Source organism: Anolis carolinensis, chromosome 3 (genome assembly GCF_035594765.1).
Source record: "Anolis carolinensis isolate JA03-04 chromosome 3, rAnoCar3.1.pri, whole genome shotgun sequence".
Classification (NCBI taxonomy): Eukaryota; Metazoa; Chordata; class Lepidosauria; order Squamata; family Dactyloidae; genus Anolis; species Anolis carolinensis.
In genome coordinates, this window is record NC_085843.1 from 180,320,876 (window position 1) to 180,392,964 (window position 72,089).

The 72,089-nt window shown below is 40.1% G+C and overlaps 1 long non-coding RNA gene across 1 annotated transcript; it reads right to left on the minus strand.

Annotated features, from left to right (window-relative positions):
- Nucleotides 1–4,427: 4,427 nt before the first annotated feature.
- Nucleotides 4,428–18,817, minus strand: LOC134297678 (uncharacterized). Its single transcript, XR_010004509.1, has 2 exons — nucleotides 18,687–18,817; nucleotides 4,428–4,528 (listed from the first exon to the last, which is right to left on the minus strand). It is a non-coding gene; the product is annotated as an uncharacterized LOC134297678 (long non-coding RNA).
- Between the last annotated feature and the right edge of the window lie 53,272 nt (nucleotides 18,818–72,089).

Here is a 72,089-nt window from a genome sequence, read left to right on the forward strand (position 1 = left end):
GTTCGAAAGGATGTTCTTTTTGTAATAAAACACTAATTAAAAAGTATTTTCCAACAAATTGTTTTAGTTTCCTTTTCTTATCACTGTCAATTAGCTTTTTCTTAAAGTTCCAATTTGCTTGGCTCAGTCTTTCAGAAATCAGATTAATTATTGAATTATGGAAACGAGTAACACCTTGAAAACACTTGGTGCAAAATAAGATAAGTTAAACAAAATGTCATCTTAATTTGTATTCTGGTTATAGAATTTGTTGCATGAATTATTTTTTTAAAGTAGCACCGAGAACAGAGAATTTTAAATTTAAATATAAAGACAGAGGTTTTTGCTGTGGAATTTAGATTGTTCTGTTGCAGAGTTTCAATGATAGTTATGTGAAGTCCACAAAATCCTGATCACATTCTGGTCCAACGCTTCCTCTTTTGCCACTTAGCCTAACTATAACCCCTGCCACCACCAATGCTCCGCTCCCTTACAAATTGAGCATTAGTCTTTACTAAACTGGTTAGTAACATTTAACATGACAGCTGTTTCCTTCAGTGTAGAAAGGATAAAGCATGATTTCTGAAATTACTAGTAGCTTGTAGAGACGGGTTTTTGTGTGTGTGCAAATTAGATCGATGTCATTATTAGCTTCTGGAGACTGCACAAGTCAGTGTACATCACAGAGGAAAAAAGCCAAACCTGTTCATTTCTGGAGTGTCTGGTCTTGTTGATAGTTAATCTGTCTTCATATATATAATCTTTGCTGCTTGCTTACAGGAGCTGCACTTTATTCTTTACAGCTAAAATGCACCATCTAGTTGTGATTAATCTCTTCCGGGAATGCAGGACATAGTGTTTTCACCTCATACTGAAGGCCTGTCTGACTGAAGAATGATCCAGCTATTTGTCATTCACAACACCTAGGAAGAAAACCACACCTTCCAACCAGAAAGCATAAATGGGAAGAAAAATAAAGAGAAGGATTTGGTTTGTATTTGGCATAATAGCAAAATGCCTGTTGTGATGAACGGAGTGTGTGTGTGTAAAGACAGCTCAAATATTGTGTAGACTTTTATATGCATGAAATGAGAGCATTACTCAGTGCCAGGAATCTAGGGAATATATGACTTCTATCACAATAGTTTCCCCTAGGGCCATGTTTTGTTTCTCCCTCAAGAACAGGATCACTATGAAGGTGCATCTGCAAAATAGAGTTTGGTTCAATGCTATGGAATTACAGAAGTTGTAGTTTAGAAAGGCTTTTAGTCTTCTTTGCTAAAGAGGGTGCCTTTCCAAACCACAACTCCCATGATTCTATAGCATTGAGCTATGACAGTTAAAGTGTTGTCGAACTGCATTAATTCTACAGTGTAGATGCAATCACAGAAAAAATGTTGTCTCGGGAGAAGGCCTTCCATTTCTTTGACTTTTGAATATTTGTAATTTTAATTGTGTTAATTCCCTATTTTAAAACTTGGTGCATAGTGGAGAAGTATGATAAAGAGCTTGGAAATGTAACTTTTTGAAATTGCAGCTACTGGAATCCAACAGATAGCATGGCAGTGCAAGGATTTGAAATCTGGAACACTGGATTTACTCCAATTTTATGATAACCTTACACACATCGAAACTCACTGATGAAAATATCCATTTGTGGAATGCTGTAAATTTTCCCACAAATAATTAGAAGAAAAGAATACTAATACAATGCTGGCTATGTAAATCTGTGTTACCAGCTTTGCAACTGAACTGTTTGTACTGTTTGTTTCAGCTGCTGAGGACACAGATGAGTAAATAGCTTATGACAGGTGCTTCTTGAGCTGAGCAGCTGTTAAGTCCTGGGTTGCCTTTCCTATTTATTTTGTAAATATATTTCCATGCAATCTTTTAAAACAAACCCTCTCAAGGCAGTTTAAAATCAAACATTTTAATATAAAAAATAAAACATTTCCTAACAACATGAAAAAAGAGGGAAAAGTATATATGAAAAGTAGTAAAATGCAATAAAATAAAAATCTTCATGGACTTCTATGGTATCTACTGGTAGTCCGGTGGGCAAATCTTCTATTGGTAAATTATAGCAGGTTCATACATGTATAAGCCAGGGGTAAGGAGGCTCTGGTGGTTGTTTTTCAGCTCTAAAGCCCTCTTTTTAACCCCTGGAAATAAAAAAAAAACACTTTAAAAGGGATTTTGTACTTAAGATCCTATTTTTCAATGTAGATTTTTCCAAGATGCCACAAAATTGACATTGAGAGCTACAAAATGGTCTTTGGGAAGCACTGATTCCTACCCTGATGTAGATAATTCCTCAGACATGACTCCAAACCAACCAGTGCATTTCTTATTGGTTTCAATATTTCAGTTGAGTTTAGAAACAAATAATCATAAATTGATCTGAGATTGGTGTCATGTTGCCTAAAACACTTATTCTCCACAAGAATTTTGGTAACTATTATTTGTACTCATCCATATGTGCTTATGAAGAACAGAGCACTAGGCTAGTTTAGTCTGGATGTAACCTTTGTATTTGTGAGCATGGGCCCATCTATTTATGAACCTAAATCTGGACTGGATTCATTGAAGGTGTTTTCATTCAATGTTCCCAAACTACAGCAGTGGTGGAAGCAGTATCCAAATTGTCCAGTAGGGTCAAATCCAGTTTGGCCCTACTGGACAGTCATCCTTATCTTTGTTGTTTTCTGTTGCAATGACCACTGAGCTCTAGAGAGCTCCTAGCTGTTGCCAAACATCTTTGTTGGCAGTAACAGCCAGGAGCTCTCTATAGTTACGAGGTCACTGGCACAGCAACAAACTACAGAAAAAGTAAATATACTGGAGAGAAGAGTCTGGTTCCTTTAGAGTGATCCAAGACATAATCACTGAAGAGTATGATGGAAGACCTATTGAAACAAGTGTCTTAGCAGCTCTATGAAAACCACATGTTATTTGCAGACATTCACAGCTTCGAACTATTAATATGCAGGAGAAATATACTCAATGGCAAAATGAAACTTAACATAGAACAAGCATCTATTGGTTTCCTCCTGATATGAGTTGCTACAATCTCTGTTGGAGAAAATCTTGAGTGAAGATAGTAACTCAGAGAGAAGTAATTTTGACAATCAATTTCAATCTGGGTGGGGATAATGAGACTCTTTAAATATTATTGGACTACAGCTCCCAGCATTCCCCATTACAGACTGTGCTGGATAAGGCTGCTAGAAATTACAACCCAACAGCTTCTGGTAGGTCATAAGAGTCTTATCCTTTCCTGCATTTTTTTTTTTAGCCAATGTGAAAAAAATAAAAATTTAAAATCAGATAATCTCACTGTAAATACTTATAATTAGAGGACTGAGCTAAATGTTCAATACTCTTTAAAAGGCTATCTCACAGATTTTTTTTTAAATGAACATTTGAAAATTTGAACATTTAGCTCAGTTCTCTAATTATAAGAATTGACAGTGAGATGATCAGATTGATCACTCTTTAAGAAACAAGTAGCAAAGTTACTTGTCTGGACTACTAATTCTAGATTTCCACAGGCAAAACATCCTGGGGTTTGGGGAGCTGTAGTTCAAAAATGTGTTTCTTTTCTTTTCTTTTTCTTTTTTTAAAAACCCTTACCCTTGTCAAGTCTAAAGCAAATTAGAATTAATACGGTCATTCTCATCAAGGGAAACTGGAGGGGAAAAAGATGTTCAAAATCACTACAGCCATTTCTTAATAGGAACCAGCATGCCCTTATTTAAGCAGAAAGTTGAATGTGTATTAGTGTTGGGGAGTGTTGGGTTTAGAATATGTCAAAATCAGATTCCAGTCTTCTGAGTTATAAAGACTGCTTTTGTGCTCTCTCTGTCTCTCAGCCTAATAATGTCACAAGACATCACAAGACTGCTGTAAAGACAGAATGACAGAGCAGCTTGGATAAAGGTCAGCATGCAAATATATAAGAAACACAATAAAACAAACACTTATAAAGCTAAACTAGTTAGATGGACTATAGTTTTTCTGCAATTTGTTATGTGGAGGTATTTCGCCTTACTTTTTACAACAGCTAAACAAAATTATAAAAGTAAATGATATGATATGGAAAGAAAGCATATGATAAAATGGCAGATGAAAAATACAAATAAAAGCACAAGTTAGTACTTAAGAGGCAAAGAAAAACAAAAAAGACAGTTAAGCATTGCTGCTAAAATCTCAAGTGGATCAGTTTTGGAACAAATCCAGCCTGAACTCCCATTAGAAGCAACAGCGACTGAGACTGTCATGATCAGGGCAGTTGATGACCAAGGCTTTAAAGGTCTTTCATTCATAAAGTCATCATAAGTTGAAATCAATTTGAGAGCAAATAACCGAATTTCAAGTGTGCAGATTCTTTGCTATAAAGGTCTGAAGGCTTCAATCAGATTAAATGATATGTCGTGACACCATGATAAAACCATTAATGCATAATCATTAGATCTTTCCTGGAGTGAACTTCAGCTTGTTAGTCTTCATCCTGCCTGTTGTGAAAGCTTGAGGTTGTGTACACCTGAATCTGTTGAAAAAAGTGAAGCACTATTCACACGTTGTAGTTTCTGCTTGAGTAAATGTCCAATAAATGGGAACAGGACCAGTAAAGCTTCACCAACCACTAAACATGTGGAAGAACTTTCTGGTAGAACCACTGTGGATTGAAAAGTCTCTCACCTTCAGAAAGTTACTTTCAACATATAAAATTAGTGGAAATTGTTATCAGAGAAAAGAGTGAAAATATTGCTAATATTTTAACATGACTAGTGGATATCCATGTATATATAGCAATAGAGCTTGGGCAGAAAATCCTTTTTCGACTATAGCTCTTAGAATCCCTGGACAACATAACCATTTATTGTGCTAGTTGTGTGATCCCAGAATCCGTAGGCCAAAAAAGCAACTATTTCTAGTTCTGGAGGTCTGAAAAATCTCCTTCAGTTGTTTCATTTTACCCAGCTTCTCCTCTTTGTAATAGTGACATGACTCGATGTCCAACTTCTCGAGAGTACATTTTCAAAATATCTGTGGGTAAGCAATACACAACAAGGAAGGTGTATTGTGTAATTATGGTGCTGAATGAATACTATTTTAATGGAGAGTGGCATTATTGAAAGGTCTGGTGATCGCAAAGGCTACTCTAATTGGCCATTAGAAATTGTTTTCCAGCTGCACACCGATGAAACTAATCCAAGTAAGATATTTGGTTTTGTTTCCCATTTTATGGATAGAATTGTCTTCCAGCCTGACATCCCTGACCTCACTGGCTTTCGCAGTAGGCAGGAAATAAGTTGCTTCACATTCTCTCTCTTAATGAGGAGCATTTCCAAGGCTGCCTTTCTCTCTGGCCTTTTGCAAAACAGTTGCATTGCAGATAGACAATGAAAACTCCTCAGCTTTTAAGCTCACACTGTGAGCGTTATCGCTTCTCTGTGTCTACCCCATGCAAGCTGAGGGAGAAACATGAGGTCAACATCTATTCCTTAGAGACAAGATTGTGTGGCAGCATGGAGAATGGCTCCCTATTCGTTCAGAAACCAAGGAAAGAATGAAAAAATAGGAGGCAATTTAGGAATGAAACAAATTGTAGATTTTGCAGAAGGGTGGAAATAACAAAGGGCAATCAAATGAACAATTAGGATGAATCATTGTTAAGAAGCGAGTAATAGCTGAGTGTAGCTGAGTGTGGGACTGAGATTATAGTTTGAGAAGAGGATATAGCTCATTAGAAGAAAACAATTTTTGCATGCACAAGATCTTAAGATCAGTCGCTGGCAGGGCAGGAAGGACTCGTGTCTGAAAACCAGGAAAACTACTGCTACCGTATTTCCCCGAAAATAAGACAGTGTCTTATATTAATTTTTGCTCCCAAAGATGCACTAGGTCTTATTTTCAGGTGATGTCTTATTTTTCCATGAAGAAGAATTCACATTTACTGTTGAACAAAAAATGAACATTATATACTGTACAGTAGTTGTCATCACAAACCAGCATAACCAGACAAACTGTGAATCCTATCAAGAATTTCTTGTTATTACCATTATTTCCATGTACAACACTCTATGGTATGTACATTTACCAATCCCGCATACTCTGGTGTTCTGTTTGGCGGGCATTTTTTCAAACAAAAACTTTGCTAGGTCTTACTTTTGGGGGAGGCCTTATATTTAGCAATTTAGCAAAACCCCTACTAGGTCTTATTTTCCGGGGATGTCTTATTTTCAGGGAAACAGGGTAGTCAATGTAGTACTGAATTAAATGGGCCATTTCTATGACTTGATTGCAAAGGCTGGAGCCCCCGGTGGAGTAGTGGGTTAAAGCCTTGTGACTTGAAGGTTGGGCTGCTGACCTGAAGGCTGCCAGGTTCGAATCCCACTTGGGGAGAGCGCGGATGAGCCCCCCTCTATCAGCTCCAGCTCCATGCCGGGACATGAGAGAAGCCTCCCACAAGGATGGTAAAACATCAAAACATTCGGCCGTCCCCTGGGCAACATCCTTGCAAACGGCCAATTCTCTAACTCCAGAAGCGACTTGCAGTTTCTCAAGTCACTCCTGACACGAATTTTTTTTACAAAGGCTTCCGAACCTCAACAAATATAAAAGAAGGGAAATGTGGAAGCATACATTTCCTAAGGATTTCTTCAGGCTTAGCATAGAGTACTAGAGTCTAGTGTGGATGGCTATTGGTGAGGCCCTGGTCTTTAGTAATCCCCTTTTCTTCAGTGAAGAATTTAGATTGTGCTATTTATTCAAATCCTAGCCCTAAATTAGACATCTTAGTAACAGAACTGAATGAGTGGGCTGCAAAATAAAATGTAGCATAAATGTGTGGTTGTTGTGGGGAGACGTTACACATCTTCATCTCAGGCTTCATCAAAATAAACAAATAGATGGATGCTAGGTCACAAGATGGCAAGTGAATATGTGTATTTTCATAGTTATATGAATGTGACCATTTCATCACTCCTCCCATATGGTTTTCATTCCTCTGCCTCAACGTTCAGTTGATTTTCTGTGTGCACAGAGCCTGTTCATTTCTCATTAGACAATTTTCCCCATGAATATTTTTGTATGTGTTCATACAACTATCGATACCTCATATATGGCCATTGACCTTTTGACCACATAAGTACTTGGCAATTGAAAAACTAAATTTGAGTAAGTTTAACAGCGTGGTTGCAAATTAAGTTACCATTAATTAATTCCTGTTTGCAATAACTTAAACATAACTGAGTTGTATCCAACTTGCAGTGAAGTAAGGGATTATTTCAATTCTCTTGTGATATAACTTAAAATGTTTTTATTACTTTTAATGTGGTCTCATTATTTATCGTGTGTTTTGTACCACTTGCTAGCTGGTTGAAACATTCTGGTTCTTTCAAAAAGTAAATATAAGAAATATATTAATTGCTTTTGAATAGTTATGAGCTAATAAGTAGTTTTAAAAGTGAAATAAGAGAGTATCATTATCATCAATGTATTTGTATAGCATTATCAGTATACATGATGTTTTTACATGAGTTAATTTGACAGTTCCCTGCCTACAGGCAGTTGGAATGGAAAAGGGATTTACATTTGCTTCTTGGCCTAGGAATGATGAAGTGGTACTTGCCTTTTCTTTCTCTCCCTCTTAGACCACAGCATTGGTAACTGGGATGGAAAGAAGCCCTTTCCTCAATATTACCATGACAAAAACTATCTCCTTGGTGGAGGAAATTCTTGAAATTGGAGCTTGAACTAATCACTTTTTGAAAGTACCTTTCCAATGTCTAATCTAGGAAGATTACCTGTTTGTGTAAACTGTGATGAAGAGACAAATGGTTCCAATAAAAAACAAAATGTTATTGATGTTGTCAGCTGAAGGGTCCTCACAGGCACAACGGGTTAAACCACTGAATTGCCAAACTTGCTGATCAGAAGGTTGGTGGTTCAAACTGGCAGAACAGGGTGAAAACCCAGCTTCTGCCAACCTCGTAGTTTGAACACATGTGAGTAGATCAATAGGTATCGCCTCAGTGGGAAGATAATGCTAGCCACATGACCTAGGAAGTGTCTATGGACAATGCAGGCTCTTTGGTTTAGAAATGGAGATGAGCACCATCACCCAGAGCCAGAGATGAACCTGACATAGGAGGTGTCTATGGACATCACAGGCTCTTCGGCTTAGAAATGGAGGTGAGCCAGAGATAAGTACCACCCTCAGAGCTAGAAGGAGAAGGCTTTACCTTCATCTATGTTATGGTTGTTTCTAGGCAGTGAATGTTTTCCTTTGTGTTTGTGTATGCTGGAATCTGCCCTGAGTCCCCTTGGGGAGATAGGGCGGAAAGAAAATAAATTATTATTATTATTATTATTATTATTATTATTATTATTATTATTATTATTACTATTATTATTATTATTATTATTAGAAAGATTCTGGAACTATGGTCACAGTCTATATATGGCAAGATTTCTGCTTACTGATGGAAGTGGGTCACCAGTAGAATGCAGCTGTTTCTGTACTGGAACTACACCAGGAAATGGTAGCTTTTTCTCAAGGTACTATTAACACTTCACAGCTGTTTTAGACAGGAAGTCAATATGATGTAATCTAGCTTGCAAAAAATTTCTCCCTTTCACTGTCATAACAATGGTTGCATTTGATAGTGCAACCAAGTCCACAGATGCCATGTGTAAATTCAAATATATGGTATCAGCGCTTCTTGGAAAGCCACCAAGTGAAATAATACCTTAACTTACCTCAATAAAACAGGGAAAGATCAGATTGCTTTTCTTTTCCTACTGTTGGCTGTTTTTTAACTAAGTATGCAAACTTTTAAAGGTTCGTGTAAATACATAATGTATTCCGGCAACAACTTCCCAACCTGTGATTTGTAATTCAGAAACCACTTTCCTTGTGCTGAGTCCCAATAAAGATTCTATAGGTGTGTGAGAATTTTCTTATTCATGAGATAATTTTGTAGATAATTTATTGCCACTGCAATAAAATTAGAGTGCCATTCAACCTTACAAAGGGTAGGTTTGCATGGCCAGCATTACAGTGTTATATATGGTATCTCATATTATTTCATCACGGTGGTATGCAGACATCTATATTTGCATATCTTGACCAAATAATTGTAACAGGTTTTCCATATTATGCTTGGAGAAAGCTGGGAAACCCAAACTAAGCCTGATAATGAACAGAATGGAAAAAAGTCAGAAACAAGAGAATGAAACGAGACAGGATCTAATAATGGGCTTCCACTGATAGAATGATGGAAGCAGTAGATTCCATGAATCTCAAAACAATATCAGGGTTGTGAACATGGAGGTAGCAGTGAGGTAAGCAAAGGAAAAGAATCTCATAAGGTTTCCCTAATGAAACTCCGTGGTTTAACCTTTGTGGATATTATTCACAAATGGTCTAGAGCTGGAGAAGTGAAGAAGGCTGAATATTTTAACTGATGTTTTTGTTGATGGATACAGATGTAGTTTAAACAATTCATTGTGGTAATGAAAAGACTATTACAAAAAGATTTTAAAATGGGTCAAAAATGTGTTTCTTGAGTACCAGGAAACCATGATTGGGATTGAGGAGGAGTTTGAAACCTATTCAGATCAAAATTCCCATTCTTTGCACAACGTTTTTTTAAATCAAAAAATCTGCACAAAATGCTGTTTCCTACAGAGAAAAATGCTGGTTTTGGTATAAAATGTGTGAACTTTGCATAGCATTACGTCTTCAACTATAGCAATTCTTTTGGACAGGAAACTATTTCCTGCAAGGAAGATATTATTTCTGCACAGAAAAATCATGTTCTGCACACAAATAACACCTTCCTTTGCAGAAAACTGTTTCTGAACAAATCTGAACTGAAAAGTCTAAACAACAAACAAACCTGCATCGTTTTCAAAGCCTCTCAAAGTGGGATGGAAATTATTAAAATTACCCATTCCTTTATTTAAAAAACAAAATTAGCAAAAATACCCCTATATCCCTATTGGGAGGGTAAATTTTATTAGATGTTGCTTTTCTCTTACGTTTTCATGAAAAGTTGCAGTCATTTTCCTTACTATACAGAATTTTTCTGTATAGTAAAGCATTATTTTCAGAAAAGCATTCAAAGTAAACAAACCTTATATTCAGTTTTATATCATTTCTTTGTTCTTCTCAGAGGCAGGAAGGAGGCAACTATCAAGATGTTGCAACCCATTTCAAGTTGATTCATTCCATGAATGTCTGGCCCAGTATTTTAAAAATATGGGTTCAGCACGTCACTGTATAAAATAAGATGTTTTTTCTTATCATTTTTTCTTCTCCTCCAGGGTTAGGAAAAATGTTACTGGTCCTCTTTCAGTGTGCTCGCACATAACCCTTAAATGTTTTTTTTTTTTTTTTAGAATTTGTAAGTCATTAAGGGAAAATCCAGGTGGGTTTGAAGGTGAAAAACTGTTACTTGCTCGTGTTTACTTCAAGTTCTATGAAGAAAAATCTGACAAATGTAAGTACAGTAGGCCCTTGGAATTTGGCTCCAGGACCCCCCATGGACACCAAAATCTGTGGATATTCAAGTCTCATTATATACATAGTACAATGATATCCTTTATAAAAATAGTAAAACTAAGATTTGCTTTTTGCTTTTTTAAAAATGGAATTCATAGATGGATCCACAGATACAGAATCTATGGCTACAGAGGTCCAATTGTATTGTCTCAGGAAGGAAGAAATACAAAGGGCAACCTTGGGTGTTACTGTTGAATGAATGCAGTTTGACACCATTTTAACTGTCATGGTTCAATGCTATGGTACTCAGTTGTAGTTTCGTGAGGTACCAGCACACTAAGAATCAATAGCATTAATTACTATGATGTACGCTGGAACTCAACTGACAGACCCAATCTTTTAAACTTGAACACGCCTATTTGTATTTTATAATGCGTTTTATGAATGTCTTATGTAAGTTAATTTTTTAATTGATTTATAGTGTATTGCACAGTTTTTATATGTGTGTTTTATTGTAAGCCGCCCTGAGTCCCCTGTTGGGTGAGAAGGACGGGATATAAATATTGTAATAAATAAATAAATAATAATATTCGACAGAGTAGCTTAAAGATTTGAAAAAATACAACGTCTATGATTCCATAGAATTGAATCATGCAGTTAAAGTGTTGCCACATTGCTTTCATTCTACAGTGTAAAAGCACCCTTTGTTATCAGAAGAGATGATATTTTGCTAAGGAATGGTATGGCCAAAGATATGCAACATAACCAATTCACACCAAGGTCTAATTGTCAATGAGGTCCTCTGTACCAACTGTAGCACTTCCCAGTTCCTGAACATAGGAAATGTCAAGAGGAAGGTTTGGCCACAACACTTCTCCCTTACATGTTGTTTTTCTAAGTGGGAGGAAATATGGGGAAACCTTCCATTTGTAACCTGATGTAGAATTAATGTACACTATCATTGATTTTCTTCTCAAAAACACCTGCAGTCATATTGTTGTATGGTTTAAGTTATAAACTGTTATTTGTTATAGTCCCAGTGAAATTTATATAGTTCAATATTATTTGTTGTGTTAAACAAAATGCAATTATCAGTAAACAAAGTACAAAACCCCCCACACTCAATTATGTTTTCTTATGGAGCTTGTCTAATGATCCATAAGACTGAATGTTCAGTAAATGAATCTGAGCTAGGCCTGGCATACTTAAAAGAGCTTCACTGTCAGCAAATAAATGACTCAGTACACATGAAACTGCCTAAGGCTGAAGTAGACCATTGGGACTGGATCATTAGTACTACAACTCCCTAAATTCCCAATTAGCATGGCCAGTGACCGTGTTGGTGGGGGGATTCTGGAAAATACAGACACCTAAATAACCTTTTCCAACGCTGCTTTCACCCATCACTTTCTACACTGATGGGCAACTTTGTCAAGTCAAACCTCATTCCCAAGCTTGCTTTCTGAGGTTTGTTCATTATGATTTCCAGGGATCCAAAGTAGGACTTTTATGCATGTAAAGTAAGTGGCTTGCCATTTTGTGGTGTAGCTTATCTCATTCACACAAATGGATGTCAGCATACTGTTCTGTTTTTCTACGATATATGAGTAACTCAAGTTGGCCAGTTGTCATACTGTCTCACAACAAACTTTTAGGTCTTGATTATTCTAGAACAATTAGCTATTATATAATGGAAGGAGAATGGTCCAAAGGCAAAGTGCAATGCATTTTTTGACATTTGCTCAACAAAAATCTATTCCTTTTATATAGCCTAGTTGATAAGACTTTTTGCTTCCTTTGGTCTCCTTGTTCTCTGTTTTTTGTTTTAACATGGGCTTTCCCAGTAGAACCTATGCCCAGTTCCCCTGTCTTTCTGATGTTTTGTTTCCTACACTACTAAGCCAGACAGGAAGAATTGGCTGCTTGCCAGTCCTGTTGTAGAGCTTTCTCCATGGCACCTCCTTCTATCAACCCTCTCTGTTCTTTGTTTTGCCACAGACAAAGTAGAAGGGGTTCTAAATTGCAATTCCAGAAGTAGTTAATACTGTAATATCTAGTAGTTACTAGCTATTTCATACATTGCATTTCCGTTGTGTCATTTCTGCCATAATGACATGTATCTGATTAAAACTGTTGGATTTTCAGAAAGGTGTAGGAATTCAAGTATTCAAGACTGGGCTCGGGCTATGGCACAGGCTGGAGAGCAGCTGCAATGAATCACTGCAATGAATCACTCTGACCAGGAGGTCATGAGTTCGAGGCCCGCTCGGAGCCTATGTTTGTTTGTCTTTGTTCTATGATAAAAAGGCATTGAATGTTTGCCTATATGTGTGATGTGATCCGCCCTGAGTCCCCTTCGGGGTGAGAAGGGCGGAATATAAATGCTGTAAATAAATAATAATAAATAATACCAAGATGCTTTACCTTTAAAGAAACTGATACTGATGTTGAAGATTAGCATTGTCTGTTTAGATATTTTCCTTCGCTTCGATATTATGGACATAACAGAAATCTTCAGTGAGCTCTCAGCCCAAGAAAACTGACACAGTAAAATGCTGTCTCAACTGCTAGAGGAATGGAGGGCATAACATTTCCAGTCATCCAAGGCAATCTCCATTTTACTGTATTGAACCCAGCGTTCAACCTGATATGATCTCATTGAGGGCAACTTTTAAACAAATTGAGTTGTTTTGGATTAACCTAGAAACAAGTTGGCTGTAGCCAAAATAAGAAAACAAAGTTATAAGTTGGAGTATTTGTAAAATATCCCCCTTCTTTCGAATGTCTAAGATAATTAGAAATTTTCAGTTGAGATTTTTAAAATATGCTGAAAAACCAGTTGCCTTAGCACAGGGGTCCCCAAACTAAGGCCCGGGGGCCGGATGCGGCCCTCCAAGGTCATTTACCTGGCCCCCGCCCTCAGTTTTATAATATAATATTTTTATATCAGTTTTAATAATATAATATATTGTATATACATATAATATTGATAATAATCTTATGTTATACAATATAATACTAATAGTAATACCATATAATAATATTAATTATATGTTATATATTACATATTATATAATAGTATAGTGGTATAGTTCAATATAGTAATATATAATGCTAATATTGTGTTATGCTAATAATATAATATATTGTATGTACATATAGCTGCTCTGAGTCCCCTTCGGGGTGAGAAGGGTGGGATATAAATGTAGTAAATAAATGTAGTAAATAAATAATTAATTTTAGACTTAGGCTCGGCCAAAGTCTGACATGACTTGAAGGCACACAACAACAACAACAACAACAATCCTAATTAAATTGACTATCTCATTGGCCAGTAGCAGGCCCACACTTTCCATTGAAATCCTAATAGGTTTATGTTAGTTAAAATTGTTTTCATTTTTAAATATTGTATTGTTCTTTCGTTGTTGTTGTTGCACTACAAATAAGACATGTGCAGTGTGCATAGGAATTTGTTTGTTTTTTTTTTTTCAAATGATAATTCGGCCCCTCAACAGTCTGAAGGATTGTGTACCGGCCCTCTGCTTAAAAAGTTTGGGGACCCCTGCCTTAGCATGTTAATGCTTGTTAAAATTAGAAAGCATGTAAAACAATGAGATTACAACAATTTATCTTGCATGAAAAAAACTACTATCATTGCGATCTTGATGAAACAACATTATAAAGTTGGCAGTTATCATATTTAAGTGTTTTGTGTTCCAGGAATTGCCCTTTAAAAGAAGCAAATTCTTAGTTGCATTTATCAACTCAGTTATAGAGTGTTAGATATTGTCAGGATCCTATGCGTAGGATCTGCCATGTTGTATAAACTCATGCTGGAATATCATACTATACTGCCTGTTTGTTTTGTGATCTGTATTTTGCTATAGAGCATTATGTCATTCATCAATAGTTGTATTGCTATGCATTTTTAACATAATTGCTAATGGGAACTTGAGTAAATTCTAGAAGCTGCCAGCTGAAGTTACTCCTCCAGTGAAATGCTGGTACAACCTATCATGTTAACGAGGCACTTGCTGCTAACAACCAGGATAAGCTGTAGATTTGTTATGAGAACAACCTGATACCCAAGGCCTTTCTCATATGGAAGATGGAAATGAGGGAATTAGATAATGTTTTGATTGCCTGACCAATGAGAGAAAAGACTGCAAAAAAAAAAGTTACACCCAAGGCTGTTAGGACCCAGTTTTCAGGGCCTGGATTCTGGCACCAGAAATCAGGGCCACTGACATTCCAGACTGATTTTTTTTTTCGTGTCAGGAGCAACCGGAGTTGCTTCTGGAGTGAGAGAATTGGCCGTCTGCAAGGACATTGCCCAGGGAACGCCCAGATGTTTTTGATGTTTTTACCATACTTGTGGGAGGCTTCTCTCATGTCCCCGCATGGAGCTGGAGCTGATAGAGAGAGCTCATCCGCACTCTCCCCGGGTGGGATTCGAACCTGGCAGCTTTCAGGTCAGCAACCCAACCTTCAAGTCATGAGACTTTTATCCCCTAGGCCACTGGAGGCTCCATTCTAGACTGACAAGGTACTTGCAACGCTTGACCCTGAGAGGAAACAGCTGGCGGATTTGGCTGGCGGATTTCGCAGGATTTTCTCTTGGCGGGAATTGTATCTTTAAATGAGGGGGAGGGTATATAAGAGAGTGCCGACCGCTGCCCGGCACTCTTGGCTTTTTCCATGTCAATGTTTCCTTAGTAAAAGTTTCCAGTGATAACAGAGCACGTCTCGTGTCTTCATTTGGGAGCAGCTATAGTGAGCTGACACAAGGCCTTTAGACCAATGGACTTTATGTGCAGGAAATGTTCAATGTAACCTATAAATCTTGTAACTTTTCAGAAGCCCCCAGATCCAACAATAAGGCACCTTAATAATCTGTATCTGTACTTTTAAAATAAAGCCTTTCTACCTCAAGTGGGCTTTTCTTTCAGATGGTAAAGACCTGCAGTTGACAGATATTACTGTTTTCATAATGTAAGACATCGCCTATCCATTTTTGGAGTTGAAAGATAGCATAGTCTAGTGGTTTGGATGTTGGGTGAGGACTCTGAGTCCAGATTTTGAATTTGTGATCAGCCATAGAAATTCATTGGGTGGCTTGGGCAACAGGCCCCATCTACACTGACCATTGAATTAAAAATGTCTTGAAACTACAATGACTACAAAACTCAGGACACCAATGCATGCTGTAGCATGGATTAAAGTGGTTGCAGTGCATTGAAGAAAGTCACAGGAATGTATGAGATAAGCCCTTTAATGTGCGGCAGCAGATCCCAGTGTATTCCAGATCACAGAGCAAAATTGGAAGCACACTGTAAAAACCTGCCCTTGTTGAAGCACTTTGTAGAATTTAGAACACAGGGTGAAAGTGTTGCCAAAAAATACCCCAAGGAGATTGATGGGGTTCAGCAACCTCTGCTGGGAAAATCCAGTCACATGCTAAAGAGGCAGACAGCAGATAAAAAGTGAAAACCGCTATCAGCTTACTGGGTGGATACTAGTTGCTTTGGGACTGATACACCAGCTGGCAGTAAGGCAGCCACCTAAATACTGCATTAGTGAGCAGGTGAGGGAAAGTGGTTATTGGTGGGGTAACTGTGGTCTATAAGGACCATCCTAACCTGACCAGATTGCCTATTAGGGAGATGAATCACATTGAGTGGGTGTACCTGAGTTTGAAAACCAGGTATAGACTGAGGATTCTGTTAGTGTACCATCCACCCATTTGGACATTAGCAGACATGACTGTAATGGCTAGACACTTGCAGGGAGAAATATAGAACAAGGTGATGGCCCAGCAGGATCAAGGCAGTCATGGATGCCAATGTGTTGCCACAGAGGATTCAGTCTGGTGTGTTTGGCTACCATCACAGTTGCTCTGAGGCCAGTCTGGATCATAATGCTTTGAACAGGATCCAGATTAGGTGTCTGATTTACAACCTCATCAGATGGGGAAGAATCGGCAGCATGCCCTACTTCACTGCTCATTTCAGCATGGAGCCCGCCGGCTCCCATTACATGATGTACAACTACTTCCAGTGGGTCTCTGTGCTTAAAGGGGAAGAGAGGTGAAGCATGCTGGTCTGGCAGCAACGTGGGAGGCTTCCCATGTTCCACTAGAAACAATGGGGGGGAAGTCAGACGGTCGGCACTTCCTCCCATGGGATGCTCAGCTGAGTGAGTTGGGCAATGCGGGATATGGGGTGAATAGTTCCACATCCCCCCCCCCCCCCAACGTACACTGCCAGAATTGCAACAATGTGTGGTGATTCCAGCGGTCTTTATGATGAGGTCTATAGACAAAGCCTCAGACACATCCAACATAGCAACATACCATGATAAGATTGGAGGAAGTAGCCTATTCCTGGAATTTTGCAACATCAACACATAGAAGTCAGTTGGCTCCTCACCTGTAAGGAACCTCATAGACTGAGGAGGCCACATAGTATTCAAGAATTATTCATTTAGATTAAACCCAAGATAAGCACGATAAGATAGTATTATTTCCATGCTTGGCTAACATCCCACTGACCTCCTCTTCAAGGTTCTCACCTTAATGAGTTTAGTTCGTGTTGGAACAGAATCAGAAATGGAGGGTCAGAATCAGTTCAATGTATTTTATGATGTTGGCAAAGCACAAAGGCATTTGGCACACACATCACCTCCAATACTGGTCTACAGAAACCACTAAAATCATGCTTTGATAATCTGCCAAATCTGACACTCTTGACCTCATAGCAATGCATTACTAATAATACTATTAGTTGTGGCACTAAAAAGTCTAATAGTTAAATAAAGCAACTGAAGGATGACTGTAGATGAGCCTAGAGAGTGGCAAAAAAGGCAGAAACATTTTCATCCTCTGACTCCCTGCTTAAGAAGTCTATAACATTTCTTTTAAAAGAATTATTTGTCCAGCTGATTGCATTGAGGACTACAGCAACCCTGCAGGAAGATTTATTTTTATTTATTTACTTCTCACATTTATATCCCACCCTTCTCACACAGTGGCACACAGTTTAACGTGTCTTTGAAGCTGTTGCTTGGTCCATTTTTATGATTCAATGGAAAACCAGTTTGCAAGTTTATATTCAGCTTGCTTGCTTGCTTGGTGTCTAATACAATACCCATTTTCAGTTGTAGGCATGATTCTTCTCCTGCTAATGATGCAAATGCAAAAGGATCTAATAGCACCTTTGAGACTAACTGGGAGCAAAAAGCTGGTAGCATGAGCTTTCATAGACTAAAGTCTACTTCATCAGATGCATCTAATGATGCAGACTTAAGTCTACGAAAGCTCATGCTACCAACTTCTTTGACTCAGTTAGTCTCAAAGGTGCCACAAGATTTCTTTGCATACTAATCCAGACTAACACATCTATGCCTTTGAATTCTAATGATGCAATTGTTTGAATATTTCATTTCTGATTGCAAGGAATAATAATTTCTATGGCTTTCTTTTTGCTTCAGGATACTACTAATATTTCTTTACAGTTTGTCTTTGGTGTCCATATATCTAAAACCTATTTGGGGGAATTATTCTGCCCAGAAATATACGTGAAGTTTTATTTTACAAACCCTACAAGTTTCCTTCAAATCTCCTGTTTACAGACATCCAAATTTTGTGGAAAATTGTTGGGTTTTGCATATATGCAAACACACACATGCAAATAAATTTTGTTTTAAAAAACAAGGTGGGAGTCTCTGAACGTGTTTTCCAATGAAAACTTGTTTTTTCACACAAAATAAGTATTTCTAGTAACCCATGTGAATTCTTTGTGCAAAAAAATGTGAACAATATTTATTCCTCACCTAACCAAGGTCTGTCATGAATGCTTTCCTGGGGAACCATGAAAAATATCATACTTAAAAATGAACATCAAAATATTTTCAAAGAATGATGGCTGCTACTTCTGCTTCTAGCACTTCATTTCCAATCTTACACCCAGACCCCATTCTCAAATCTTAGAGTATATAAATATCTCTCAGTCAAAGTCCCTTTACATTAACTTTGGATTAAACTGAAGTACATAATGGACAGGAAAAGGCAGATGTACCACTTATTTCCCCCGACATGTTTTTGTTTTTCTTAGGGCAATGTGAAATGCTCTATAATTTCAATATTTGCATTGTAAGCAGAACATTTTGTACAAATTTGTATCTGAAAAACAGTCACCTCATTGAATAGTCTCATTTTCCTGCTGTTCAGTGCTGCGCTGGCTGCTGGTATTTCCCAGACTGCTTGTGGTGACCCATGGATTTAAGTTTTATGATAAACTTTTATGTCATTCAAGTTATGCCATTGTGATGTCATAGGAAAACATTAACATGAGTGTAGGCAAATATATCAGAGGTCAGTGAAAATGAGGAATAAAAATTATGTTATGACAAACAGAAGCATGAAAACAACAACCTAAGGAGAGGGGCTTATGAAGATATGTGAATTAGCTGGGATGGACAAGCTGGCGATGTTGATCAAGGAGAAATCCTTGACCAATTTCAAGAAAGACTATGACATTTATTACTTTTTACACTGAAAATGGGGACAAATTCCTACTATTGTTTTTCTGATTTAGAAGAGTGTTATTAAAAGTAGGTGGTTATACAGTGATATCATAAGGTAACAGAAAGCTGTGAAATTAAAATCAACAGTCAGAGAGTCTAAGGCCTATAGATGAGTATTTATCGTTTTATTTGTGGTATTTTTAGTAGTGGGTTTTAGTGGTTAGAATGATTGTTTTAGATTGAGTTCTGTTAATTGTAGGTTAGATTTTTCTATTAAGAAAAGGTGTTTGTTCTGTATTTGTGTATTTTTGTAATTTGTTTGTATAAGTCTTTGTATGATTATAGGTTTTTTCTTGAATTAAAACTAATGTTAAAAAACACAACTTTATTTGAAGGTGCCCAAAACTGTTGAAAAAGGATACATATTTAAAAGCACCTAAGTATACATTTACTCTGCAGAACTAATACAGTTTGATGTTACCTTAATTGCCATGGCTTAATGCTATGGAATCATGGGTTAAGGCAAAGATAGCTAAAGGCCTTATCAAACTACAACTCCCATGATTCATAGCATTCAGCAATTTCAGTTAAAGTAGTGCCAAACTGTATTCTACAGTGCAGATGTCTGCTAAGTTCCATTTATGCAAATACTTTATCAGTGCATTATCAGAGTGGACCATAAAATGTACCGAAACTTTTTATTGATTATTTTGAGCATAATTCAGAAAGAGAAATTGTCTCTTTGTTTCCCTCTACCCACTATTGATAATTGATAATTATCAAAGCCATAACACTCCCCTCCCCAAAAGATTATTGACAATGAAGAGACCTAAAAAAAGAAAGATGTTTTTTCTTTATTTTTAAAATGTTTTCCACAGCTCCAAAGTTGGGCAATGTCAAAGCCACTAGAGCCTCTGGAAGGACCTAGCAGCAGCTGTACCCCAACTCTATCAAATTTAACCCTTTAATAAATGTATCAACTTGGTATTTTATGTGTGAGTTGTACTCCTTGTATTCTGGTGTCATTTCTTAAATGTATAAAATGTATCAGATGTATCTTGAAGATAGCTACCTCCCAGTGCCCTAAGTTTGCATAATCCCCTGAGAATGAAGATCACAGTCAGAATCCCTCCAGCTATTTCCCAAGCAAGATAAAATCAATTTTTGTGTGTGTATATAACCCTTTGTCACCAAGATGAGCTCAGGAAGTCTGTCCATTTAACGGTGGCTGAGAGTTTGCCATTTCCATGGAAGAGAAGGTTCAGCAAATATGAATTCATTACTTTCCTGAATGGGCAGCCAAACCACTAATTATGTGGAGCTGCCACTTTTGTCTTTTGAGCCTTGCACCCTTTGTTTCAGCAGAGCTGGGCACTTAAGTTAATCAAGGGTTTATCTGCATACGCAAGTCACCACTCCCTCCTGGTTCGTGCCCTCCCAGCAAACTTGATATTTAAACTGTCCAACTATCAACCATTGTTATTCCATCCAAAGGAATCTCCTCCTCCAGGCTATGACATCAGGGAAATCCCCAGGCAATCCATGTGTGGATCCTGGCCGGCCTTGCTTTGCAGCCAATCAGGGGAGGAAGCAGGAAGTCTGAATAGCTGCTTAAAATGTCATGTATTTTTCTGTGAATTCATGTTGGTACTTTTTGAAGTGTATTGCTTATAATTACATCCTATTTGGCCAAATCGTAATAAACTCCTCTAGCTTTGCCTTCAAAGCTCAATCCTGACTGATCAAGTTTAATGGGCATGGACCTCCTTATCCACGGTCCTAGCTAAAATAATCACAAAACTATGTTATAGCTGGCCATATATTTCACTTGTAAACAGTCTTTAAATATGTGGAGATCTGGGGCTGATTGTGTAATTTGTCAGAACAGGAAATCTGAATGCATGTAATATACATTCCTTTAAAGCACTTCATACGCATCCAGCTTGGGTCTGACAGCAACCCCAACAACTCCCATTTTAAGCTACAAAACACATATTACTGTCATATTTGAACTTAAAATCCTGATTTGAAGAGTTGTTTTCATGTCACACTTAAATAACTTGACAGCAGAAAATGAGAAGCCCAGGCTTTATGCAAAATTTACTTATTTATTTAGAGTATTTATATTGCATCCTTAAATCACAAAAGTTCCCAGTTGGCTTACAATTACTTAGTTATCATGGCATTTTCCTGCTCTGAGACATGACACACAAGGAAAATGGGATGGCAGGGTGGGAATTCAACAGTTCCTATTTGTTCTCCTTCCTCCACAAAAGCTGCCAGCTGCAACAAATCACTCTGACCAAGAGGTCATGATTTCGAGGCCAGCTCAGAGCCTGCATTTGTCTCTGTCTCTGTTCTATGTTAAGACATTGTTGTCCGTTCCTGGAAGGTGTAGGACCCAAGAAATAGGCTCACACCGCTGGTCGCAATGGAAAACTTTATTGAATCCGCCTTGCCAAGATGACTGCAAAAGCTTTTACTGACCCTCTTCCGCTTTTCCCCTCAGTATATGGGGTTGTTGCCTCCCCCCTCCTCCTTCTCCATCCACACCTCCCTTTCCTTTTGTCCTTTCCCACGTTTGAAGACCAGACCCTGTCATAAATCAGCCTATCCCGCCAAATGGTCTCCTTCCTCTGTCCTCTTGTAGTCAGGTTGCGAGAAGACCAGCTTTGATGATGCTGTTCTTTGTTGCACCCTGACATGACTCCCCCCTTCGGACGACGACCCTGCGGGGAGAGACAAAGTTCCGACAAGCTAAGGACAACAGCAGCAGAAAAAGCCAGGAGAAGGAAAGAAGAAGGAGAGAGAGAGTCCAACCCCCCCCCCTTTTCGGGATCATGGTCCAGGTTTATGGGGAAACTTTGTGTGAAACTGTTTTCTCAACTTTGGGGCTTTAACATGCTCTGCTGCTACCCATTCCGGGTGTAAGGTCTGTGAAGACCATTGGACCAAGTAGTACAGTTTCCCCCGAGACTTCTTGGAGTCCAGGATATCCTTGATTTCAAAATGGGTGTGTGCCCCCACCATAATGGGGACCGGATCTGCCCCCGGTTTACTCCATCTGTGAGTGTTTGGCGCTGGCTTCAGCAGGCTAACATGAAACACTGGGTGCACCTTGCGCCATCTATGAGGCAATTGTAACCGTACTGTCACTGGGTTCACAACGGCCGAAATGGGAAAGGGACCAACATATCGTGGGCTCAGCTTCCGGGATGGTTGTGTGGATTTCAGGTGCTTTGTCGACAAGTACACCAACTCCCCCACTTTGTAGTCCGGTGGTGCTGTTCTCTTTCTATCTGCATATTTCTTGTAATCCACTTTGGCGGTGCGCAAGGCCTCCTGAACTGAAGGCCAAGCGGCAGCGATCTTCTCGCCCCAATTCCCTGGCTTCTCGTCAGAAGGCAACTCCTTTTGCAGTGCGGGGAATGGCGGAAAATCTCTGCCGTTCACAACTTTAAACGGCGAGACCCCAGTGGACGCGTGATCCGAATTATTAATGCAATATTCGGCAAGTGGTAGCATCGAGGACCATTGATCTTGCTGGTACGTGCTGTAGCAACGGAGGAACTGCTGAAGGGTCTTCTGAACCCGTTCGGTGGCTCCGTCTGTTTCTGGATGGAAGGCCGTGCTCAGGGCCCTTTCAGTTCCTAAAATACCCAGGAAAGACTTCCAAAACCTCGATGTGAACTGAGAGCCCCTGTCACTTATGATCCGCTTGGGACACCCGTGCAGGCGGAACACGTGTTGCAGAAACAACAACGGCCAACTCGGGTGCCGTTGGAAGTCTCTTAAGGGCCACGAAGTGAGCTTGTTTGGAGAACAGGTCAATTATAGTCCAGATTGTGTTGAAACCATTGCTGTTGGGCAGGTCTACCACAAAGTCCATAGCTATATCCGTCCACGGTCTCGAGGGGTCTGCTACTGATTGCAACAATCCTTCCGGTCTGCCCACCTTTTGTTTTGCCATAGCGCACACTGGGCATTCCTGCAAATAACCCTTTACATCCTTGCGTATGGTTGGCCACCAGAATTGTCTATTCAACAGTTTCAGAGTTTTTGTAAACCCAAAATGACCAGCGAGCTTGGAGTCGTGTGCTTGGGCCAGCACCCTCCCCCGAAGTTCCTCCGGTACATAGTATTTGGAACCGTGAGTCCACAATCCCCCTGTTTGAGACAGTTCATCCCTATGAGACTGGAGCCAGGGGTCTGCATCTGCAGCTAGCCTCAATTCCTGGGACAGTTCGTGTGGTTGGCCACTAGGTGGGGGCTTTTCCTTCGCTGTGGCTCTTGTCTGCACCATCAAACCCAGTTGTTCTTTCGTGAACACAGTTCCGACTTCCCCCAGGGCCGAATAGTTTGCATCGGGCATTCGAGATAGGGCATCTGCCATCCTGTTCTGGGTCCCCGGAAAGAACTTCAGCTTAAAATTGAAACGGTTAAAGAACTGTGCCCATCGCAGTTGTTTTGCATTCAGCCTTTGAGGGGTACGTAAAGCTTGCAGATTCTTGTGATCAGTCCATACCTCAAATTGGGCCTCGGTTCCCTCCAAGAAATGCCTCCAATGGGATAGGGCAGCCTTCACTGTGAAGGCCTCCTTCTCCCACACCCGCCAATTCCGTTCCGTTTCCGTGAACTTTCTTGATAAATAAGCACACGGTCTTAGAGCACCCTCATCATCGGCCTGCAACAGTATTGCTCCATAGGCCGCCTCTGATGCATCACAATGAACCACGAAAGGTTTGTCCCGTTGGGCATGAACTAATATGGGTTGACTTGTGAACCTCCTTTTTAATTCCTCAAACGCCTCTTGGCACTCAGGCGTCCAGTTCAGTTTCGCACCCGGAGTCTTAGTCTTACGAGTCTCCCCCACTCCCTTAGTTTTTAGTAATTCTGTCAAAGGCAAAGACAGCTTGGCAAAGTCTTTGATGAACTGTCTATAGAAATTTGCAAAGCCTAGGAATCCCTGCAGCTGTCTTCGAGTCCTTGGAGGCTCCCACGCCAATACATCCTGCACCTTGGCGGGGTCCATAGCTATGCCTTTTGTGGAAATGCGGAACCCCAAGTAGTCTAACTCCGTTTTGTGCAATTCACACTTGGAGAGTTTGGCATAAAGCTGATTCTCCTTTAATCTCCGCAAGACTTCTCGAGTCAGCCTAATGTGTTCAGCCAGTGATTTACTGTACAAAAGGATGTCATCGAGATATATAATAACCCCCTTATATAGCATGTCACGAAAGGTCTCATTTATGAACTGCATGAACACCTTTGGACCTCCGCACAAGCCAAAAGGTAAAACTTTAAAATGGTACTGCCCAAGGTGACAATTAAAAGCCGTCTTCCAACAGTCTTCATCTTTGATTCGAATCCTATAAAAAGCCTCCCGCAAGTCCAGTTTGGTAAAGATGCGTGCCTCACCCAATTGCGCCAACATCTCTGACATTAGGGGAAGCGGGTATTGGTTTGTGGTGGATATTGCGTTAAGACCTCTATAATCCACGACCAATCTTAGGCCGTCTGCTTTTGGCCTGAAAAATACTGGCGCTGCCATGGGGGACTGAGATGGCTCGATGAAGCCTCTCTCTATATTTTTGTCAATAAATTCTCTGAGTGCCCTTTTCTCTGGTTCCGACATTGCATAGAGTTTTGGCTTAGGTAGTTTGGCATTGGGGTCTATTTCAATTGCACAGTCCGTCTTCCTATGAGGGGGCAACTGGTCACACTCCTTCTCACTGAACACCTCTGCGAATTCATGGTAGACTCTGGGAACGCTTTCCAATGGTACCCCCTGTGACATGGCTGCTATCGCCCCCTCTGGCTCCAGTACCTCTATGTCTTTCGGGGTACTCTCAAAATTGCAATTCCCATCCCAGAAAGTAAATGTCTCCCTTTTCCAGTCAATCTGAGGGTTTTGCCATCTCAGCCAAGGAACGCCCAAAATGACTGGCTGATGTGCCATTGTTGAAATCACAAATTGCAATGTCTCAGCATGAGAACCCATAGTCATTCTTAAAAACCCTGTTTTTTCTGTTACTGGGACTCCGTATGCTGGGCTTCCATCCAATTGTGCGAAGACTACTGGTCTCTTTAGTGGGTTTGGCTCCACCCCCAACCTGTTTGCTAGTTCGGGAGTAATTAGGCATCTCGTGCACCCACAGTCCAACATAGCATCTGCCTCTACCTGAATCCCTGTCTCTGGGTTCAACAGCCTCACTCTGACTCTCACAATGTCACAATTTACTCTTCTCAACTCACCCCCTTCGCCCTCTGGTGGTTCGATCTGTTTCCGGGCGTTCAAAACAGATCCCAGTCGTTTCCCGGTAACTCCAGGTCCTCCGCTTCCTCCATCTCTTCTGCCTGAAGCTGCCCTGGGGCTAAAGCCGTTTCCGTTGCCATGGCAGCTTTCCCTTTTGCTAGTTTGGAGTTCTGGTGGGGCGGCTTCTGGCTGTGAAGCCTCTCTCCTTTTGTCTCCACGCCTGTCCCTTTCGGACACTCTGCCGCTCGATGTCCCTCGCGGCCGCAAGCGAAGCAGGCCCCCCTCCCTGCTCTCCTCTCCCTGCTGGTCGACCTTCCGCGACGAGGGGAGAAGCGCCGTGTTGCTGCTGTCGGGGGTTTGATTCTGTTGCTCTCCCTTGGACGACGAGAGATTTGCTGTTGGTCCACCTCCACGCGCCCCGCTAACAAAATCCAGTCCTCCAAGTCTCTTGGATTTCCTCTGTGTAAAGCCCACTCGAGCACCTCAGAGCGTAAACCAGCCCTGAAATATTCCAGTTTGGTGGTGTCGGACCAGTCCCTAATCTTCCCCGCTGTGGCTTTAAATTCCAGGGCGTATTCTGACACCGTCCTTCCTCCCTGGTATATCCTTTTGAGTTGGGCCTTCGCCCTCTCCTCTGCCAAAGGGTCTTCGAATCTCTCACGGAGGGCTCTTAGGAAATCCTCCAGGCAGGCCAGCTCCCGGGCACCAGTATCATACATCTGCATTAGCCAGTCTGCAGCTGCTTCTTTCAAGTTTGCCCCCACCGTGTGGATTTTTGCGCTTTCTGAAGGGAAGTGGTCCCCAAAATCCTCCATGAAGTGTCTTACGTTTGTAATGAAATAAGACAGCTGTTTGGGGTCCCCGTTGAACTTCACCCGAAATTCTCCCTTCCCAGGCATTTGGCTCCTTCCTGACAGGCCCGTGGGGAAAACTGATGTCCCCTGCTGAGGCATCTCATCCTCATAGTCCTGTGGACCCTCCCCGGCAAAGGGACGGGGTCCAGTGCCTCTCCCGGGCAGCCCTCTCCTCTGCTCCCGTTGCTCGACTGTCGCCCTCCAGGACTCGTTTACCTGCCGCTGCATCAGATCCATCTGTCGAGAGAAAGTTTCAAACATTTTCTCCATCGCATCTAATCTCCTCTCCATCCTTCTCATCTCCGGGGCTCCCTCTCCGTCTCGCTGCCAATCTCCTCCCATCTGGATCTTCCGTCTCACCGTCACTCCCCTTCCTGCGGGTAACTGGGTGGAGGTCAGCGGCTTCCACGACGGGTCCGAGGGGTCTGTCCCCCCTTCGCTCAACGCTGGCGATGGGTTCCTTTCCTCTCTCAACTCCTCGGCACCTCGAGGGTTCGCCTGTTCTTCTTCCAGGAAGAGGAATTCCTTCATGGTTTCTCCTCCATCAGGGTTCATGCTCTCACCGGAGAGACCTTTCCTCACGGGATGAGCCGAAAAAAAAAAAGGGGGTAAAAGCTTAATGTCCGTTCCTGGAAGGTGTAGGACCCAAGAAATAGGCTCACACCGCTGGTCGCAATGGAAAACTTTATTGAATCCGCCTTGCCAAGATGACTGCAAAAGCTTTTACTGACCCTCTTCCGCTTTTCCCCTCAGTATATGGGGTTGTTGCCTCCCCCCTCCTCCTTCTCCATCCACACCTCCCTTTCCTTTTGTCCTTTCCCACGTTTGAAGACCAGACCCTGTCATAAATCAGCCTATCCCGCCAAATGGTCTCCTTCCTCTGTCCTCTTGTAGTCAGGTTGCGAGAAGACCAGCTTTGATGATGCTGTTCTTTGTTGCACCCTGACAATTGTTTGCCTTATATGTGTGCAATGTGATCCGCCCTGAGTCCCCTTCGGGGTGAGAAGGGCGGAATATAAATACTGTAAATAAAATAAAATAATAAATGACATTTGGCAAAAAAGAGGAAGAGGCTCTTATGAGTTGCTGGATCTTCAACATGATACAGCTGTGGCTGACTGCTCCTCTCTCCCTCAGAAGCCATAGCAGTGGCATTTGGAAAAATTTTACAAAACAGTAAAAGTATAGCACACCCATTAATCATTTGCCTCAACCAGTTAAAAGCTAAACGCCTGTTTAAATATGCTTGCTGTTGAATAAAGACCAGAGAGGGGGCCAAATCAACCTCTCTTGGCAGGAAATTCTGTAGTCTAGGACCAGCCACTCAGAAGCTTGCTTCTATGCCCCCCATCTAGACTAATCATTTAATGCTAGCTTTAAACTGTGGTGGTGAAACAACAAATGCCCACAAAAGGATACTATGTTCATCAGTGCTTTGTATAATCCCCATCAGAGCTTCAAATTCGTGTCAGGATTTCCTATGTAATCAACTGCACAACAAAACCAATAGTAAAGGTAAAGATTTCCCCTGACATTAAGTCCAGTCATGTCTGACTCTGGGGGTTGGTGCTCATCTCCATTTCTAAGCTGAAGAGCCGGCGTTGTCTGTAGACACCTCCAAGGTCATGTGGCTGGCATGACTGCGTGGAGCGCTGTTACCTTCCCACCGGAACGGTACCTATTGGCATGTTTTGGAACTGCTAGGTTGGCAGGAGCTGGAGCTAACAGTGGCTGCACAAGCCACTCCCGGGGTTTGAACCTGGGACCTTTCGGTCTGCAAATTCAGCAGCTCAGCGCTTTAACACACTTTGCCACTGGGGCTCCTAACAAAACCAATACTGACTTGAAAATGACTTAAATGGTTACTGTAGAGCTGCCATCTATTCTGCTTTGTGATATAATAATCACACATGGAGGAAATACTTGTTAAATCTTTCTGCCATCATCTATTGTTGAGAAGTCACTTTTTTGAAAGAGAGAGACCCCCGTCCCCAGCATTTGTAATAGCTCTCTGTGGGAACTAGAGCCCAAATTTTCCAGGGCTGTGGTTTCTAAGGGAGACATGAACAGCAGGTCACAGCTTCATCATAACTGGACCCTAGCAGCATTTGAGGATATTGTGTGGATCACCTTGATAGAACTTTCCCCTTTAGAAAAGTCAATCTGTAAATGTACAGAGAAAGAGAGTGGTGCTAGAAAGCACAGGGCTAGTATGTTTCCTTTCCTCACTTCTTTGCAACATGAGGAAACAGAAACTCTTGAAAATGTCATTTCATCCAGTTTAGCTGATTTAACAACATCAGCTTGAGCTTTGTATTATATCATATGGCATGTCTATTGTACTCTTCCCTCCAGGGTGCTCAGGGGAACACACATAGGTTTATCCTGTTTCATCTTCACCATATTTCCAAAGTTGAAAGATAATGATTGTGAATTCATAGATGGACAAACATTTGACTGCATACCTCCTTAGTGTGTTGAAACAAGTGAATTTCAATTGGTTAGCTTCAGTGAATCCCACCCGGGGAGAGCACGGATGACCTCCCTCTATCAGCTCCAGCTCCATGCGGGGACATGAGAGAAGCCTCCCATAAGGATGGTAAAACATCAAAACATCTGGGCGTCCCCTGGGCAACGTCCTTGCAGACAGCCAATTCTCTCACTCCAGAAGCAACTCCGGTTGCTCCTGACTTGAAAAAAAAAGAAGAAGCTTCAGTGAAATGGCAGCCTTTGGTGTGTAAACTACATAGTATTACAACCAGTAGATCTGAACTTGACTCTGGTTCACTTTCCTCTTTTCTGTCACTGCATTCTTGCCTGCTGCACTGGCAGTTCTTACTTACCCATTAGGCAGAATGAGGGGTCCACCTTGCAAAATAGAACATTATGATGGTAAATCATGCCCCGCCTTTCATTTCCCACAACTGGCCTGCTTTGCTTTTAGCAGTCTGCAGGACAAGGAATCCTGCCAGGATAAGATACACAGTCTTCTAGGGCTTAAGCATTTTTGACTTGCAACCCCTTTTTTACCTTATAAATGTTTACACAACCCCAAGTATATCAAGGGAGAAGGAAGGGAGAAGGGGAAAAGGAAGAGAGAGAGACACAGAAGAGAAATAAAGAACAGAAAAGAGAGAAGGGAAAGTAGAGAGAGACACTCACAAGAGAAAAAAGGCGACTCCAACATATTGTTATGACGCTCCCACTTGGAGTGCCAACAGATTGTTTAAGAAGCTGTGTTCTAGGACGCCTTATCCAGGATACCTGGCACCAGGGAAGTATCCTAGGAGTGAAGTATTCTCAATCGACTGGCAGAGAGCTGCACAAAGAGAGACAGGAATTGATTGGTGGTTCCTAATACAGGAAAGGGGAAGCAGTAGCATTTCTTCTCTTGCCTCAGGTGGCACTCAGGACCTCATCACATTGATAAGGTTCAGCATTTCAATTTGCCAGCCTCTGTAGTAAATCAGAGGACAGCAAGGAAATCCCAACGCCTTCCCTCGCTGCCAGATAAAGCTTACTCATCAGATGTGGGGAAGCATCATGTAGTGAACCTTACCTATTAGGCCGGGAATGAAGCCTGGGTAACAGTGAGTGAGGCAGGCCTCCATTTTGTAGAGGAATGCCAGGCAGCCATCTTGAGTGTGGCTAGAAAGAGGGAAGAGCTTAGAGAGAGAATCCTAGGATTGGCCAGAGCAGATGGGAGGATTCAAGTCTTAGAGGGCAGAGAAAAAAGAGCTCCAAGGCAGTTCGGTTTTGGGTTTTGAAGAGGAAAATGCAGTTTGGAGTTCTGGTTGTGTGTGAGAGAACTGAGAGCTGTGAAACTGACAGGATAGGTCAGGCAGTTTGGATCTCTTGGGAGAGATAATTCAAGAGATTGACTCTCACTACTAGGCTGGTTAATAGAAGGACTCTAGGTTAGAGTTAATTAACAATCCAGGGGGCTATCTAGATTAGGTTAGTCGAACTCGTGATTATTCTCAGCAAATAGAGCGAGGGTTTCTGTGACCAATAGATAGTTTGGTTTGATTGGAACTGTTTGAAACTAAGTGAAATAATCTGAAACATACAACTAAGTTAAGCTGAAGAACTTCTGTAACCGTTTACACTTATGTACCTCTCTGAAGTAATTATTTACCTGTTATAAGAAAATACATTTTTATTCTATTTTCAACTTTCAAAAGCCTCTACAGTATATCTTTCTATTAAGAAGCCTTTATAATAGTTCCAGCAATACAACAATTAAATACCACAGAAAATCCTCATAGTAAACATCAGTTTGGGAGCCAGGGGGTGGAAACAGTGTGGGCAGGGAATGAGAGAAACTTATCTCATGTACATTTAACAACAAAAATCCTAAAAACATTTTAGGTTGGTGGCAGCTACCATTTTAAAAGAAAATCTAAAATCAAACTGTGTTCTCTCGCCTCTCACATACGTGTGCTTGCGTGTGAGAAGAGTGTAGAGTGAGGGGTGTATGTTATACATCACCATGCAACTTCCCCCTGTGGTAGCCCCATTGTTCCAATGGAACATAGAGAGGCTCCCGTATTGGCAGTGCAGTGTACTATGATGCTTCTGCTCCAGTTGACCCACAAAGGCCCCACCGGAAGTGAGGCTATGTCGTGTGATGGACAGTGTGGGCCTCTGTGAGTTGAATGGGGTAGAAGTTTCCTAGGATGCATGAATGTCCATCAAGTCCTAAGTCTGCTATTCCACTGCCATAGGAGAGAGTTGGAAACATCAACATTCTGTATTGTAGCTGTGGGTACAAGTGTATTGTGCTCAGCCCCTCACTGGTAATATTTAGGATATAGGCATTGATAGGCATAACTAATGTCCCAGCAGAACTGGCCATCTCTAACTTAAGTACCAAAGTTTGAACACGCATACTTGTTAGTGTGTGGCAGAAGAGATGGGAAACATTTTATGTGCTTTCAGAATTACCACAGCTTGGGGAAGAACCACATAATGCTTCTTGGAATTAGATGAGAAACCACTTGGTTGCCTCATTTATTTCATTATTGCCTCTTTACTGTATGTCCTTGTTTAATACCATACAATTCCAAACATTATCTCATCGGAAGAATAGATATTCTCTAACAAAGCAACAAAGCAAAGAAATACAATTTTAAACATGTTTCTCTTTTTATGCAGAAACTGAAAATGGATAGGCTGGGGGAGGGAGACAAAGAGAGAAGAAATATTTTCCAGGCAGTTCCACTTGTTTTTATAACATCCTGTGTGAGTAGTAAAATTTATAACAACAGATGTCTGTTATTCCATATTAAATTTGTGAAAGAGCGGAAAACATTCTAAGATTTTTAAAGCACTCATCAAGTAAAAAAACAAAAACAAAATGAAACACTTGCACTAAATGCCACCTCCCCGCTTTAAACTAAAATTAAATGGAGGAAAACAGCACCATAAATTTCATGTGAGTTGAGTTCCTTGTGAAGTAACTAAAGTTCAGGATTTTTGGAGTACTGTAGGTGGACCTTAAATGGCTGGACTCTGGGTAGAGTTTAAGAATTACAATGTTAGAATCATAAACCAGGAAAGGGATCACTACAGATCATTTAATTTAGTCTAATCCCTCACTCAGTAGGAACTGCATTGGAGGAAAGAAAGGATACTATTTCAAGTCTCCACTTAATGCCTACAGCAAAGAAGAACCTACACATCCTTATGACCTTTGTCCCAAGGCAACTTATGAGTCCTTGAGGCCATATCTAACAGCCCCATGGATGATCTGATCACAGCAACATTATTTCCAAATCCCATTCTACTCCCTCTGAGATAAGATGCATTTACCATTGGATTCATACAAAATTACTACAGCCTATGCTCTTGTTTTCTCAGTTCAAATGTGATTAAGGAAATGTTTCTGTGACCCCAGTGTATAGATATATAAAATAAGCATAAAAATCAAACATTTCCTGATAACAAATCATCATTTTCAAGTTAACTGTAAGATTAGTGTAAATGTCTAAAACAGCCACTGGGTAATGTTCAGAAAACTTTTACTCCTGCCACTTTTTTTCACCAACCCAACATTGGCCTAAGTGGGGGTTGTAATCCTCAGTTTAAAAAGTAGTGGTTACAATTAACAAAATCTTGATCATTGTGTGACTTCCATCTGTAGAAAATAGTAATAGTTTTCACGTATTCCCTGTTTAAGAAGCCTTTCCCTCATTTGTTTATCTCCCATGGAATAATCTGGCATGTAACACTGAATTTACAGATAGCAAAGGATTCTGGGATGTGTTCTAGAGTGTGCATTCTGTTTCAATGGGTACTAGTCCTGATTTGATTGGTCCAACTGTTGCCTGACATAAATGGAGAGTGAGCTCACAACACATTCAGCATTTAACTATCATATGGCTCCACATTGGAAGAAAAAATGGGTAAAGGTGGACAGGAGCACTAGAGGTTTCTATGGCCATGCCTACACGTACTGTGAAAAGTGGGTTTAAAGGCTCTAGAGCTTTTATGGTGCATCCTGGGAACCTTCTTGAAGCCCTTTGGCTGTCCATACAGTCAACCTATCTGAGGGTGCATTGAGGTTGCTGCCACCACTGCTATGCCATCACCAGCAAATGGCCTGTTCATTGGCAACATTGCATTTCTAGTCATATGACTCAGTGCCTGACATGATATTTCCAGAAATGTGACACTGCCAGCAAGCTGGAGAAAGTTGCTTGTTTCCGGCAATGCAGACGTGGGGCTTCCGGAAGTGTGAACAGCAAATTGGACTGGATCCAGTCTAATCCAACTGTCCACAGCCACAAAACTGCCATATTCCAGAAACAGAAAGCTTCAGAATAAATCCTGTGTTCCACTGTCATGGAGTAGCAGCTGAATGGAATGGGGTGCAGCAAACTGAGGCCGTGCATTATATAGACTCACCACAGCAGCTGAGTGCTGAGCTACATTATTTTAGCCATATAGACATGTGAATTTTGATGCATTTACATTAAAGAAGGATTAAAAGGAAGATTTCAACCTTCTCATCTCCAATAGACAGTTCTTTCATTTTAAATAAAAGAAATAGAAGTGAAAGAATGTTGAATATACATACATGAAACCACAGTACTTTCTACTTTAAGTATCTATGAACCGCTACAAAAAAAGATGGGGGTGGTGAGGGGATGATAAAGTATAGAATTGAAAATGTTTTCCTATGATATTTTATTATGAAACCCACTGAGAAAAATATTTTCACCTAACAAGCAAAACAGGCTGTAATTGCAAACAGATTTTTCTAAAAGAACTAAGGAACATGGAGAGAACATATGAAAGTACCTGCTGATCACAGCAGGACTGCACTTTACTGTCTTCCAACTAACATATTCCTGTAATGTCAAATCAATTCATGTATTCTCTAATTCAAACAATGCACATCATCAAGCAACAGTTATCTCATCCTACCACTCTAATTCATTATCTTAAAACTGAGCTTCCTATACCAGCCATCTGTTTTTTAAACAAAGCTACCAAACAAGGGTGATTTTTATAGTCTGTGAGTCAATGCCCTCATCTCCACCTTGGCACCATAGGGTTTTTTTTTAAAAAAAAGAGCTGTCCACATGGCAATTTTTAAGAGGTGGGAAGATCTGTTCACAGTGTGTAGCAGAAATTGCCATTGCCAATGTCATCGTCCCTGCCAGATTCCATATGTGTGTCATTGTTCAATGACCAAATGTTGACTTGCCTTTGGGTTCTGTGCATCAGGAACTTTATGCTTAATATAAAAAACAGAAGAGGAAAGAAAGCAGCAACACAATTCTGAATGTGTTTATATCTTCATAGTTTATTTCTTTTGGCACTGACCCTAGGACAGGCATGGGGAATGTTTGATGCCCTAGGCATTGTTGGGATGCAACTTTCATTATCTCTCATCTTTGGCTGTCTTAGGTTTGGCTAATGGGATGTATACTGTCGAAGAGATAAGCAAACACTATAAAGGTTCAAAACATAAAAAGCGACGTGACCTGTATAGGCCACAGAAATAGTCAGGCCTCTCTGAGTATAGAGCTATCTTCTTTCTATGTAAAAAAGATAAGCAAATACTATAAAGGTTCAAAACATAAAATGCACTATGTAATTTAGAGCATCATGTATGTACATTATTACCTGAGAGTTAACAACAATAATGAAAATAATAAGTACAATCAACTGTTGTAATCCACAGTAGTATCTTCCAGACTGTAATGTTTAAAGGAAACTGTAATTATCAAGGCTTAAATGTGGACTAAAGTCAAAACATATCAAGTAGTCTCCACTATTTAAACAGTTTCTGAAGACTCCAATTGGATTTGGCAACCAACATAATATAAACACATTCTATCTTTACAAAATAATATTGGTTAATATATCTTTTAAGACTTCACAGGCATCAAAAAGCTTATTCTAGAAAAAACCTTGACCAAAAGTTCCTTTGATTCTTTGAGATCCTGTGTTGATGACATCAAGTGTATAGAATATCATTGATTAGTGATTTCAGTTATTTGATAAGAATATGTCTTGGGGTTCAAGGCCCATCATGTTTTGTTACTCCAAAGGCCAGATTAAAACATGAAACAGGTTTGAAAACAATAAAAACAGAGGTTTATTCTTTCCAGCCAGAAAGGATGTCAGAATAGAGTCTGCGCTCTGAAAGATATGACACAACCCAATGCAATATACAGAACATATTTATACATTTTTGACAGCTATCCAGAACACCCACACCAGCCTCTGTAGTAACTTAAAACCTCAGTTGAATATTTAGAAATACAGTTTTGATATCCAAAGAAAAGGGCCAGGCAAAATTATATGAACATAGCAAATAGGAGAGCCCTAGGTCTGAATGATTTTTCAATATCTAACCCTGCACAATGATAGAAAGGAAAGAAATCCATTGTAGTGGGGAAGATTCTTGTTTGGAGTGAGGGAGGGTGGGGCTCAAAAATTTTAAAAATGAGAATTCCAACAGAATTTAATAACATGGTGTCTTTAAAGTTGCTGCTCCTTTTCCATTGTTACTTCTACTACTTTCTTTCCACTCATCCAGAGAGACAGCCTGAGTAATGCATGATTTGAAAGTAACTGGGATGTATCTAATGGTTTTCCCCTCACTATGATGTTTTGCTTCAGTGCATGGAGCTAAACCCTCTATTAAACAGATGGAAGTTTTGGCTTACATAAGCCATTTAGCACATTTCACCTGGATCAACAGTCCATGCAACAATTTAGCTTGTGGTAAAGTAGTAGTCTGAGCCTCACCATGACATGAACTAATAGGCAAATTCCTGCTGAACTGACTGACTAACCCTATTCACATTCATCACAGTACATGGAAAGGATTGTGTGAAATCACATTTGAATCCTTTCTCCCCATTTCAGGGTTTCAGGCAGTTCCATTAAATGAGATTTGAGAGAATCCCATTCCTACCTTGTATATGCCACTATTTCATCCTAAACACATCTATACTCAGCTAAATTTAGACAGGAGGTAGATGAGATACTCTCAAGAAATACCAAGGATTCATATGGAGGGGTAAGAAAGAATCCTACTTGAAATGTTGGAATGTGGCTGCCAGGCTGAACTGACAGTACTAGTTGGACTAATGGTTGGATTCAACATGAAGCAGGTACTTACATTCCTACAGTATAGGCAGTCCCCGAGATACAAACATCTGACTTACATACAACCATTAATTGCAAAGAGTGGTGAGACAACAGGAAGTGAGAGGAAATCTGCACTTATGAAGGGAAATTCACTCCTGAAATTTATCATGGGGAAAAGGTGTCACCACTGAAGTTTCATGACCAATCCTTGTTTCCAGAACAACCCAACATTTCCAAAATCCAGGAATCATAGGGACAGAAAGTGAGGTGAAATCTTCTGAACAGAGGTGCAGGGAGCTAAACACATGATACAGGGATGTTAACCCTTCCCTATGCTATCCAAAACTTTAAAAAAGGCTTGGGATACATTTCAAATTGTACCTATTCCAACTTACATACAAATTAAACTTAAGAAAAACCAATCTTGTGCTCTTGAAATCATAGGAGTTGTAGTTTTGCAAGATCTCTAACCTTTTATGCAAGAGAGTGCTGGAGCCTCCCCAACTAAAGCTCTCATGATTCCATAGCATTGAGACATGGCAGTTAAAGTGGCATCAATCTGCAGTAATTCTACAGTATAGATCAGTGGTTCTCAACCTATGGGTCCCCAGGTGTTTTGGCCTTCAACTCCCAGAAATCCTGACAGCTGGTAAACTGACTGGGATTTCTGGGAGTTGTAGGCCAAAACACCTGGGGATACACAGTTGGAGAACCACTGGCATAGATGTATCTGAATTTTATCTCTGCATAAAACAATCATATGAACTGTGCTTGTGAATGATTACATGCCCATCTGAGTGGTAAGTAGGGATAAGTGACCATTTTGTTTTGATTCAGTTTTAGAAGTATATACAAAAATAGAAATGTCTTCTCCTCAGACATGAATTGACTGTCGGAATCTTCAATACTCATACAACCTGGCCAACCAGAACACTTAGAGACAGTAAGACCAATCCAGATTGTAACCTGGAATGTAGCTGGCTGGAAAGAGATTGTTGATTGTGAACTGGTGAGATTCTTATCTGATTTTGAGATAATAGCACTACAAGAGACTTGGCTGGTAGAAGGGGTTGACCCAATACAATTACCTGGATTTCAATGTTGGCACACACCTGCTCAGAAAAGAGGGAACAAAGGGCGTGCCTCAGGGGGCCTATGTATATGTATTAAGGAGGAATTACAGTGGCAAGGGGAGAGATTGTGCAAGGGGGATGATATCCACAATATATTGGCCATTAAGTTTACTTATAAAGAAATGGAGCTTATATTGATAAATGTCTATATCCCACCACTCACATCCTCCTATTACAGTCCTGATGCCTGGGTACAGCTAGAGATAATAGTGGAAGAACTAACAGTAGCGTATACCCAAGCAATAATTATTTTACTTGGAGATTTTAATGCTAAATTAGGCCCATCTATACATGATCTAGCCCAATATGGTGGCCTTCCACATGATTTTATTAAAAATCACCCAAAATGGTACTCAAGAGACAAAAAGATCAATAGGTCTGGTATAAGTCTGGCATCACTGATCTTGAAGTGCAATTTACAAATCCTAGGAGGTAAGAACAATAACAATAATTATAATTATATATACCCCTATACATTTCATTCTAGCCATACAAGCAGTGCCTTAGATTTTATATGTGTCTCAACAGGCAAGGCCAATCTTTTTTCACAGATCAAAGTACTTTTGAGGGAAGAAAGTGACCATCAACCAGTGTGTGTGAAATTCTTGGGCCCCTCAGATTTAAGACCAAATAATAGGAATGATAACTGGATTATGGCCAACACTGAGGTGATACAAAACAAAAGACTTGCCTGGACCAAAGTAGACATGACAGCCATAGCCAATAGCCTCAAAACAGAGGATATTACAAACTGGAACTCAATAATTCAGTCACACTCAGCAGATTGGCAGACAGTCTCTAATGCATTTACAAATATCTGTGGCAGTCTAAAGGAACATCTTGTCACAAAATCCACTCCTAAAGGTCCTTACTTGAGCAGAGCGCCCTGGTTTGACAAAGAATGACAACTTCAGAGAACAAAGCTGAGATTGGCAATGAGACGTGCTCAGGGACAACATCTTGTAAATCCTCAATTAGAAATGCTAACCCTGAGACGAGAATATAAGAAACTTATAAAAACAAAAAAGAAAAATCATACAGTCTCGATCTGGTCAGGGCTTGAGTGCTCAGCTAAGAGTCACAACTCAGCTATCTTTTGGCACACAGTAGCTGGAATTTTGAAGGAAAGGAAATTTACATTTGACATAGCTATTCCTGCAGAGGACTGGGAAAATTACTACTCCCACCTGTTTGCCTCCACAGAACCTACAGAGACACAGTCACGAGGTAAAGATCTATCAATAAAAGCCCTGCCCCTTTGGCCACCAGTAACAGAAGATGAGATCAGATGTATTATAAATAATTTGAAGACCAATAAAGCCCCAGGGGAAGATTATTTACCCGCTGAGCTATTTAAAACACATCTGGATTGGTGGGCCCCCCTGTTAGCAGGCTTATTTACACACATAAATAACATCTGCCAGATTCCAGTTGGATGGAAGATGGCTATAGTTGTCCCGGTTTACAAAAAAGGGAACAAAAAAGACCCTGGTTCCTACAGGCCAATTAGCCTAATTGATATTGTGGCCAAGATATATGCCAGATATCTCCTGAACAGAGCTGAATGCTGGGAAAAAGAAAAACATATCCTTGTTGAAGAACAGGCTGGCTTCAGGCAGAATAGATCAACTATTGACAATTGCTTTGTTTTAAATCATACAATTGCAAAATATGTCAGCAGAGGGAAACAACTGTATGCTGCTTTTATAGATCTTAGTGCAGCATTTGATACTGTAAATAGAGAGACGTTATGGAAAAAATTAACTGATCTCAATATGGAACCCAGACTGCTGGCACTAATCAAAGCACTTTACACAAACACCTTCCTGAAAGTGCGATTCGGGACGCAAGGAGCCATGACAAACAGTGTAGAAACATACAAAGGGGTCAGACAAGGATGTATATTAGCACCACTGTTATTTAGCTTATACGTAAATGATCTCCCCGAACAGCTGAAGGACCCAGAGGTACATATGCCTAAGTTGTGTAAAACACACTTTAACATCCTACTATATGCCGATGATATGATTTTATTATCATACTCGCAAGTCGGGCTACGTAGGCTGCTGAGAAGATTTAACACTTATTGTCATAACAACGCTCTAACTATTAATAAATCAAAGTCAAAAATAATGGTATTTGGCAAACGACATAACAGACATAGCTGGTTCCTGGATGGTGAATCAATAGAGCAAGTTTGCACTTTCACGTACCTGGGAATTGTTTTTTCTGAGACTGGCTCTTGGCTACCACATCATCAAAGAAGCTCAGTCAGGGCAAGAGTACGTGTAAACCAACTGCTTAAATTAACAACTCACAGCCAACCAGGATCTTTAGACCCACTTCTTAAAGTGTATAAAGCGAAGGTTACCCCCATGCTTTTATATGGAGCTGAAGTTTGGGGTCTAAACCAGGTACCATTATTAGAGCAATCACAATCACAGCACCTGCGAAGTTTTCTAGGAGTAGACAGGACGACTCCAGCTGCTGCAGTAAGAGCGGAACTGGGAGTATACACAGTTGATGGCTTATCTAAAATCAGGGCCTACAAGTACTGGATAAAATTGATTGCCATGGCAAATGATAGACTGCCAAAACTGTGCCTGTTAGAGCAGATAGAAAATCAACATCAGTCCTCTTGGCTAGTTCATCTGACAAAATACATTAGTAGTTGTGGACTTCCGATTCGGTATCCAAATCTCTTAGAAGAACTAGACCCAAAAATAGTGGCTCAACGAGTACTGGATATAGAAGGCCAAAAAGACATTGCTACCCTGAGTAAAGCTGGCTCATTGAAATGGTTAAGCCGTTTTAAACATACTTTCCAAACAGCCAGGTATCTAAAGACAGAAATGCCTAAACATCTCAGGAGGGTATTTACCAGAGCCCGTTTTGAGCAGCTGGATACGATGGTCAAACACGGAAGGTTTAATCATGTTCCATACAACGAACGATTTTGTATTTGCGGAGCATCAGAGGTGGAGGATATTGCACATGTTTTGTTCAGCTGTGAATTGTATAAGAAAGAGAGACACCAATGCCTCGGGCCATACATTATTCACAAAACACACTGGGACCCACATATTAAAATTTCATTTTTGTTGGCCGGCCAGAATCCTAAAATAACACACAAAACAGCCCTTTTCCTATTCAAAGCCACACAACTGAGAATTGCATATCTGGAATCAATTGGGGTAAACTGTGCAGGTGATGCAGATATTTGACCTGAACGGGGTCTTGTTAACAGCTTGTTTATTTTAACTTCTTTTTTTACCGCGGGTTGTATGTTGTATGTTGTATGTATGTCTATGTGTTAAATGTTTTGATACGGCCGATGGGCTAATCAATAAAACGTGATTTGATTTGAGATGAAAAGAATTTGAGATTAATATGAATGCAAAGGTAAGGGAATCCTTCCTACCATCCACAGAACAGTTATGCACAGGTGAAATCGACCTGTCCCATTTATGGATTAATTTGCTTCATAGACCACTTTATCTCACAGGCTCAGAGCTGATTACAAGAAGTTTCTAGATATGTACATTTATCTCCCTAAAGGGTTCACAGGGTAAACACCGCCAGTAATTAGAGGCTATAAGGGATAAAGAGGCTAAGTGCATAGAAATTATATTGGAGGGATTGACCCCATTTGTCCATCATTTTTGAGGGAGGATTTTGTGGAGGTTTGATCATCATCCAGTCACCCAGAACACTTAGAACCTCTCGCTGGGGATCCAGTCCCCCCCCCCCCCTTCATCTTTACAGGGGATGTTAGTTATATTTATTATAAAAGTTTTCCTGATTCTCTTTTGTTTTATGTTACAGTTCCTGTTGTTGATAGATTGTCAGGTTACAGTTTTATTGCCCTTGTTGAATTTTACAGACCCATGACCTTATCAGATGGACCGATTTGCCTGCCGTACACTGCTTCACTTTCCTTTACGGCACACAGCTCTTCACACAAAAGGGAGGTGAAGCAGTGCCCGCCACTACCACGGCAACATGGGAGGCTTTCTGTGTTACCTTCCCTTCAATGGGGGTAGCTGGCCGATGACACTTTCCCCCATGGGATGAGAAGGAAGGTAAGGTGAGTGATGCGGGGCGTGGAGCAGCGACTTTACCATGCCCCCTGCAGGGAGCCTATGTATTTGTCTCAATGCAAGGTGAATCCATGGGCCTTTATGATAAGGTCCTGATTGTTTTTTCTGTTAGTCACATGCCCCCCCCCCCCACACACACACATATATGTATTTATTTATTTACAGTATTTATATTCTGTCCTTCTCACCCAGAAGGAGACTCAGGGTGGATCATATTACACATATAAGGCAAACATTCAATGCCTTAACATAGGACAGAGACAGAGACAAACGCAGGCTCCCGAGCTGGCCTCGAATTCATGACCTCTTGGTCAGAGTGATTTGTTGCAGCTGGCAGCTGGCTGCTCACCAGCCTGCGCCACAGCCCGGCTGTGACTTTAGAGACTATTGTAATATATGCACATATCTGCAGATTGTCTTACAGGACAGCAACAAAAAGTGACATCCTTTCTTTCTTAAGTCAATATCACACCACACTATTATAATGTTATTGCTGCATTTTAACTGCCTCCCCTGGAGTCCTGGGATTTGCAGCTGAGGGAAGGGCAGTTAGAATTCTCAGCCACAGAGATCTTAGGCCTCACTAAATCACAAAGCTTGATTTCCACAAGTCAGCCATAGAAGTGGAATAATAGCGGTATAACTGATATTGATCTAGTTTGAGCAATATTATATTATCAACTCAAATGCATATGATTTTGTCTCCTCCATGCGTTGCTGTGTACCATAAACAGCCTTTTAAAAAACTCATACTCTACTATTCTTAACCAGTTCTCAGCTGCCTCTCACATCATAACATAACTCCTCCTCCTCCTCCTCCTCCTCCTTTTTTGAAGGGTATATGATTTTAGTACTCACAACCTGAGTACCTGGAGCCCCGGTGGCGAAGTGCGTTAAAGCGCTGAGCTGCTGAACTTGCAGACTGAAAGGTCCCAGGTTCAAATCCCGGGAGCGGCTTGAGCACCCTCTGTTAGCTCCAGCTCCTGCCAACCTAGTAGTTCGAAAACATGCAATTGTGAGTAGATCAATAGGTACCGCTCTGGCGGGAAGGTAACAGCGCTCCATGCAGTCATGCCGGCCACATGACCTTGGAGATGTCTACGGACAACGCCAGCTCTTCGGCTTAGAAATGGAGATGAGTGCCAACCCCCAGAGTCAGAAATGACTGGACTTAACGTCAGGGGAAACCTTTGCCTTTTAACCTGAGTACACATCTCCTGTGGATTTACTTTTTTTATTTTTGAAAACTTAGTATAGCAAATGTTCTTTCAAGGCTGGCATGGAACATTTTTTTCTGCTGCAATAAATCATATGATGCTTCCAACCCTCTTTCCATGTGCAAAGAACAGAAGTCAGAGGAAAAGACAGTTGAGAGTCTTATTCCAATAGCAGCAATGGGGCACTGTCCTACATCACTCCCAAGAAGGCTGATTTTGACTATTCAGATCATGTTGTGTGGTACATATTGCTCATTCCTCTGATTGCGGGAAGCAGCCTGGGGATTACAGAATGAATAGCTGGTGGGTTCTACCTGCTGGATCCCAATATCTGCTGCCTGAGGTTGTATCCTCGCCCTGCCTAATGGTAGGATTGGCTCTGATAAAGCTAATTCTACATTTTCCCATTTTGTTTGCCCAGTTCTAGAAAGAATAAAGAACCATAGCAACCATGATCCAGCAAATAACAAACAAACAGAAATCCATAAATAAATGGCAGTTACATGAGGGAAGGTCAAGCTGACCCATGCAAAAAATAAAATAAAATTAGCAAGCAAGAAAGAATACTGCAGTCAGTTTTTCAAAACATAATCAGAAAAGCTTCCAGTTATTTACACCACCTCTAAAAATCCTAGCATTTGGAATATTTGAACCTCTTCCCATATTGGCACAAAATTTCAGATGAAAACATCTAAACTTCTCCCACAATTCAGCTGCTCATATCCCTGCCTAAGAAATAAATCTCATCTGTAGCCATTTCAGGCCAAATTTCCAAGGAATGTGGATTAGAAAAAGAAGCAGTCCTTTCAAAAGATGTGGTTGAAGTGGAGAACTTAACCACAAGAGAATGTGTGGATATTTTATTGATGAAAGTTGCCAATTACATTTTTTAAAAACCTGTCAGGAACTCTTCCTATTTGGACCATCCATAGCAGGGCTCTTGTTATGGCAAAGGATGCTGGGAAGCTTTCTAAGGTAGAAGCTTGGTTCACAAGGGTATGAAAGCAACTGTAAAAATAGTCCTTTCATTGAGTTAGCTGTACCTATGCTAGACAAATTATAAACAGGAAAATATTTGCTATGATTTCAAGTGTTTGTCCTTCTGTCTGTTTGGGTCAAGTACAAAGTGTCAAATGGTGAATGTGCTTGTGATCTTCTCCTTTGCCTCAAAAAGAACACTTTTTGACCCAGACCCATTTAAACATGCCCATGCCTGAAGCAAGGAAAAACACACAAACAGATACACACACATAAAAGAGTGGGATAACAGGCCATTCACAATTAGAACTGCCTGAAGAAAAATGGAAATAGCTTGCCTGGTAACATATGGTATGGGCCATCTACATTTTAATCTTGATCTGAGGACATGTAATGTGAAGTAATAACTGGAATGATGAATCTGGTCCAAATGTGATATGCTGACCTCTATTAATAAATCTGTTTCAAGTTTTAGTCCAAAGTTTAAATGAGCTACCCAAGTTGAGAAACATGTTCTGGGGATAGGATCCAGCACTTTGGATAACCCCTTTGAAATTCAGACCAAAACATAGATTAGATTCAATGGCATGATGACATGGTAACTATTACATCCTACTGGAGGTAATATAAAAGTTCTGATAATAGATAAAATGACCTAATCAGATGGGTGGGGGAAAAGCAGAGGGAACAATCTTACCCTGTTTCCTCCCATCTTTCCTCATCTTCTGGGATGGCCAGCCATCTTGTGTGCTTAGCTCACCTTTCCCCGCCTCTCCCCTGCTTTCTCTGCATTCTGCTGCTTGGAGCCGCGTTAACACCCGACTCCTGAAGATAGTTTTTGGGCTCTGTTTCCATGCACTGAGCTGCTGAACTTGCAGACCGAAAGGTCCCAGGTTCAAACCCCGGGAGTGGTGTGAGCGGCCGCTGTTAGCTCCAGCTTCTGCCAACCTAGCAGTTTGAAACATGCCAATGTGAGTAGATCAATAGGTACCTCTCCAGCGGGAAGGTAACAGCGCTCCATACAGTCATGCTGGCCACATGACCTTGGAGGTGTCTACGGACAACTTCGGCTTAGAAATGGAGATGAGCACCAATCCCCAGAGTCAGACATGACTGGACTTAATGTCAGGGGAAACCTTTACCTTTTACCTCCATGCACTTAGGAAACTGAGATCCATGGAGTCCCACCAGAAGTGTCCTTACATCATGTGATGGCCTCCATGGGATTCCTGTGGGGCTCTGTTTCCTAAGCACATGGAAATGGAGCCCAAAGATCATTTGATAAGGTCCTAAGTGGGAGTAAAAAACCTTAGACACAAAATCCTGTCTGATCTTGGAAGCTAGGATGCCTGGTTAGCAAATGGATAGGAGACTGCCAACAAATACCAGGTGCTGTAGGCTGTATTTCAGAGAAAGTGGCAAAACTACTCTTGAGTATTCCTTGGCTATGAAAACCCAATGATATTAATGGGTTCACCATAATTTATTTATTTATTTATTTATTTATTTATTTACAGTATTTATATTCCGCCCTTCTCACCCCGAAGGGGACTCAGGGCGGATCACATTATAACACACATAGGGCAAACATTCAATGCCCATAAACACATCAAACAGAGACACACGCAGAGGCAAGTTAACCTTCTCCTGAGGGGATGTTCGATTCTGGCCACAGGGGGGAGCAGCTGCTTCATCATCCACACTGACGGCACTTCCTCATTACAGGTCGTAAATTAGTTAATCTTGCCTCCCCACTTTATAAGTGGTACCTTATCTCCTACTTGATAGATGCAACTATCTTTCGGGTTGCTAGGTCAGCAACGAGCAGGGGCTATTTTTTTTTATTTTTAATTGACGGGTGCTCACCCCGCCACGGGCTGACCTCGAACTCATGACCTCATGGTCAGAGTGATTTAAGGCAGCTGCTCAACAGCTGCGCCACAACCCGGCCCCAGTCATCACAACATAGTATGGTCACCAAGATACTAGCAGACCTGTGTGACTCAAGTACATTTGAAGGCCAAACAATATGATTGCATAAACACTGAAGGCAAAACTCACATAGGTTTGGTACAGGAAGCAGTCTTTAGGGTGTCACGTGAGTGTTTGGAAATTTTGTGGCAATAGGCTGATGTAGGTTGTATCTACTCTAAGAGATGTGGTTGTTCGGTTCCATTTTTATCTGCCATGCCTTTGTAATATGGAATCCAGCGATTCACAATCTAGTGAAACACTTAGAATCCTGTGCTAGAGTTTCCACTCCACCTCCTTGCACTGCAATACCAGAATTCTCTATTAGATAATTTTCTCATAAAACTACAAATCTTAGCTCTCTGACACTGCACAATTATAGCAGACTGATTTAATTTTAATTGCCATGGCTGCCGTCTATGAGATTCTGAAAGGTTTAGTGAAGCATTAGAACTCTTTGGCTGATAATTCTAAATGTTTCTCCCTAAATCCCTGGATTGCATAGGATAGGACCATGGCATTTAAACTGTATTCACAGTGATACAACTGTGTATTGTGAAGGGGCCCTGGGATAGTTATTAGCAGTACATTCATGCTTGTGGATTTCAGATTAAACACCCACAATTCTTTATATTCTTGAGTGATACTCAAAATGATACCTAATAATTTTACATTTAAATAAAAGAACTCTGGCAATGCCCCTCCTTTTTTGAGGGGGAACAGTTAAATAAAATTATTTTACTACTGCTGGCATAAAAGGCAGAGATTAAATATTATTGTGTTGGAATCTTGCTCCCAGTATTTTTCATTCCCTTCCCACGTTATTCAGATAAAGGTGTTTTTGAGACAGGTACTTAAGTATGCTATGCAAATATCTCAATTTCCCCCAAGGCTCTTTTATTATCACGAATTTTAGAACTATGTTGGTAATAGTGTGATAAGTACTGCACATAACTTCCCTTAAACAAAATACAGGATTTCACGTACCCATGAAAGCTAGTGTGTTCTTTAGTAAACAAGCTGTTGGGAATAATATGTTTGGTGCACAATAATTACATTATGATGGCTGACCTGAGGAAAATCAAATAATCTTTAAAAAGAAATAGAATCGTAAGAGAAAGAACATTTGACTAGTTCAGTCCCTAGTGACAATATACTTTCTGACTTAAGTATACTCACTTGTGTAATTAATACAGTAGAGTCTCACTTATCCAACACTCGCTTATCCAATGTTCTGGATTATCCAATGCATTTTTGTAGTCAATGTTTTCAATACATCGTGATATTTTGGTGCTAAATTCGTAAATACAGTAATTACTACATAGCATTACTGCGTATTGAACTACTTTTTCTGTCAAATTTGTTGTATAACATGATGCTTTGGTGCTTAATTTGCAAAATCATAACCTAATTTGATGTTTAATAGGCTTTTCCTTAATCCCTCCTTATTATCCAACATATTCACTTATCCAACATTCTGCTGGCCCGTTTATGTTGGATAAGTTAGACTCTACTGTAATTACTGTAAATAATTTATCTCCATAATAAAAATAATTGTTGTCTACACATGAAGTCTTATTTTTAAAATGGTATTTATTGATCTCCCTTTGTATTAAACAGAGATAGAACAGAAGAAATTTGAAAACCTATTAAATGCATTCACATTATAAAATTTCTCACTTTTGTGATCAATGTTAATTATTATTATTATTATTATTATTACTTTATTCTTGTACCCTGCCTCCATCTCCCTGAAGGGACTGCGGGCAGCTTACATGGCGCCAAGCCCAAGTAAATACAGCAAACAAAATACAGCAAACTCGGGCTGTGGCGCAGGCTGGAGAGCAGCTGCAATGAATCACTACAATGAATCACTCTGACCAGGAGGTCATGAGTTCAAGGCCCGCTTGGAGCCATGTTTATCTTGTCTTTGTTCTATGTTAAAAGGCATTGAATGTTTGCCTATATGTGTAATGTGATCCGCCCTGAGTCCCCTTTGGGGTGAGAAGGGCGGAATATAAATGCTGTAAATAAATAAATAAATAAATAAAACACATCAAAAAGAAAATACAAACGCAAATATAAAAATTTTACACATTGACACAGTAAAGTTAAAATGGTGAACTAAGTAAAACATGATTTAGACACCAGAATAAAAGTCATAAAAACAAACTGGGCAAAGTGCACGGAGTGAGTTTTGTAAACACGAGGTAGTTGGCTAAAGTGCTACAATCAATGAGAGAGCAACTTGGGATGGGGATGGACCCTGTGGATATATCAAACTGATAGAGCAAGATAAAGTGCAACCAATAAGGAAATGGTCACAGGTACATAATTGACATAATTCTGACTATGATGTGAGCTATCTTGTGCTAGCTGAATTTTGAGTGCATCTACACTGTAGAATTAATGCAGTTTGACACCTTATTCACTCTCATAGCTCAGTGCTATGGAATCGTGGGATTTGTAGTTTGGTGATGCACCAGCACACTTTGGCAGACAAGGCTAAAGCTCTTATAAAACTATAACTCTCACAATTCCACAGCACTAAGCCATGGCAATTAAAGTGGTGCCAAAGTGTATTATTCCCACAGTGTATATTAGCACATGGGGAACACTGAGCAAGGGCCGAAGAATTTCTGGACTGGAAAAGGAATCGATTAATACCCCTAAACAAGTAGGGAGCAGGATCCGAGCAGTATAGAGAGGCCATATTCTGCAGGACATGCAGGGACCTCAACAATATCATTGTCACTACCTAGTAAACAGAGCTTGAAAAGGTTACCTTTTAAACTACAGCTCCCAGAATCCCTTTCATGGACAATAACTGGGGGTCTTTGGATGTTGTAGTTCAAAAATACTTTTTTTCCAAGATTTGTACTCAACTAACTAAAGGGAACAACTGAATGCCATTGTTCCACTTCTCTAATTAAAGCTAGCATGCTGAAAGAGAGAGCCCTTTGGGTTGGTGGCATGAGTAACTACAGCATCATTAGATGGCTTCCAGACATTTGCCTTTTGTCTTCTCTTTTATGAGCTTAGGGAGATGATGGACCTTAAGAACTGTTCTGATCTTCAAGTTACCTTTTCTAGTCACAGGGGTCAGTTAAGCATCAAGGATTCACAAACGACATGGAGGCAAGTCTCTGATAAGTGGGGAAAGATGAGGGAACTTTGGATCTCTAGACATTTTAAAATACAATCTGTACACTCATCAGAGGTGCTAGTTGAGAAATCAAGTTCAAACTGTCTGGAGGGTCAAAGGTTTCACACTCTGCTTTAAAGGAACATCTATTTCGCCAAAGGAAATGCCTGCTCCTGAAGCTATCCCATACCCATCCTTCCAACAACACAGCTGTAGATCTTAGAGAGAGAAATAACAATATAGTGAAATAAAGCAGTACATAACAAATTATGAGGGAATTTCTGACAGCTAGGTCAGTGGCATTTAGCCAATATGTTTAAGAAATACAATCTCTATTCAGTGCATCTCAATATTTATGAAGTGGATAGAATACGTTAAAAATAAACAAGCTCTTCTTGCCATCCAGCTGCAAAAACTCAATGCACATTCTACTTTGCTTGACCAAATCACAGCTGCCAAACTGTCTATCTGCTGTCACACGCAGCATACTGTTTTTAGACACCTATGTGGAGGCATGACTGAAATTTCTGGCTTTGTGGTATCAACCAGTAATCGCTTTTTATTCGGCAATAATACTATTGAAAAATTCGGCTTGTTTAATATATGAATGAGAGTTAAGACTAGCTCACGCTGGCTCAAGCGCTACAAATCAGGGCAATGGAATTTAAGGCAGATGTTTTGACAGTTGTGAATATTAAGTTATTCATAATTATATTTGCAATGATACAAATTGTGCTTGTTTACCAGTTACCTTTCATGTTCCAGATCTTTCAAAATCTAGAGGAGGGAAATGAGAGGCCAGCAAAGACTCTCTAAATTGCCATATACAACATCTGAGTCTTAGTACATTGCTGAAGTCAACCTTCCTATAGGTTGATCCATGTACATTTCAACAGATACTAAGGTAAAAGTAAAGGTTTCTCCTGACGTTAAGTCTATTCGTGTCCGACTCTGGGGGCTGGTGCTCATCTTCATTTCTAAGCCAAAGAGCCAGCATTGTCCATAGACACCTCCAAGGTCATGTGGCCAGCATGACTGCATGGAGCGCCAGAGTGGTACCTATTGATCTACTCACATTTGCATGTTTTTGAACTGCTAGGTTGGCAGAAGCTGGGCTAACAGCAGGTGCTCACCCCACTCCCCGGATTCAAAGTTCAGCAGCTCAGTGGTTTAACCCTCTACACACCAACAAATACTACTAGAGCATTAAAGGGAATTGAGAGATTTGATGCTTTCTTTCTTCACTGGCATCACTTTTTTGATTTTTTAAAATTATTATCCTACCTTTTCCCCAAGTTTAGAGCCCATAACAACATCAAGAAGAAAATGAATTGTGTCCCCATTAAACAACTTTTGGAGTGATCCCAGTCAATGATATTATTTTGATGAATTCAAAAACAATTTTAACATAGTACAAACTCCCTATAATCAATAAAACACTGAGACTTTGGACTGAAGTTTTAATTTTGTTATAAAGGTAAAGGTTTCCCCTTGACATTAATTCTAGTCAAGTCCACCAAAGAGCTGGTGTTGTCCATAGATGCCTCCTAGGTCATGTGGCCGGCATGACTTCATGGAGCATTATCTTCCCGCTGAAGTAGTACCGATTGATCTACTCACATTTGCATGATTTTGAACTGCTAGATTAGCAGAAGCTGGACTAACAATGGGAGCTCACCCTGTCCTGTGGATGCGAATGGGACAGGGTGAGCTCCCATTCTGGTCAGCAAGTTCTGCATCTCAGCAGTTCAACCTTCTGTGCCACCGTGCCCCCCAATTTTGTTTTAGCTTTCCATTATTGATTTAATTTTTCACATATTATTGTATTTTTATTATTTGTTGAATTATGGAGTTATGTGACATTTTTATATAAAAAAGTAAACCTGAAAGAGATTTGGAGGAAGAATTTCCTTTGATCCAGAAGGGTTGAAATTTTTATTCATGGTGCATAAGAATTTCTTAAATGCTAGATATTGAAGGCACAGTTATAAGTGATTCTAATGAGAAAGAAAAGTAGGAGACATCTAAAGAAACCAAGATAAATGTATTTTCTGATTAACTAAAGATCAGAAAAGAATCTGCATAAGACATGGAAGAAGGGGGAAAACACAAAAAGGTAGAACGTAGATGTACAAAAAAAAACACAATTCAAGGTATGAAAATAATTAAAGTAGCAGGATATGCACCAAATAAAAACAAGACAAAACTTTATGAAAAAAATGGAAAAGATCTCAAATTATACTCAGATGGATACTTATGGGCAATTGGAACGTGGTTATTTCTCCATCAATAGAAAATCAGAAAGAACTATTAAAGCTGACCAAGAATAACCAGTCAGAAAAGGTAAAGCTCAGAATAAGCTCAAGCTTGTTAGATAGGTTGAAAATTATAGCAAAAGAGTGCAGGAGAAAATGATAGGGCAATTTTGAAGGGAAGACAGCAAAATGTTAACATGGGACAGAGAAAAAGCCAAACTGTTCAACATCTTCTTTTCCTCAATCTTCTCCAACCCCCTACATCTGCAAAAGGTGGCCCCAAAAGAAAAGTGGGGTAAACAACAGCAACCAATACTGTAAAGGGACTGCAGCTCAGAATAGATAAAGAGATAGTAAATAAATACCTTGTTGTTGTTGCAGCTGCTACTACTACTGCACCTTCACATTACAGTAGACTCTCAGTTAATTGACACCCATGGGTACTTGTAGATAAAAAATAAATGTAGTTTCTGGTTTCTTGAGAATTACTATTAAAAATACCTCACTAATACTATTATCTGTATTGATTTGATATTAATATTAAAATAAGGTAATTAAAAACAAAGCAAATAAAGACAAACATAACATTCTGCTAAAATTTGATTTGATTTTAGTATTTTAAATATTATTTACTAGATTTTTGTCAGTTGCTTGAGAGTTCTGATTGCTTGAGTCCCAGTTAACTGAGGGTACTTCCAGACAGTGCTAAAACGTGGGTTTTAAAAGAGGGGCAAAACAACCTGGAACCTCAAAGTAGGTCCCTACACAGACCTGCCAGTTCTCGGCTTTCTAAGTGAGAGATTTTATCTGCAAAATGGTTGTTAAAGGCATCACAGTGACCTACTGAAGGTTCTAGCAAAGGGTTCAGAGGGCACCTGGGTTAAGCCTCTCACCACCCTGAACAGCTCAGCTGAATCTTCAGGTGTAATGCTTGCAGAGAGGAAAGCTTTTTTCGTTGCAAATATTGCCACCTTATAGGGGCAAAGGTGCCCTGCATACCATGTCTTGTCATTTCTTGTCATATAAAAGTCGAGTTTTCTGCCATCTGCGCTCTAGTTATGATCTTTCCCATTTGATTTCCCTGAGGGTCTCTGTATACCAGGGAATCTGTTTTGTCACGGGTCCTCTCTATTTAAGAGCGATAGTGTCAATAGCCCTGGTTGGATTTTGATTCCACTTATTGACCAGGGGATTCGACAGGATTGTCGATGATGACAGCAATAAAACCCTCTAAGGTCTCCTGGACTCTGAGGATTCATTAGCCTTTGAGGGCGGACCATTTTACTAGATCCTCCACCCCTGAATGGGTAGGTTGTAGCTGTGATATTAGCCCTGACCAGGAAGTGATCTCTCCATGACAACCCCAGAGGTATTGATCACCTCCACCCACATATGTTCCAAACATGACCAGCCAAATGTGTTGGACCAGAAACCAATTGGAATAGACCCATGTTTGTCATGGCTGTTCTGCAGTACTTTCGCCCCACCCTGCCCCTTTCCTCTACATTTTTCAAAATGTCCAGTGCAGGTGGGTGTCTACAATGTGCTTTGCAATCTGTGGGAGCCAATTTCACAGTGTTGTGGTTTACATTTGGGGCTTTAATGTGCTTCACAAAGCACATTAAAGGACTTATCTTGGACTCAGAGCCGGTCCAACAATGAGGCGAATTAAGCGGTCGCTTGGGGCGCAAAACATACGGGGGCGCAGTCAAGACTGCTTTTTCTGTTGATTTGTTGTAAAACATGATGTTTTGGTGCTTAATTTGTAAAATCTTAATGTAATTTGATGTTTAATAGGCTTTTCCTTAATCCCTCCTTATTATCCAACATTCTCGCTTATCCAACGCTTTTATTTTTCAGTGATTGGTTGGGGGGGGGGGGCGCCAAAACTCTGTTCACCTACACTTGAAAAATACCTAGGGCCGGCTCTGCTTGGACTTTCCATGGTTTTTCTTGATGTGCTTTAAAGGCCTTAATTCATAGTCCAGCATGCATTTTCTAGTCATCACATTTTGAAACTAGCTGGATTATATGGTTGGTATAGATATACCCCAAGATGATCAAAAGTGTGAATGTGGAACAGCTTAAGGAACTGCACACATTTAACTTGAAGAGAAGACTGAGGGGTAGCATGGTAGCCATCTTTAACTATCTGTAGATGGAACAAGCTTTTTCCCACCTTCTCCAGAGATCAAAACACAAACCATTTGATTCAATTTACAAGAAAGATATTATATGTAAACATTTGTAAGAACTTTTCTTTATTTTAAGAGCGGTTCAACAGTTAAATAGACTGCCTTGGAAGGTGATGGGTCCTTCTTCGTTGGAGGTTTTTAAACAGAGTTTGGATGGTCAGGGGTGCTTTGTATATTCCTGGGGCTGGACTACATCATCTTTGTGAACATTTCCAAATGGAAGATAGGAAAAAGTGAATAGTGTATCCACTGTGTAGGTATGGTGACTCTGTGGATGTTGAGCGAAACAGGTTGCTTATTTGGATTTTGGTATATTTGAAGGTCAAGGTCTTGTTCCCCTTAGTATGTGCTCACAAGGGCTTATATACAATATCCAGTTAGATAATTGAGTTTTCAGATGTTTGCTGCACATCATTTCTTTTAGAAAATGCTTCTAGGAGGATGCAGAATGAAGCAAAGAAGTGCTGTGATGCAAGACTGTGCTTAATCCTTCCACTCATCACTTCTTTCCAGGAGCAGTGCCTTATCACCCAGCCCATTTTATTTCCATCAAACACCTAACGTTCCAAAGCAAGATCAATTGCAGTCGGTCTGCTCATGGAAATGTCAACATTGCAGTGAATAAATATCTTCCTGTTTCTCATCATGTTGCAGTTTTAGTCTGCAATAAGAAACTTAAGGCTTTTGATATTACTACAGTACCATAGAAACAACTCCTTACTGTGGAACCAGCATGAGGAAAGTGAAGAATATGAAATAAGAATCTCTTCATACTATTTAACGGATGTTACCAGCTACTGAGATAAACAATTCCTCAACATATCGTTGTGAAATGGTTAAAACTGAATAAAAATGCTTTGAATGTCATTTTCCTGCTTCTTGGCAGGGGGTTGGATTGGTTGGCCTGTGAGGACTCTTCCAACTCTATCATTCTATGATTCTATGAGACTATAAATGTTTTAGATGCTGATATTTTTTTAAAATAGGGAGCAATAATGGCAAATTTCATATTCTGCTTGAAAACTCTAATCTACATCCATCTCTCCTCCCTCACCCCACTCAAAGCTTGTGATGTGTATATCAAAGTAAGTGAGTTGGATAGTATATTTTGGGAATCCTGACTGGGATGCCACAGTGAAACCTGGAAGGGGCTTCTGTGTCTTTTGTGTAAAAGAGAAAAAAATTAGCAAGTATTGGATTAAGGCTCTTGCACAAGATCTGATGGATGGCTGGCATATATATTCAGCGTTGCACTGTGTTAAATCTTTTATATATTGTAGTTTAATATGTTATTTAACTATTTTAACTGTTTTATTATTTTATTGTATTATGATATACTGGTAGTGATCCTGCCAGTTGTGTAAGCCGCCCTGAGTCCCCTCGGGGAGAAGGGCAGGGTAGAAATATCGGAAATAAATATTGCTTAATACTTGGTTGTGCTTCTTCATAACTGTGGGTTCAGAATCCAGGCATATCTGCTCTAATTGAATCAAATGAAAACATGTAGAGACGAAGGCAGGAACAGAGATCTTTATTAGCTGATGGCCAAAGCAGATGTCAGGGGACAAGGTGACTCCAGATTGAACATGCACTAGCACTACTGCCACAGACATTTTATAAGACATTACAGAAATTTGGTAAATTGTTATTAGTTCAACTTGAAGCTGTCGGCCAATTGGTGCGTCCACCCACTGTGAAGGTGGAAGGGTTGGGAAAGGAATGCAGGTTGGGTCATGGGGACAATGGGTACTTGATGGGTTTATTCCTGGGGATATGGGTCCCACAGTGGTATCTCAATCAAGACAATGAGTGTCAGGATGCCTGAAATAAATTGAAATAAAAGATTTGAGGGTAGGTTGAGGAGTTTAAGCATTATGTGGGACATGGATCTATTGTGACACAAGAAGAATGGCTGATGTCTGATCCATGTTTATTGTGAGGAGTGCAAATAAGAGGAAGTGGGTTGTGCTCATGCATATTGGGCAAAGTAAGACCAGGGAAGAGTGGGCAAAGTGAAACCAGGGAAGAATGGCCCCACTTTATTTCATTGACCTAGAGGGCAGAGGATCCCTCTAGGTCAATGGTTCTCAATCTGTGGGTCCACAGGTGTTTTGGCCTACAACTCCCAAATATCCCAGCCAGTTTACCAGCTGTTTGGATTTCTGAGAGTTGAAGGCCAAAACATCTGTGGACCCACAGGTGAGAACCACTGCTCTACGTCATCCATCTGGACCCTGAGAAGGGTTCCATTGGCTGCGTGTTTTTAATAATAATTGCAATAATATGCATATGTATTTATTTATCTTTATTTATCATGTCAGAAGCGAACCGAGGGTACAAGTTGTAATGTATTTGAAAACACAAAGTTTTAAACTACTACTACTACTACTACTACTACTACTACTACTAGGCATTATACTAAATGTCCTTTGACCAGTAGTTGGCCACCTGAAGTGCCTCTGGTGTTGCTGTAAGAAGGTTCTCCATAGTGCATGTGGCAGGGCTCATACTGCATTGTAATAGGTGGTCTGTGGTTTGCTCTTCTCCACACTTGCATGTCATGGACTCCACTTTGTAGCCACATTTCTTAAGGTTGACTCTACATCTCATGGTGATAGAATGCAATCTGTTCAGCGCCTTCTAAGTTTCCCAGTCTTCTGTGTGCTCAGGAGGGAGTCACTCATCCAGCGTCAATTGATTGAGGTTCCAGGTTTTAGTCTGCCACTTTTGAACTCTTGCTTGCTGAGGTGTTCCTGAAATAGGAAATAGCACCCTTTTTGCATTTCTTTCAGGGTTGCTACAGACTCAGCAACACCCTGATAGTTAACTATAAACAAAGGTTTGTAGCCAGCCTGCAAACCCTTTGCTGCTGTAGGCTTGCAAAAGTATCTTTTTGATCTTGAGGCTGCCCCCTTTTTCTGGGGATGAAATCTCTATTTTTAAGAAGCCTTTTTTGCCTTCTACAAAAAAGAAAAAGAACTCAGATGTGCTCTATTAACACAATAACACAGTTCTTGTAACAAGCCCAGTTTGAAATGAGAAGGCTGGAGTATAATCAGAGTAACCATCATCATTACAGGACAAATACATGAGATGTGATACTTGGAAACACATTATTAATTAAGCTTCAAAGCCTGCACAAAAAATAAATATGTGTTAAAGCAAGGCCATGAGATCAATGGTTAGTTAACCTTTGCTTGAGGAGGAGAGGGCAGGGAAATGTTCAGAGTTTTTGGACCCCCATGCTCTTCCACACTGCTACAAAGCTGACCTCTAAACTGGACGTCTGACCGGTCCTACTTTTCTATGTTTTGGGATGTGTGTCCCATATAGAACTGGAAGAGGTAAGCATTTGAAAGGTGTAAATTTAGCATGTTTAAATCCTCGGCAACATGCCCTACCACTGTGTGAATACCGAGGCTACAATTAACTGCAGAAGGAATAAATAGGCTACTTCTCAAACTCCAGGAGTAGATCTTTAAGGCTATTATTGTCAACTGGAGACCATTCTGTATTTCATAGAGTTGAAATCAATATTGCAAAGAAGTTCACAAACCATTGAATTTAGATAATTCAATTGACCCAAATTCTAATATGAAATTTAATCAAATTGTGGCAGCAGCCAGACCAAGAAACTTCAACAAGGCTCATGTGAACTCAAACTTCATCTCATCCCACTATTCGGTGTCTATAGTATCACATTAGACACAATTCTGAGACAAAGGGAATCAAGGGTAGTTTCTCAAGGGGGCAAAGTACATGCTGTATAAATATAGGAAAATGGTATGCATATTTACTGAGAACTGAAAAGGCACGTATGCCTTTATGTTCTGATTGATGTTGACTTGCAACATTTTTGTACAATCAAATAACTTTCTCATGTTCATCTTGAGGGAGAAAAGAAAGATCATCAGACATTCATGTTTCCTCTTGAAGAGTCCATCAAAGAAAAAAAGAGACCCTTATTCTAAATTGCTAATGTAATACACCACAAAGGTAGCCCTGTGGGAAGTGTGGGCATATAAGAAAGGTACATTTGGACATACAAGTTTGGTGAGAGCATTCATAAATATTCATCACAGGAAGTTAAGAACCAGCAGAATTTTACATACTCATGAGGACGACTTTGTCAGTGTAGTCTTCAAGAAATGAGTAACTAAGACGTACAAGGTGCATTTGGGGGCTTTACAAATCCATCAAGACTTAATTGCTAAATATAATCCCACAGATACTAATGAGCATGTCTTTTAATAACCTGCCATATGCATGAGAAAAAATGAATATGCATTTACATCTACACCTGTAAAGTTCAAGAGCTAGGTTGGAATTAGTTTTGAAGCTCAAGGTAATGCTATGTTGAGAATATAGGCCTTGCTTGCAACAGAGATCAAGTTGTGACAAGAAATCAAACACTGGGAAAACCAATATCTTAAGGGGAGTGGGTGGGTGGGTGGATGGGCCAGATGCCTGAAGGCAACTGCTGGTAGAGGCCCTGTCGGCCACCTTATTATTGATTGACATATGTGAAAAAAACAATTTTCCCTCAGGTCTATGCTTGCATCCAATCAGCTTGAACCCGTAGGTTCAAACTAATTGATTGGTTTTTTCGCTCTTCCCTCCTGGGCTTGCCAAGCTCGGGGCCTGATGGGAAGGGGGAGAACCATACCAAAGAGGGAAAATGGCAGCCAGACTTCACATACTGGACCCAAACCACAATTGTGCCACTCAGTAAGCCAGTCAACTAATTAATGGTCTACAGCACATGTATCAAAGGCCGAATCCAGCCCAACACACCATTTTATGTGGTCATGAAGCCAGGACAACATAATTAATTTTATATAGTCTTTCAATCACAAACCACCCTTTGAAGGCAATGTTAAAGCTGATGTGGCTCTTAGTGACACCCCTGGTTTAAAGCAAGAGCTTGGAATGAGAAACTAAACACAATGCTAATCAAAGAAGGCTTTACACAAAGAAGATGATCCTTATCTTTACACATGATACAAAAATGACAAATGCATTTATATCCTGAGTTATGTTGATAACTTGATTTTGTCTTATGAAGATGAAACTGACTGTGAAGATATTATATGCCATTTAAATAATGACACTGATGGGGAAAAATACATCACATTATCTGGAAATGCAAACAGAAAGTCGGGAAGATGGAAGCTTTCCCCTCAATCCAGAACAAAAAATTCACGAGCTCACAAAACAGCATTCAAGGAAGCCAATCTAGTTGCCACTAGGGGTGTGCAAAATGGCAGAAATCTGCTCTGTTTTTCTTCTGTTTTCAGATGCCCTCTTCCCCCATTCTGTTTTTGGGAAGATTCTGGGAGATTAGGAGGGGGACCGTTTGGATTCATAATTTGGCATTCAGAGTTCTGTTTCCATTTCGGGAAGAATCTTCCTGAAAACAGAACCTGGAAGGGAGAGAAGGCATGAAATTTGAAACAAAAACAACAAAAATAAAATGGATTTCTGACATTTCACACACCTCTAATGGCCACACCTATTAAAACAAACTACCATAAGACAGATGAACACAGTGAACCTCACTCTACCAAATGATTATCAATATAGAAGTGCTATAGAAATGCTTCTGTACCTAACCACTACCATCAGACCAGACATTGCTTCAGCAGTTGAAATGTTTTGTAAAAAAAAACCCTAACTCATCAAATACAAAAGGGACTGGCATACAGTTAAAAGAGTGAGCAGATACCTAAAGGGCACTGCACATTTAAATCTAAAGCGACAAGTCACCCGCAGTCCCAGAATAGGAGCCTACAGAGATATAAATTGGGCTGGAGAACCTACTGATCACAATTCCACCAGTGAAAATCTATCTATGGAGGTGGAACAGTAAGCTATACAAGCAAGAAGCAAAATATTGAAGCAGAATATGCAGCAGCTGCCCAAGCATGCAAGGAATCTTGTGGCTATGACAGTTACTAAAGAAGTAGCTGAACCTATACAGCTTATAGAAGACAACTTAAGTTGCATCAAACTCTCACAGACTGGGATGGTCAATTCATGCATCAACTACATTGATGTGAAATATCACCTAGAAAGAAATTTATGGCATTGGCCCACTTCCCTTAATGAAGCATATTTCATACTAATTGCCACCAACCTTGAGTCGATACAGTAGCTGGTGTCAAAGGCCAGTGTCTCTGGGGTCATTGCTTGCTAATGCATGAACAAGATGGGTTCATGTGGTGATAGGAGTGTCTTGATTTTGAGTAGGGATTTGTTTCCTGACATGCAAGGACTCAACTTTGAATCTTGCAGCATCTTATAATCATGGTGAGGACTTATTAGCCACCAGTCTTGAGCCAGAGATTGATGCTGAGAAGATGAACAAGTTTACAATGTGAAAGAATTACCCAGACCTTTCTCAGAAGGGTGATATATCATTGGGTTTAAGTTCAATGACCAGCCATTCATTTCTTTTTTAAATGAAGATTGCATTCAAACATGAATCAACATAGCAAAGGCCTACAGTTATTTTCTGTCTTGTAGACCTCCAGCTGATAGCAGAAGGCCATCTTGAAGGCATTTGGCAATGTTGCATGGAGCATGAAAAAGGGAAGGCTGATATTTATCCAGGACCTCATCACATGGAGTGTTTTCCCCATTGTAGGACACTTCAGGTCAGTTTCAAGGATGAAGTGGCATGGAGCCCATCAGATAACGTTTTCCTACTTATGGTTGTCATCTGTTGCCTTTCATCCTTGAAATGGAGCTGAAGAATGCTGAAAGGAGGGAGTTCAGAACATGGATGAGAAATCGTGTTCTGAGCCCATGGCGTGTGCTAGCACCATTGTTAATGCCAAAAAATACATGTGATAGAATTGGAAAGATTACACTAACATATCGGGGGGAGAGAAGGCATGGAAAAGATCATGTGAAAGGGGCTTATAATTACATCTGTATAATGGAAGGAAGGAAGGCATGGGAAAGACCGATCCTAACAAAAGGGTTTTAAATTCCCCCGCTCCCTCCCCCCCCCCCAAAAAAAAATTGGATGAGGTCCATAGTAATCTTCGCTTTCGAATATTGAAGTTTTCCTGATTTTAAAAAAAAGTAATATAGAGAGGGAGGAGAAAAGGATTCCCCATGTGATGGTTCCAAACACAGGCAACACAGGCAAGAGCGGGCACAAACCTGAAGAAAGAAACACAGGTGATGGGAAGACAGAACTTGAAATGGGATGATTGGGAATCTAACAGTACAATTCCCTTTGCTAGACTGGTGGTTCTCAATGCTTCTCAAGGTCCATATGATGGTGACCCTAGTCACATATACCTGCAGAAAAAAGGATATGCCAATGTGGACTAACATGTTGGCTTATAATAACATGCTAGAATTCTTAATTTTGGTTAGCTGTAACATTTTAATATCTCTTCCTTGTGCTAGGCAGAATTCTGCAACAATCTTAGAACTTTACATGTTAGTGGATGTGAGGCTGTCAATGAGGAAGATTATCACTCAGAACCTCCACTGTATAATGTGTAAGAGACAAGTCACTCATCTGTTTCCCCTTAAAGTAAAAAGGGTTGGTTAAAACAAATGACTACTCCACTGAATACATCCCATCCTTATATTACTCTTAAATATGTTTTTCTCTCAACTAATCTGAGAATATTATTTTGTTTTGTTTTTTTCACTCCAGCCTCCTGCCCGTGATCAGTGCTTGCCAGCAGGCTATAGTCAGTTTCACACAATTTCAGCCTGACAGTAGCTTCATACAGTATTTGCCCCCGTCCCCATCTTTGGGGATAAAAACCTCCTTGAATGACACTTCTTGGCAATGTGGCAGTATGACTGTGCTATAACACAGGCCGGACTGTGGCTGTGGAAAGCAAGCCAGCTGCAACAAATCACTCTGACCAAGAGGTCATGAGTTCGAAGCCAGCCTGTGCCTGCGTCTTGTCTCTGTCTCTGTTCTATGTTATGGCATTGAGTGTTTGCCTTTATGTGTGCAATGTAATCCGCCCTGAGTCCCCTTCGGGGTGAGAAGGGCAGAATATAAATGCTATAAATAAATAAATAAATAAACTGTGCTTTTCCCCGATGGTGGTGGAGACCAGCTAGGGAAAACAGGTATGGAGTAAACAACAAGTTCAGGAGTGGATATCAGGGAGTCAGCTGTTCCAAGCTCTTGTTGCCAAAGGTATTCTTTGGCTTTATGGCTGCATATGAGAATCATAGAATCATAGAATCATAGAATAGTAGAGTTGGAAGAGACCTCATGGGCCATCCAGTCCAACCCCCTGCCAAGAAGCAGGAAATCGCATTCAAAGCACCCCCGACAGATGGCCATCCAGCCTCTGCTTAAAAGCCTCCAAGGAAGGAGCCTCCACCACAGCCCGGGGGAGAGAGTTCCACTGTCGAACAGCCCTCACAGTGAGGAAGTTCTTCCTGATGTTCAGGTGGAATCTCCTTTCCTGTAGTTTGAAGCCATTGTTCCGTGTCCTAGTCTGCAGGGCAGCAGAAAATAAGCTTGCTCCCTCCTCCCTATGACTTCCCTTCACGTATTTGTACATGGCTATCATGTCTCCTCTCAGCCTTCTCTTCTGCAGGCTAAACATGCCCAGCTCTTTAAGCCGCTCCTCATAGGGCTTGTTCTCCAGACCCTTAATCATTTTAGTCGCCCTCCTCTGGACGCTTTCCAGCTTGTCAACATCTCCCTTCAACTGTGGTGCCCAGAATTGGACGCAGTATTCCAGGTGTGGTCTGACCAAGGCAGAATAGAGGGGGAGCATGACTTCCCTGGATCTAGACGCTATTCCCCTATTGATGCAGGCCAGAATCCCGTTGGCTTTTTTAGCTGCTGCATCACATTGTTGGCTCATGTTTAACTTGTTGTCCACGAGGACTCCAAGGTCTTTTTCGCACACACTGCTGTCAAGCCAGGCGTCCCCCATTCTGTATCTTTGATTTCCATTTTTTCTGCCGAAATGAAGTATCTTGCATTTGTCCCTGTTGAACTTCATTTTGTTAGTTTCGGCCCATCTCTCTAATCTGTCAAGATCGTTTTGAATTCTGCTCCTGTCTTCTGGAGTGTTAGCTATCCCTCCCAGTTTTGTGTCGTCTGCAAAGAAAGCAGTTATATATGGAAAATCATAAGTGCGTCATAATATGAGTTCTGTACATATAAAAAATTAGGCAAACATGTTAAATCGTTGCCCAAACATGCATAAATACTCAAATGGCACTCAGAATATTAGTATCCCAGTTTTGGGACAACGTCTGTGGCAAATACTTCATAATTGAAAAGCTAACAAGCTTGTAGCAAGCATTTCAGGAGTAGTGAAATCAAATGTATTATTATTGTTAATACGATTATTTCCTCCCACACTCCTCCTCTTCCTCCTCCTTTCCCCCTTTCTTCCCTAGTCAATGCTTCCTGCAGATGCTTGCTTTGTGAATTGATAGTCAATTTACAAGGCACCTCTTTTTTAAAAAAAGATCTGACTTTAATTGGATCCACACTGAAAGTCTCTGCTCAGGGTGTTTCTCTGCTGTGCTTGTGTACATAGGCAGCCTTTCAGTTTGCAAGGACAGGGGCTTCCTGTTCTGAGCTGCCAGGTGCAGTTGTTTTGTGTGCAGCTGGTTACTTGGTAACCTTCCCCAACTGTGTTTAAGTGCTGACGGTGCACTGAAGGTTTAAGTACACGAGAACACCATCGGTACTCATTAAAATGGCCTTCTTTACAATAGACAACATTCTGAAGCATATTGACATGCTGCCAAATGTGTATATAAAGGATGGACAATTGGGTAACATTAACAGTGTGGAGTATCTGCTGAGGCCCACAATTGAGTAGAAGACACACTGCCCGAACCTTATAGAACATTGGCATATGATGACAGTATAGTTCAGTAGTAAGAATGTTGCAATGGGATTTGGAAGATCTAGGTCCCCACTGAGCAATGAAATTCTCTGGGTGATCTTGGATGAGTCATTCTCTCTCAGCCTGATCTACCTCACAGGGGAGGAGGAGTTTATAGCATGAAAAGTAGGGCATAAATATAATATTTATATAGATAAAAACTGGGACTAGTATTATTGCATGAATATTATTGCAAAAGAGGAGATAATTAAGGGATATAAAAGTATTGATCCTTTGATGACACTGGGGGTGAAGTTGGGAATGAAATTCACCTGGGTCAGCATAAAATCTTTGGTGTGGTTTTACATATGGATGGGTGGAAATCCAGACATGCTGGAGCCAATTTCAAGATAGATTTTAAAAATGCCACACATCCACTGAGACTGTTTGGATCACTTTGCAGATGGATCTTGGAGTCCTTGTCACCATCATGGCAAAATATTACCCATTAGTATGAATGAGTACACTAGTATTAGGACTTCATCAGTCAGCCTTCGAGCTCTGTTTCCATGGGCTTCTGAAATGGAACCCCCATGACATACTTCCAGTGGGACTCTTGTGGTGCTCTGTTTCCTAAGTGCAGGGAAACAGAGCCTGAAGACCGTATTGTGGAACAAAGTGCAATACGATCTGACATGATGCCACAAGAATGTGAATGTATATTATTGTTGTTTTAAAACTGTTTATTTTATGATGTTTTATATTCTTTATCAATATATTTGGATTGTTGTTTATATGATTTTAGTATGTTGTAAGCCCCTTTGAGTCTCATGAGGGAGAAAGGCGGGATATAAATAAAGATGATGATGATTATGATGATGGACACAGTAGTATGACACAGCAAACAAGATAGATATGCTGGATTTCGTATCACAAAATCACAAGTCGAACACTTCCCAAGCGTTTAGGACTGTGTGATGTATTTTCGGATGGTGCGCGCAGATCGCAATAGGGTGGCCTTTTGCAGTTGGCAGATCGTAATTTTGTCTATTGCTTCCAAATGCCGGCTGAGATCTTTTGGCACGGCACCCAATGTGCTGATCACCACCGGGACCACCTGTACTGGTTTCTTCCAGAGTCTTTGAAGTTCAATCTTGAGGTCCTGATAATGGCTGAGTTTTTCCTGTTGTTTTTCATCAATTCAACTGTCACCTGGGATGGCAACATCAATAATCCAAACCATTTTCTTTTGCACAACTGTGATGTCTGGTGTGTTGTGTTCCAGAACTTTGTCAGTCTGGATTTGAAAGTCCCACAGTATCTTTGCGTGTTCATTTTCCATTACCTTTGCAGATTTGTGATCCCACCAGTTCTTCACTGCTGGCAGGTGGTACTTGAGGCATAAGTTTCAATAACTCATTTGGGCCACATAGTTGTGCCTCTGTTTATAGTCCGTCTGTGCAATTTTCTTACAGCAGCTGAGGATATGATTAATGGTTTCATCAGCTTCCTTGCACAGTCTGCATTTTGGGTCATCAGCTGATTTTTCGATCTTGGCCTTAATTGTATTTGTTCTGATGGCTTGTTCCTGGGCTGCAAGAATTAGGCCTTCTGTCTCCTTCTTCAGTGTCCCATTTGTAAGCCATAGCCAGGTCTTCTCCTTATCAGATTTTGCTTCAATTTTGTCAAGGAACTTTCCATGCAATGTTTTGTTGTGCCAGCTGTCAGCTCTAGTTTGTAGTGCGGTTTTCTTGTACTGATCCTTTGTCTGCTGTGATTTGAAGAGTTTCTGATTTTTAACATCAATCAAAGCAGGTTCTTCACTTTGCTTTACATATTCTGCCAGGGCATGTTCTTCTTCTTTGACTGCTGGTTTTACTTGTAAGAGTCCTCAGCCACCAGATTTTCTAGGCAGATATAGCCGGTCAACATCACTGTGAGGATTCAGTGAATGATGAATGGTCATGAGTTTTCTTGTTTGTCCAAATTGTCCAGTTCCACCTGCGTCCAATTTATGATGCCAGCAGTTTATCTTATGACAGCTATGGCCCAGGTGTTTATGGCCTTGATGGTGTTTCCTCCATTGAGCTTGCTTTTGAGAATTTTTCTGACCCTTTGTATGTATTCTTTGCTGACCACAGTTTTCACATGTTCATGCTTGATGTTGTCCAACTGTAATATGCCCAGATATTTATAGGCCTCTGGCTGACGACACTTTATCGTTTGGCCATTAGGCATATTTATGCCCTCACTTTCAATGATTTTTCCCTTCTTCAATGCCACTGTCGAACATTTGTCCAAACCAAACTCCATGCTGGTATCAGTACTAAAAATTCGGACCGTATTAGTCAGAGACTGGATTTCAGTTTCAGTTTTCCCATACAGCTTCAGGTCATCCATGTACATCAGATGTGAAATTTTGTGAGATTTATTAGATGTTTAATAGCCGAGATTTGTTTATTTATTTATTTATTATTATTATTATTATTATTATTATTATTATTATTATTATTATTATTATTTATTGGAACAGGGAAAGACAGTCCTGGTTAGATTCTTTTTATATTCAGTTTGAAATTGGGGGAAGACATGAAAGCCAGGAAAGGACAGAGTGATTGTCTTCTTTGTTGCTAACCTGAGCATACAGATCTCATGACTGTTGGGAGGGGGAGGGTAATGGTTATGCACTCCTTTTTTGTTTTGGATTTTTTTTTTTTTGCTTCTGGTCCACAGCCAAAGGCTCCCCAAATATTTCAGGATTGGGGAATTTTTATAACATCCCAATTGATAGTCTGGGTAGAATTTGTTTGGGTTCCCAGTTCTACCTTTGGCTGTGAGGGGCTGTTGGAACTCATCAGTGAATGGGATGAAATGCCTCCTGATGCATACCATCTGCTGCATCATTTACCACCAATAAAGATTATGTTATAGCAGTAAGATGCTTCAATGTTTGGTCTCAAATTAGCTATTGGGGAGTTATACCCTGTTCCAGAACAAGACAGAATGTTCCTTACATAAATAAGAGATGAACTGAACAGGAGCTACCGTAGGAACTCTATTATTTAGAAATGCAGATCCATGCTTTTTAAAATCTGCTAAAGATCTTGCAAGATTAAAAAAACAATATGTAAAATGTATATCAAATAATGACCTTTTTGAGGGTCCTGAGGAGTATAATACAAAATGTATAGCAAATTGATTTGCCAAGGAAAAGTAAAGCTTGGAATGGTGTTTTCAGAAAGTAATTAGTAATGTTTCTTTTTGTTCTGATCACCTAACACACTATTATTTGTTACTATTACTGCAGTTCAGAAATTAATTTTCTGGAATACTTATCACTAACATGTGATCATGCTGTTATCATTGAAAAATACCAAAAAACAGGCTTTGGTTCCCCTTCCTCTTTGATCACTTTACATTTGACCAGCTGCTCAGTTTGGGCTTCTGCTCCACTCATTTACACAGGCACAGCATAGCCAGCAATGCTGTTATCATTTGCACTGTAAACAAATGCTCCAGAAAGGAACACTGAAGGGACACACACTCTCCATTGCCAACAAACAATTGCTCTCAATCTCTTTTTGTCACCATGTTTAAAGGGTGTGTGTGTGTTAAAGAGGACCTTGAGAATTACTGCCAAATCAGACTGATGTTAATACCAGGAAAGATTATAGAGCAGACCCTTAAACACACAACCTGTAAGCATTTAGAAAGAAATGCCATACTCACAAAAAGTCAACACACTTCTCAAAACCAAGTCATGCCTTGTCTTGTGTATTTTTTTAAAATAGAGTTAAAAGCTTAGTAGATGAAGGGAACGCTGTGGAAATCTTGACTTTCGTAAGGGATTTAACAATGTTCTCCATGATATCTTCACAAAGAAGCTAGTAAAATGTGGGCTACACAATGCTACTGTTAGGTGGATTGGGAATTATTTAACCAGCTGAACCAAAAGGGTGCTTACCAATGGCTCCTCTTCATTCTGGAGGGAAGTGCAAGGAAAAATATTCCATCCAAACATTAGGAAGAACTTCTTGACAACAAGAGCTGTCTCGGAGTGTTATGAAATCTCCTCCTCTGAAGATGTTTAAGCAGAGGCAGAATGACCATCTGGCAGGAGTGCTCTGATTGCATTTTCCTGCATGGCAGGTGATTGGACTGGATGGTCCTTATGGTCTCTTCCAACTCCATGACTCTAATATGACCAGCCTCAAGCACACTTAAATGAACACCCTCTTCTGTTAGACATTCTTTCATAGTTCAATCAATGTAGCTAAATCTAAGATTGCAACTCAAATTCAGAATAAATTTTTCCCCACAGAATATGATCAGAATCTCATGACTTGCAAGTGAAGCCTTCTGATTGGTGGGAATTGGGATTGGATAGTGTTGTTTTTTGTTTTGTTTTTTTGTATTTAAGAACACTTGAATAATTGCTACCAGGAACTCCTTTAATTTGAACAAGTATCTGTGAAATAATGATTTCCACCGGGATTTGTTTTCCATCATTCTTTCAGTGTAGAGACAGAAGGTGCATAAGGAAGACAAAGTCCTAAGTGAATCAGCAGATCTCAGACAGGTTCAGTTCTCTGGTTGAGTTTTAATAATTCTGTATTAATTATATAATATCCACATCTCCAAAGTTTTTTCTGTATAATGTTATCTGAGACACTTCAAGTATGACACAAGATTCTGGAAGTGATGTGAAAGTTCATAGTTCATAAAGCAGCAGAATATTCAGAATATAAAAAAAATCTCTCATATAAAAACATCTCTCTTAAAATTATCGTCAAATAAAGCTTTCAGTAGTTTAATTTGCAATTTAGTGTTAAACCATTTCTAGGAAAAGAGATGGAGTCAGATGTATATTGGGACCAACCTTTTAATGGAAATTTCCTCTCTTCCTGAAACTCTGGGAAACAATTACTACTCAATTGTTAAAAGAAAACTCAATCTTTTATGTCTATCTACACAACTCGGTTGTGACATGCTATAGCTGTGAGTTACTTTAACTTTTAATGAGCGGAAGTGTTATGTGAGTTCACTTATCTTTTAATAAGCAGAAATGTGTTTAATGCTTATTTTAGTTAATATAAAGTTTTATGTAAAATCAACAGGACAAGTTATGACTGGTTTCCCCACTGATTTCTATGGGAAACTGGTTGAACTAATTAGTTTTATCATTTTAGTCAAAGGCCATGACAAAGACATACTATAACAAATTAGTAGCGTAAGACAAATACAGAATTTCTAGTCCAGAGGCTTATCAGACATGGATAACATGGATAAAAAATAAATAGTCTATAATTCAGGTTAGAACTCTGTAAATTTACACCTTTATAGCAATTATATCTAATCCACTCTTTTTATCAACTAAGTTTGTATCCAATACTTATTCATTAATGTGCTACAGAAATCCTCCCTTATTCCCCACTCTTTCTTTCTCAGAGAGAAACATGTGAGACCCCCAGAAAGCTTAAAGTTCAGAGCTCTGAAAAGGAATATTCTGAAGTCTTGAGCTGCATTGCCAGTGATATTGGCTGAAGGATTCTGGGAGCTGTTGTACAAAAAGAAAATTTTCCATGCTCTAAGCCAGTCCCAGTCAACTTTCACAGAAGAGGTTCTTTATACTGATTCCTTGTGCCCAATTTTATGGCTAGGAGAGATGCTTCTGTTATTGTTTTCTTGGCAATGGCTCTACTTTTAGATCCAGTAACAGCTGCTGGTATAAATATAGCGACAGCTAAAAAGTCAATCTTCATTCCGTTGATGTCTGACAAATTTCCCACAGGACTGGGGAGGATTGCAAACAGGCTCCAAGTTAGGGAGTCAAACCTAAGATCAGTTTCCCTTGGGTTGCGAAGTACACATTTTCATGCTAACAAACATTTCCTTATAGCCACTGGGGCTTCGTAACCTGGAGAGGGAGACACAGCCTCACTTGCTCACAAATCACTGGTGTTTTTAGCTTTTTCTAATTGTGTTTTGAGCCTTGGGAATGATCTCTTCTGAATGTGATGCTTTCCCCCTACTACCTGGGGAAAACAATGCAAAAGAAAATGTGATTGCTCATGCTTGTCTCACTAACTCACCTTCTTCTCTTGTTTGGTTATCCCTGTCATTTGGGTGAAAAGCTATGTCATTTGGCAAATCTACACTGACACTATAATGCAGTTTGGAACTGGTTTGGAAGAGACTGGTTTCACAGTTAACATGCCTGGAACTGGTTTGAGGTCAGGACGGTGAGCCCATTGAATACAGAACCTTTCTCAAACCACCATGCAGGTCCTCCCCCCTATTTTCTGTAGAGATGTGCATCAGTGCATTCAAGTCATGTTGAAGCTGCATTATATTATCAAAGTAGTTGTGGGGCCATTTTCATGGGACCATCTAAAAGATTTCTCAATATCCTACACCAGCTACTTAGTTACATCTGTCTAACAAAATACTGCTTCCTAGGGCCACTCAGCTTCTGACTGGGGTGCAAACAGGAGGATGTTTTCTTCACCCATTTTGTGAGTGAGTGAGGCTGCAACAAGGACTTGAGACAGGATTCCTGCTCCTGATTGTTGTAAGTTCTCTCATTGGAAGGATATGATGGTAATGTATTTCTTGCTTGGCAATCAGAAGGTGAATGGATCTTCTTCACCTGATCCAGCTTAAGGTTCTTAAGGTGGGCTGTGGTTGCATTTAAATAGGTTTATTTAGGGTTTCTCTGTACTGTATAGTTTGACATCACTGTAACTACCATGGCTCAATGCTATGGAATCGTGGGAGTTGTAGTTTTACAAGGTTTTGTTTTTAAGTAATAAAATAAAAACTTTATTTATGCACCCCCCTCCCCCCAAGGGGACAGTTTACATACAAAAAGACAAACATTAAATGCCACAACCAGATTCATACACATCAAAACAATACAAATAACATCAGTAAATCTATAACTAAAGAAAACATTAAAATTAAAATAAAATGCAAAAAAGCAAAAAAGCAAAATAGTGCTGGTACCTCACTACATCCATAATTCTATAGCATTTAGCCATGCAATTAAAGTGGTGCTAAACTGCATTATTCTACAGTATGCTGGTTGTACATGTGGTCGTACTAAATACAAATCAGTGATGTTCTGAAATTCCAGGTTGCAAAATTGTAACTGAAATACTGCATATCAGCCATAATTACTAATTTATTCCCTTGAAGAAAAAATGTAGGCATTTCTCCCAAACAATTGAAACTATAAAAAACATTCAATAGTGATTATCCTGGTTGCTGATAGCATTGGTCACATTCATATTCTACTTGTGATAGAGGTTGATGATCATGTCGTTCTTTCAGTAAGGCCTTTGACAATGTGACCTTCTTTCAAACAAACTACCGTGTTTTCCCAAAAATAAGACACTGTCTTATATTAATTTTTGCTCCCAATGCTCTAGGTCTTATTTTCAGGGCATGTCTTATTTTTCCATGAAGAAGAATTCACATTTATTGTTGAACAAAAACATGAACATTTATTATATACTGTACAGTAGTTGTCATCATAAACCAGCATAACCAGACAAACTGTGAAGAATTTCTTGTTACTACCAATATTTCCATGTACAACACTTTATGGTACATACATTTACCAATCCTGCATGCTCTGGTGTTCTGTTTGGCGGGCATGCTTCCAAACAAAAACTTTGCTAGGTCTTACTTTCGGGGGAGGCCTTATATTTAGCAATTCAGCAAAACCTCTACTAGGTCTTATTTTCTGGGGATGTCTTATTTTCGGGGAAACAGGGTAATAGCATGTGGGCTAGATAATAAATACTATAGTTAGGTGAATTTGTAACTGGTTAAGTGAACAAATCCAAAGGGTGATTTGAGTCTCCTTATAGAGAGAATAAATGGGGTATAAATAAACATAATAATAATAGTTCATCTTCATCCTGGAAATAAGTGACAATGGAGTGCCGCAGGATTTTGTCCTAGGCCTGGTGCTGCTCAACATCTTTATTAATGACTTAGATGAAGGTTTAGAGAGAGTGTTTATCAAGTTGGCAGAAGACACCAAATTGGGAGGGATAGTTAATACTCCAAAAGACAGGATCAGAATTCAAAATGACTGTAACAGATTAGAGAGCTGGGCCAAAACTAACAAAATGAATTTCAACAAGGAGGATACTTCACTTAGGCAGAAAAAATGAAATGCATGGAGAAAGGATGCATGATGCCTGGCTAGACCACAGTCCATATAAAAAGATATTGGAGTCTTAGTGGACAGTAAGTTGAGCATGAGCCAACAGTGTGTTGCAGCAGATAAAAAAGCCAATGGGATTTTGGGCTGCATCTAAAAGTATAATGTCTAGATCAAGGGAAGTTATAGTGCTCCTCTATTCTACTTTCGTCAGACCTCACCTGGAATACTGTGTCCACAATTCAAAAGAGATGTTGACAAGTTGGAACATGTCCAAAGGAGGACAACTAAAATGACTAAAGGTCTGGAGATCGTGCCCTATAAGGAGCAGCTTCAAGACCTGTGAATGTGTAGCCTCAAGAAGAGAAAGTTGAGAGAAGACATGATAGCCACAATGTACAAATATTTGAAAGGGTGTCTTAAAGAAGAGAGAGCAGACTTGTTTTCTACTGTCCCCGAGTCGATGACACAGAGCAATGGGTTCAAATTCCGTGAAAGGAGATTCCACTTGACCATTAGGAAGAACTTCTTGACTGTGAGAGCTGTTCAGCAGTGAAACTCTCTGCCTTGGAGTCTGGCGGAAGCTCCTTCCTTTAAATAGCTCCTTACTTTAAACAGAGGCCAGATTGCTATCTGTTGGGAGTACTTTGATTCTGCTTTCTCTGCGTAGCAGGGGGTTGGACTAGATGACTCATGTGGTCTCTTCCAACTCTATTATTTAATGACCCTATGATTCTTCTTCACCGAATTAGTTGCATGGGTGATGACCACACCCATTCAATGACTGCAAGAAGAGTGGAAATGCTGCTTTGCCAGTCCAATATGAAAACATCAATGAGATAAGTCACAGGAGGGAAATGTAAATGAGGAAAAATATGGTTTCACCACTTTTTTCCAGAAAGGAGAGTTGTTGTTGTTTTTGTGTTACAGTGAAGATTCAGAAGAATCTATAAGTATAGATTTCATTCCCATTCCAATCTTCTCCCTTCCAATGGAGAAAGAGACAAAATATCTTAATTCTTTATTACAGTGCTACTGATCAGTACAGATCTAGTACCACCATTCAAATTCTATTCTCTCAGATTACTAGTACAGTAGAGTCTCACTTATCTAACATAAACGGGCCGGCAGAATGTTGGATAAGCGAATATGTTGGATAATAAGGAGAGATTAAGAAAAAGCCTATTAAACATCAAAATTGGTTATGATTTTACAAATTAAGCACCAAAACATCAAGTTATACAACAAATTTGACAGGAAAAGTAGTTCATTACACATTAATGCTATGTAGTAATTACTGTATTTACCAATTTAGCACCAAAATATCACAATGCATTGAAAAC